Source organism: Megascapheus bottae, unplaced genomic scaffold, assembly GCF_031878675.1.
Source record: "Megascapheus bottae isolate mThoBot1 unplaced genomic scaffold, mThoBot2.hap1 HAP1_SCAFFOLD_58, whole genome shotgun sequence".
Lineage (NCBI taxonomy): Eukaryota > Metazoa > Chordata > Mammalia > Rodentia > Geomyidae > Megascapheus > Megascapheus bottae.
The window spans coordinates 322,859-394,947 of record NW_028327477.1 but is presented as its reverse complement, the minus strand read 5'-3'; the positions used below and the strand labels follow the sequence as shown (position 1 = coordinate 394,947).

The 72,089-nt window shown below is 39.7% G+C and overlaps 2 long non-coding RNA genes and 1 pseudogene across 3 annotated transcripts; 2 read left to right on the top strand and 1 right to left on the bottom strand.

The window, feature by feature from the left end:
• The first annotated feature begins 15,669 nt into the window (after window positions 1–15,669).
• Window positions 15,670–61,870, top strand: LOC150039781 (uncharacterized). 2 transcript variants are annotated; one of them, XR_016534237.1, is made up of 4 exons: window positions 15,670–15,746; window positions 54,906–55,154; window positions 57,832–57,946; window positions 61,790–61,870. It is a non-coding gene; the product is annotated as an uncharacterized LOC150039781 (long non-coding RNA). The 2 variants fall into 2 exon arrangements; XR_016534236.1 differs by lacking the exon at window positions 15,670–15,746 and having other exon boundaries at window positions 54,688–55,154.
• LOC150039782 (large ribosomal subunit protein uL18 pseudogene) lies at window positions 27,263–28,155 on the bottom strand (annotated as a pseudogene).
• Window positions 61,871–61,916: 46 nt separating the features above from the next.
• LOC150039780 (uncharacterized) lies at window positions 61,917–70,972 on the top strand. Its single transcript, XR_016534233.1, has 3 exons — window positions 61,917–61,954; window positions 63,795–63,910; window positions 70,898–70,972. It is a non-coding gene; the product is annotated as an uncharacterized LOC150039780 (long non-coding RNA).
• The last annotated feature ends 1,117 nt before the right edge of the window (window positions 70,973–72,089 follow it).

Below are 72,089 nucleotides of genomic sequence, written 5' to 3'. Positions count from 1 at the left end.
CTTTGCACTTTGATCCTAAAATCTCAGCTTCCTGAGTAGCCAGGATTACAGGCATAAGCCACCGGGCCTGGCTTGATATTAAGGTTTTAATGGGAAAAACATCCCACACACATTGTCTTATAGTCCTGTCAAGTAATATCAGAAAATAAAGGGGTCTGAGCTAGACTCACCCAAACATTATTAATTGAAAGGTACTTAGTAGAATGGTAGGCATCAGAAGGCATATTGGTGCTGGCACCCCACCCCCAGTCCTTCCTGTTATATTACCTTGCTTCCATCTGCTCTGTCGGCTCTGTGCTAGTGCACAGCTGTCACCCACTGCATCAATCAGGATGAGCTGTTGCTGTGGCAACAATAATGATGAATCTCAGTGGCTAAAAACAATAATGGTTCTTCTCTCAGATATTCTATCCCCGCTAAAGGTTGCCTGGGGTCTCTGCTCTGTGTCACTCTCACTCAGGCAGGGAAGGAAGGACAGTGGTGGCTTCCACTCCTTACTTCCAAAGGGAGTGGTTGTAGACTTCAGAGTTCCCAATGCTTTATAATGCATTTTGTAAAATTGTCTTTGTTCCTCTCTGGTACTGTGACAAGACAGTATTGGGAGGGCCTCCAGAATCTGCCTGATGTTTCATGTGGGTCTCAGTCACTGGAAATGTGTCTAAATTGTCTAAATTGAAATTGAAATTGTCTAAATTCTACCCAAGCTCTGAGTTTGGTAAGGTTCACACTTGGCAAAGTTGTTATGTTGGTGGTGGTAGTGTGTGTGTGTGTGTGTGTGTGTGTGTGTGTGTGTGTGTACATACCACTGGCACACCTGTAGCAACAGTACCTGTTTATTCCTTTGAGAGCACTTGCTGGCTTTTTATCAAATATGCAGGGTCATCCAGATGTTCTACCAGAGATCTTGCCTGATGTTTGTACTTGGGGGGCTATCCTAGACTCACAGCCACATTCAGGTTCAGGTGAAGCCATCTGGAAAGCAGTTGCCATGATGTGTGGTTTGTGGAATTGTGCCACGAGAACAGTAAAAGTTAGATTTAGGGCAACTATTCTCATGAATTTAGAGTTTTGGGGCTACTGATAATCCACTGGTGACTCTTACAAATGAGCTGTATATGGATTTTTTTGTCACCACATATCTCCTCCTGTCTCAATAGATAGGCTGGGGAAAGCAGCAGGAGGACTTTATACTGAGTATCACCTTGTTGACAATCACTCCATTTCTTCTACAGGCTCTATAACAAATGTTCAGTGGTCCAGGAGGTTAGATGTATCTTTATTTCTTGACTGATTTTAAGACTTTCATGCAATATATCTTGTACCAATACCTTTTCTTGCTCCTGATTTCTGTGATAGTATTGTACTTTTCTGGTAAATCTTAAGTTCATGCAGTATGAGGGAAAGGAATTCTTGTAATCCTAGCTACTGAAGAGGCTGAAATCTGAGAATCCTGGACCAAAGCCCATCCAGGCAGGAAAGTCTAAGATTACTATCCCCAAGTAACTGCTAGAAAACCAGAACTGGTGCTGTGGTACTAAGTTTTAGAGCACTAGCCTTGAGCAAAAGAGCTCAGGGACAGTACCCAGGCCCAGAGTTCAACCCCACTACTGACAAAAAAGACAGACAGACAGAAACAGAAAGAAAGAAAGAAAGAAAGAAAGAAAGAAAGAAAGAAAGAAAGAAAGAAAGAAAGAAAGAAAGAAAGAAAAAGAAAAAGAAATACAGATGGGACAACTTTCTTCTTTAGACTCGTAGACCTCTTCTGTAAATATCTACGGGAAGGAGTGAGTGGAAGGCAGGTGACTTATTGATATAGACTAAGACCCAGTAATACAACAATTGTGATCCAAGAATTTGAGGAGAAGGCCTGGGAGGAAAAATGTGTTGTTTTACTTTGGTATTATACAATAGCAAAGGTTAAGCGTCCACATTTTCCTAAGTTGTTTGGCTAATAATTGTATTGTGTAGCAATCATCAATGAAATCCAATAATGGCTTTGAAAACAAAAAGCTCATTAGACATAAGTGTTCACAGTTGACATGATAGATATGAAAGCATAATTACATAAACAGGATGAAAGAAATGGCATTTATAAAATTCAGTAAAACTTAAGATATCAAGATAAACTGCCAAGGTCCTATGAGTACGCGTTACCACCTCTCTACTGTGGAGGGAGAGACCATTAATGTATTTGGCAATAAAGGACATGAGAAGATGCTTCTGGAGGAGAGGAGAGATGATAATGCCAATTTTTCCCCAAAACAAAGGCAGCAATATCCAGTATACCAAAAGATACACCCAGAATCCATCATTGTAATCATAATAATTAGTACCCATTCTTCTCTTAAACTCTTCTTTTCTGTTGTTGTTATTGTCAGTTGTGGAACTTGGACTCAAGAGTCTGGGTGCTGTCTCTGAGCTCTTTAGCTCAAGGCTACTGCCGTACTCCTTGAGTCATAGTGTCACATCTGGTTTTTCTAGTGGGTAATTGGAGATAAGTGTTTCATGGACTTAAGTACTTGGGCTGGCTTTGAATGTCGATCCTCAGATCTGTCTCCTGAGTAGCTAGGATTACAGGTGAGAGCCACCACACCTGGCAAGAGTATATTTCTTCTCAAACATTGTTACCCCCCTCCTTCATTTTGTCTCACTTTCCATGCTTTTTGTACTCCTCTCCCACCTCTGACTCCTCTTCCCCCTATAATGTAAAGATTATTTCCAATGTAGTGTTTTTTGAGTATCGCTGTTGCATTAGTTCACCTTTTGTCCTTTGTTTCACAATTTTGTAATTTTCCTTTCCCTTCCACAAATCAGATATATGTGCATATAAAAAAGAGGGTACAAAACCAAAAACAGTGACAAGAATAGATAAACCAAAGGGGAAAAAGCAAAAGAGAGAAGAAATAACTACGCAGTACATCAAAACAAAAACAAAAAAAATACCCTCTGGTTTTTATATCTTGGAGTTTATTTTGATTAGCGTCATTTTATATGGTCATAGGAACATAGGTATTGAAGTACTGTGGTCCTCTGCTAGGAATATACTATACATGTATCAATTATTACAGATGAGGAAAACCATGCAGCCTATGTTTCCTTGGGTTTGACTTCATTTAATATGTTTTGTTCCATATCTTTCCATTTCCTTATGAATGGGGCATTGTCATTCTTTCTGACAGAAGCATAGAATCTCATTGGGTATATATACATTTTCTTGATCCATTCATCTACTGAAGGTCATCTTGCTTGATTCCATATCTTAGCCATGGTAACTAGTGCTGCAGTGAACATAGTTGTGCTGGTAGCTTTAGTGTGGCCTTCTTTGTGATCATTTGGGTAAATACCCAAGAGTGGGATTGCTGGGTCATAGGGGAGTTCTATGTTTAGCCTTTTGAGGAACTTCCATACTTCTTTCCAGTGTGGTCAAACCAGGTTACATTCCCATCAAGAGTGTAGTAGCATTCCCTTTGGCCATATCCCACCAGCATCTAATATCTTTTATTTTCTTCATAATGGTCATTCTAACTGGGGTGAGATAGAATATCAATATTGTTTTCATTTGCATTTATTTTATGGCCAGAGATGTTGAACATTTCATCATGTGTTTATTGGGTATTCTTATTTCCTCTCCAGGGAAATCTCTTTTTAGTTCTTTAGCCTAGTTGTTTCTTTGAGGTATTATTGGGGTGAGGTTCAATTTTTTGAGCTCTAGGTTTATTTTTGATATGAAGTTCTTGTCTGTTGTATAGCTAGTTAAAAATCTTCTTCTAACCTGTGGGTTTTCTATTTATTTTGCTAGCCATGTCCTTTGATATGCAGAAACTCTATAGTTTTATGTTATGCCATTTTGTCTAGCCTTTCTGTGATTTTTTTTTGGCCAGTCCTAGGCTTAAGCTCAGGGCCTGAGCACTGTCCTTGGATTTTTCTCAAGGCTAGAACTCTACCACTTGAACCTCAGCACTACTTCTGGCTTTTTCCAAGTATGTGGTACCAAGGAATTGAACCCGGGTCTTCGTGCATGCTAGCCAAGCACTTTAACCACTATGCCAAACTCCCGGCCCCCTTTCTGTGATTTTTTGTGTCTGGATCTTTACAATGTTTCAACCTTTTCCAAGGAGCCCTAGTGTCTCCCCTCACTCTTCCTGGCTTTACTCATTGTTGGCATACAGAAATGCTACTGATTTTTGTGGGTTAATTTCAATATTTTCAAGGTATCTTCTCCTATTTCAACATCTTTGATCCATTTGGAGTCGATTCTGGTACAGAGTGATATATAAAGATCAAACTTCAGTTTTCTATATGTGTATAGCCAATTCTGCCTGCAACACTTGTGGAAGAGACTGCCTTACTTCCGTCTGGAGATTCTGGCTCCCTTATCAACAATTAGGTAGCAACAGGTCTGTGGGATGATTTTTGAGTCTTCAATTCTTTTCCATTGGGCCTGTTCATGTGCAAGTACCAAGGTGTTTTGTTTTTTGTTTTTTAAAAAAAAACCCTTTTATTAATTACAATAAAAAATTATAAAAAAAACTTAACACCACTGCAATACCATTATCTACATAAAACAACAATAAAATTCCTTGATAATCATTTCACCATCAAGAAAAAAAAAACAAGATGAGGGGTGGGGGAGGGGGGAAGGGAAATGGGGACCATGACATGTGAAAGGGTATCAATGTGTGGGAATTAAGGCACCATTTATCTGGCAAATATCATGTAACCCTTCTATTAATTACAATAAAACTATATTTAAAAAGCTATTGCTTTATAATAGGGTTTCAAGCACTTTTTTCCATGTTTAGGATTGTTTTCACTATTCTGGGTTTTTCTATTATTTCATATGAATTGTTGGATTGCTTTTCCTATTTTGTTAAAGAATGTTATTGGGATATTGATGAATATTGCATTGAATTTGTACATAGCCTTCTTGTTGGTCATTTTTAATGGCTTCAATTTCTTTGTTGAAGCTTTGTTTTGAATCTTTTATGGACTTCTTTACTTCCTTAATTTGATTTTCAGGGTTCTCTCTTAAATTTTTCTGCTGAGTGGGCTGTATTTACCCTGGACTCCCTTTCTTTCTGTTGGAATCCATTCAAACTTTCTGTTTCCATGAATTCCTCTATTAATTTTTGGTTAGCCTTATCACACACACATAGTCATGTGCAGGTTTTCAATCTTTTCTTCCAGCATGTTTACCAGTAGGGTGTGCAGAGAACTTTGATAACTATCCTCTAGATCTTTCATTGACTGCTCTGTTGTCTGTTGATTTTGAGTTGGGGGGATTGATGTTCCTTGACTTGTAATTTTTCTTATGTTTCTATGACTTCTTTTGCCCATTTGGAAATTAAAGCAAATCCAATACTAGGACACAATTTTAAGACAAACAGCAACCCACAGTTCTGTATTAGCTCTGAAAGTACAGTCATAGATAGGTATTTTCACTCTCTCTCTCTTCTTATTGGATATGAAACCAGATGCAGTACCACCACAGAATGCAGTTTTAAGAAAAAATACCCAATACCTAGCTCTGTAATTGCACTGATTTTAGAAGATCCAAACACACACAAAATAATTACAGAAAGGCTGCAGGTTTAGCTATTTGACTGGAATGTCTTTGTTTGCTGAAGAGGGCAAGGCCACTTCACCTTCCCAAAGCCTACCCATGTAAAGTTAACCCTTCCTGGGAGGAACTTCTGCTTTTGGGAGGGGCAACTGTCCCCTGGGTGGAGCAGACTGGCTGGTCAGATTCCCTTGCCCTGTTGAAAAATGGAGCCAGTTACTGTCAGTTCCATGTTACCTGCTAGTTGCTCTGTCTGGCTCTATGCTAATATCAAAGACAGCATTCTTCTTGGTGGTGTGGGAAGGAGATGAGTTCTTTCCAGAAGCTGTGCTCTGGGTGGGAGTAAGCATAGCTTCTGTGGGGGTACTCATGTTTTCCCTTGTGTTTCGGATTATATGCTACGTGACGAGTTTTCTCTGAGTCCATCTGTGGCCAGCAGGCAATGATCTTCTACTCCTAGTCATCTGGTTCCCACTGGAGGTGACTGACAAGCTGGGTGCAGTCTGTCTCTGGTGCCTTTGTCTTGGCTATCTCTGGCCTCTGCGGTAGCCAGTGCCACTGAACTGTGCTCAGTTCTTTCTGTTTTTTTCTTTTTTCTTTTTTTTTTTTGGTCGTGGGACTTGAACTCTGGGCCTGGGCCCTTGAGCTCTTCAGCTCAAGGTACCATCCTACCCCTTGAGCCACAGCTCCACTTCCCATTTTCTGTGGTGGTTAATTGGAGAAAAGAATCTCATGGACTTTAGTGCCTGGGTTAGCTTTGAACTGCATGCCTTCTGAGTAGCTAGGATTACAAATGTGAGTCACCCTGCCCAGATTCAGAAGTATCTTCTTAAATAAAGTGCCTGTAATTTTGCTTTCTGGTAAAAGTCTCTGTATAGGGCTGAGTGTGTGGCTTAGTGGTAGAGTGCTTGCCTTGCATGCCTAAAGTAGTACCACATCACAGAAAAAGCAGGAAGTGATGCTGTGGCTCAAGTGGTAGAATGTTAGCCTCGAGCAAAAGAAGCTTAGTGACAGTGCTCAGCCCTGAATTCAAGCCCAAGGACTGGAGAAAACAAAGGTCTCTGAACAATTGGCTTTTTTGGTTGTTAATTGAAGCTGAGTTTTATGCACTTAACTTCCTGTAGCTGGCTTTGAATTCAAATCCTCTGATATCAGTTTCTTGAGTAGGTAGAATTATGTCTGTACAATCACTTAGTGTGACTTTCTAGTTGCAGCCAATTGGTCAGCTTCTAAAACTCTGGTTTCTCAGAGACAGCTGTGTAGGTTCTGTACTTACCCTGCCATCTTCCTGAGTTCATCCTTAGGATACCATTTTCATCTTCACTGCCAGCTAATTGGTTCTACCTATCCACTGAGTGCTTATCTTAGAATTTAACGCAAGTGGCTGGGATGTTTATATGTGATTGCAAGCTTGATGGATCCAGAAGCCCCTGGATTTGTAATGCACCTCTGTAGGGGTGTCTGTGAGAGTTTTCCAGAGAGGATTATGGAAGGGGGAGGATCTCTGAATCTGGATGTCAACATTCCGTAGGTGTGGAACCTATGCAGAATAGGAGAAAGCTAGATAGCACAAGCCTTCTTTGTCTCTGCTTCTTGGCTACTGCAATGAAAGTATACATTACAAATCATTATATGTGTATATAAATCTCTATATATATTTGTGAACATGTAATAGAATCCCATTCGTTCACTCCATGATGTGCAGAAAACTCAGGAAATGCAAACTTCCCTTCCTTAACTTACTATGCCAGATATTTAGTTATGGCAATGGAAATCTATCACATCTATAAGCTGTCACCTCCTCATAACACTGTATTTTCCATATTCCCTTCTAATAATGGTAATTTAGCTGTCAAAGACTATATAACACTACATATGTGCAAGATACCTACGGCATTGATTTTATTTTATACAACTAGTAATCTTTTGGGGAGATATAAAACAAAAGAATTTTCTTTATATTTCCCTACATTATTTTCATTTCCAGTGCTCTTCGGTTGGTTGTCTAGATTTAGTTTTCTATCTGAAATCACATTTCTTTCACCTGAAAAACATTCTTGAACATTTACTATACTCTAGTTCTGTGGATAATGGATTTTCTAAGCTTTTGTGTGTCTAATGTATTTTTCTTTTGCTTTCATTTAAGGGATGCTTGCAATGGCCATATAGTGTTAGGTTGACATTTTAGGTTTTGCTTTTCTCTTAGTACTGTGAAGATGTTGCTTCCTTGATTTCTGAGTTGAAAATCTGTTGTCTCCTTATTTTTCTTTGCTTTATGGATCTTTAACTCTCTTGGTTATTTTAAGATTTTTGTCTTTCGCAGTTGTTTTGGGTAGTTTATGTCTTTTAGTGTAGTTCTCATGTTTTCTGTGCCAGATGGTCTCTGGGTTTCTTCTCTTTCTTTCTTTCTCTTTCTTTCTTTCTTTCTTTCTTTCTTTCTTTCTTTCTTTCTTTCTTTCTTTTTCTTTCTTTTTTCCTTCCTTCCTTCCTTCCTTCCTTCCTTCCTTCCTTCCTTTCTTCCTTTCTCTCTCTTTCTTTCTTTTTTTGTCAGTCATGGGGCTTGAACTCTGGACCTGGGTGCTGTCCCTGAGCATTTCAGCTCAAGGCTACTACCCTACCCTTTGAGCCACAGCCCCACTTCCTTTTTCTTAGTGATTAATTGGAGTTTAGAGTCTCATGTTCTTAAGTGCCGAAGCTGGCTTTGAACCATGATCCCCAGAAATTAGCCTTCTTCATAGCTAGGATAAAGGCATGAGACACCGTACCTGAATAGCTTCTTGTATTTCTAAGCTAGTGTGTGTGTGTGTTTGTGTGTGTGTGTGTGTGTGTGTGTGTGTGTGTCTTGGACTGGCAGTTGACTATCAGTGCTTAGCCACTCTCTCTGAGCTGCTACTGCTGCTGCTTCCTCTTCTTTCTCCTCCTCCTCCTCCTCCTCCTTCTCCAATATTGATGCTCTCCAACTTGAGCTACAGCTCTATTTCTGGCTTTTTGGTTGTTAATTGAAGCTGAGTCTTGTACATTTATCATTCTCTAGCTGGCTTTGAGCTTAAATCCTCTGATATCAGTCTCCTGAGTAGATAGAATTATAGGCATGAGCTACTGGTGCCTAATTCTAGGCATATAATTTTGGCAATTCAGAAAGTTTACTTGTTTTTTTCAAATATATATGTATATTTATATATTACCTACCATTTCCCCCTTTCTTCAGATATTCTACTTACATGAAGATTATTAATCCTTTGTGAAATAGTCATATAACTAATTAACATGGTATTCAGTTTTCCAATGTTTTTATGCTTTAAATATAACTTTTGGACATTTTATGTTTTCAAATCACTAATCTTTTTCCTCCTCCCAGTGACTAATCTGATGTTAAGCTCATCTAGTGGATTTTTAACTCTATCATTTTAATGATTATATCTACATGTTTTATTTGACCCTTGGTAGTTTTTCATTTCTCTTTAATATGATGAATCCTTCTTCTAGGTTACTGACTATATGAAACACAATCATAATCTTTCTTTTCCTCTCTTGCCATTTATTCTATCATCCATGTCATGTCTAGGCTTCCATATTTTAAATTGAGTCTCTTTTGGGGGGTTATATTTCATTCATTTTTACATACACATACATTTTTGATTGTCTAACAGGCTTTGGAATTTTATTCATTCAAGTGGAATGTTTTGTGTATATGTATATATATGTTATCTTAAGTTTTGTTTAAACAGGAAAGCCAAAGTTTTCCTGTGTGGGGTGTGTGTGTGTGTGTGTGTGTGTGTGTGTGTGTGTGTGTGTGTTTTCCTTTTCTTTTTCTTTTTCTTTTTTGCTAGGCAGGACCAGACAGATAGGCATTTATTTAATTTAGAGCTAATTTTCCTCATAATTGAAATACTCTACTGATGCCCTATCAATTATAAAGTTGGTTGATGTTAGGCACGATAAGGCACAGTACCCTTCAGGAGCTTAACCAGAAGGCAAGGAGTTTGGAATTTATATATCTTTCCTCCTTCTTCCCTTTCCTCCTTCCTTTCTTCCCTCTCATCTGCTTTTGTTTTTGACATCACTAGCTTTCGAATTCACAGCCTCATAGTTGTTTGCTAGGCTGGCATTATACCACTTGAACCATGCCTCCAGCTTGTCCTTTTTGCTAGTTATTTGGAAATGGAATATAGTGAACTTTTCTACCTGTGCTTTCCTCAAACCATATTTCTTCAGATTTTTGTCTCCTGAATAGTTAAGATAAGAATAAGCTCCCAATTCCTGGTTGACAAATTTATATATGTTACAAGCATCTTTTATCTTACACCTATCTTCAATTGATTTTTTTCTGGGCATGAATTCTGCTACCAATTGGAACAAAACTCCCTTTAGGATCTAAAGACATCATTCTATTGCTTCTGGCAACTTGTGCTACTGCTAAAAATTTCTAACTCATCCTCTTCCTGACACCTTGTGTGTGAATTGGTATTTCTTTCTGGAAACTTCTATAAGATTCTCTTTACTTTCACTTTACTGAGGTTTTATGATGCTGAATCTGAGTACATCAGAGTTCATTATCCTGGACATTTGATGAGCCTTTTCAGTACCAAAATCACATGCTTTAATTCCAGGAAACTTGTTTTGAAATAAACAAGTTGTTGTGGGCCTTGGATTCAGGGCCTGTGTGCTTTCTTTGAGCCTCTTTGTGCTTAAAGCTAGCACTTTATCACTTGAGCCATAGAGCCAGTTCCAATTTTTGAGTGGTCTATTATAGATAAGAGTCTCACAGGGACTTTTTTGCCCCAGCTGGCTTCAAATTGGCATCATCAGATCATGCCTCCTGAGTAGACAGGATTACAGGTGTGAGCCACCAGAATATGGTCCTTTGAATGGTATCATTAAAATTCATTATCCAAGTAATTTGTTTCATTTAAATTTTCAATTTCACTTCATTTTATTTTCTAATTTTATTTTTCCTCCTGTTCTTTTCTTTTTTTAATTAAGTGGTATCCAAACTTCAAACTCTATTACAAAGCTGTAGTAATTAAAAAAAATTCAGCTTGGTATTGGCACAAGAATGGGCCTGAAGACGAGTGAAATAGAATAGAAGATACAGAAATGAACCTACAGACCTATGGCCACGTAATCTTTGATACAGGAGCCAAAAACACAGAATGGAAGGAAAACAGGCTCTTCAACAAATGGTACTCTCAGAATTGGCTAACCTCATGCAGAAAATTGAAGTTAGATTTTATATATCAACCTGTACTAGAATAAACTTCAAATGAATCAAAGACCTCAATGTAAGACCAGATACCCTGGAAATATTATAGGAATGGATAGAGGAATCACAAGTGTTTGGCAGAGGTTGTAATTTCCTAAGTAAAAGATCAAAAATCACAACAAATCAAAGAAAGACTAGATAAATGGAAATTATCAAACTGAAGGGTTTTTGCATAGCAAAGGACATAGCTAGAAAGATAAATAGAACACCCACAGAATGGTGTGGGGGAATATATTTGCTACTTGTATCAGACAAGGATCTCATATCTAAAATATACTCAGGGGGCCGGGAGTTTGGCCTAGTGGTTAAAGTGCTTGCCTAGCATGCACGAAGACCCGGGTTCGATTCCTCGGTATCACATACATAGAAAAAAGCTGGAAGTGGTGCTGAGGCCCAAGTGGTAGAGCTCTAGCCTTGAGAAAGTCCAAGGACAGTGCTCAGGCCCTGAGCTCAAGCCCAGGACTGGCAAAAATAAAATAAAATATACTCAGAGCTCAAAAAATTAAACCTGTCTAGAACTAATCCTCAAATAAATAAATAAATGAAGTAGCCCAATTTATAAATGGGCTAAAGATTTTAGAGGGACTTCTTCAAAGAAGAAAAAATGCATGGTCAATAGACAAGAATAGACAGAGATGTTCGAAATCTCTGGCCATAGAAGAAATGCAATAAAAACAACATTGAAATTCTACCTAACTCCAGTTAGAATGGCCATTATTAGGAAAAAATATTATAACAGATGTTGGCTAAGATGTGGCCCAAAGGGATCAACTACTACACTGTAGGAATGCAAACTTCTTTAGCCACTCTGGAAAGCAGTATAGAGGTTTCTCAGAAGACTACAGATAGAGTTTCCCTATGACCCACTAATTGCACTCCTGGGTCACAAACTAGCCTACCCTGAAGCCACCAGCAAAGCCATGTTTATTGCTGCATTGTTTACCATTGCCAAGATATGAAATCAGTCCAGATGCCACTCGGTGGATGAATGGATCAAGAAAATATGGTATATATACACAATGGAATTCTATATTTCCATCATGAAGAATGAATGTCAATGCCCTATTTGTAAAGGAAATGGAAAGATTTGGAAAAAAATTATATTAAATGAAGCAAGCCAGACCCAAAGAAACTTAGGCTGCTTGGTTTCCCTCATTTTTAATAATTTGTATGTGCTTATAAATCTGCAAGTAAACCCAATGGATAGTAAAAGACAGATAATTACACCTGGACATAATTAACTAAACACAGTCCGAATACTCACACAGTAAGAACAAAGGAGAATATTCTTAGGAGAGGAGGACAAGGGTTCCACAATTATTGCATATAATCATATAAATGATACCTATCAGACTGAACTCCAAGAAATGGAAGCAAGAGGTTTTATTTCACTGCTTGTGCACACTGCACATGAGCAATCGCCAGCTGCAGAGTAGAATGTCAATAAGCAGTTGTAATTGAAGTTGAATTGAGTACACAACCTGCCAAGGCTTTGGCCTACTGGACAATGAGATGATCTATGAGCTGAGGAGGACCTGTGACTATAGCCAGCAAATAAAGGAGACACCAAGACATGTGAAAGGGTATCAAGAATTGACTGGATGATTGGGGGATGGTCTATAATTCAGTCCCCTAGACAAAGGTGACAGAAGTATGGTGAAAAAGAAGTATGGCAACATATGGAGCAGCAGGGAAAGTGAGAGTAGAGAGAAAATCATGAATATGCAAAGCCTATAGCACAAATTGATGTAGTATTACGTCAGTCATAAAGTAGAATGGAATCATGTCATGTTCAGGAAAACGGGTGGAACGGGAGATCATTATGTTAAGTGAATTAAACCACATTTTCTTTCTGTATCTTGGATCTAGAAAATAAATACTATGAAACCTGGATGTAGGAGAAAACCATTAGGAAAAACGAAAGAGATCAGAGAGATATTGGAAAAGGGAAATGTGAGGGTGGTAGAAGATTGAATATAATCAGTTCATTTACACATATTTGAAAATTTCATGGTGAAACCCGTTATTTTATATGAGTAATAGATGTTAAAAAATGAATGAACATAAAGTAACAGAAAGCATAGTTACAAGGTATCGTGCAAGTCATTGGCATTAGTTGCTTTGGATTTCTTAATGGAGTATGTCAGTTCCATTTTCAGTCCAGAAACCTGAAGCTCACAGAAGCTGAGAAACTTGATCAAGCTCCTTCAGCGAGTGGCTCTGCATGGGTCTCTGCCCTTGAGATGTGTTTGATTTCTACTATGCTCATTGTCTTCTTGGTGGGAGATTGATATTGAGAAGAGGTCACTGGCTTAGAAGAGGTCCAGGAAGGGTCAGTGATGTACAGTAATAATGAAGCCCAAGCTGCAGGCTGTGCCTTGCATATTCTCTGGTGAACACAAACTGCTATAAGGAATGTTGTTTCCCTTTGACATGTGGATCATTTATCATTTATGTGATTTCTTGGTCAAATAATTCTAGAAAACACAAGCACTCTTTGTTCGCTACTATCAGGATATGTGTCTAATTTCAGAGCTCTCTTCCTATCCTTCCCCCTGGTTCCAGGTCCATCTCTGGCCAATAGCTCTGCATGGGCTCTACTGGAAGCAGTCACACCTATACTCGACACTGCCTGTCACTATGGATGCCTTCTATGAGCCTGCGCAGGTTGGTGGAGTCCCTCTCCATTTTCCTCCCACACCAGACACATTGCTGAGGTAGTGTTTATAGGAACAAGCCTGGCAATTCAGGCTCATTTCCCCTCTTTTCTTTCTGGATTTTCCCCTTGTCCCTCTGGCATGTTCCATGTACTTTCTAATAAGGTAATAGCACATACAGCGCCTGCCCCAGGCTCATTTTCTTTTGAAAATGAGGCTAAGACACCCAGACCACAATATTTCTCCTCTGGAGACTCTGTATATATATAAACCTATTAATGATTTTTTGTGGATGCTTCCAGAAACTTCTTTGTAAATCTTGATTAGCCTTAAGCTTTATAACTTTAAGACTATTTTTTTCAAAATATAAGATTTCATTAACTAAACTCCCAGGATTATAGTGCTTTGTGGAGCATAGACTAGGGATTGGCTTATGTAGATTGTTTTCAAGGGCAGAAATCAACAAACATTTTCCTGTAAATGGCCAGAGAGTAAATATTTGAGGTTTGGTAGGCAGTAAGATTTCTATAACCACCATTAAACTCTGTCACACTCAGTACAGACATAATGAAGCATGACTGCATCCTGATAAAACTTTACTTACAAAAGCCTTGAATCCATAGCTTGCTGACCTCTGCTAACAAAGATTTAGGAAACTCAAGGACAGAGGACTCTCATGGTCTATCAGGGAGAGGCTGCCAAGTTTCAGTGGGGGTGAGGAAATACAAGGAAATTGAAGAAAGAGTTCTCATTGGATGCCTAATATATGTCTCTCATCGTTAGTTTCAGAATTCTTTAATCTGGTGAGGATAACAAGAATGAAACACAGCCTCTGACTTTACCCCTAGTCTGTTTCAAATGATCAAGGTAGGGCAGGTGTTTAGAATCATCACTTGCATTTCTTCTCCTAGTACACAGACCACAGAAACCTCAGCCTAGGACATCAGGGATTAATGAAATCCTATCATGCCTATGAGTTGTTGATACCGATTTCATGACTCTGCCATCATGGGCATGCCTTTTTGTCAGTGTAATACATCCTGGGGAGCTCCATGGTGCCAGACCAGATGGGAAAGGAGAGAAAGTATCTCTTGTCATCCCCCACTGGGGTCACAAATGTCTATAAACTTGCTTAATGCACAACTTCAAGTGTGCCCAGCAGGTCTGAACTCTTGCCATTTCTCTTTCCATAGCTGACAAAAACAGGAATACATCATTTGGGTGATTCTGGCTGAGATATATGAGGATGAGAGAGGAGGAAGATATCAGGGGAGAAGAATTCACAGCCAGCAAGCACCTGCTGATGTCAGAAAGCCCCTTGGCAGGCATTTTAATTTATATCCCACATTAACCTAAATTGTTGAGTAAGTACTATTACATTTACTTTTCTAAAGAACCAGAGAATATGTGTATTTTGCCTAAAGTTAGACAACTAGCACAGGAGGTATCCAGAAGCAAAATCTCAGATACATAACATTAAATCCTGATCAGTTCTTTCTATTCTATCCCAAGATACCTTCCTCTACTTGGAAAAGCTGCAAATAGAATCCTGTGGCATTACAGTCTCTTCCATGGGGCAGGATTCGGGGGAACAGCACAACTCGCTGACACCAAGCGTAGACACATGCAGAAATTTAATTGTGAAACCAAGTCTCCTTTCAGTGGTTATACTAGGACACTGAAGAAGCTATCATCTCACTTAGTATGCCTAAGTGCTTGGGGTTCTAATACTCCTTGTTCCCATACATCCACTGGAAGAACTAAAGATTTAATACAGTTCGGAAGTGCTTGGATTAAGTAACTGGGCAGAAGTCCTGTGAATTACCTAGAATCTTTGAACATCCATTGTAGGTAGCCAGTAAGTAGCAATTCGCCATTACAAGATGGCACCGGCTTCCGCAGCTTGGTTTGTTACTTTTAGCTGTTGATCTGTTACAATGTTCACGTGCTTCCTGCGTGATCGGAAGTCTGCCTGCCGCCATGTTGGAGCCTGCCTATGTTGTGTATGTGTCAGACTGTGATTGGCTTAGTTGTTTAAGGAAGTTAATCTGATTGGTTAAGAGAGCTTTACGAGGCCAGAAGGGGAGGAGGACGGAAGGGGAGGAGAAGAGAGAGAGAGGAGAACGGAGAGAGAACCGTGGGTGAACGGCGGGAGGAGAGTAAGCTCACTGAATAAACGTGGCTTGAGAAGAAGTTGCTGCTGTTGCGTCTTCCTTACCGGCCGAAGGGGACGCGACAATCCATTAATGACAGAACCAAAATAGGGGTATGTCAAACTCAGTTCTTATTTGTTTCTTTTGGACCCATGCTCCTTCACTATGGTAGTTGAGCTGGCTTATATGCTTTATGCAGCTCATCTGTAGACCTCTGAACCAATGATAGCCTCAGAGAGGGATCTGTAGAAGACCAGTCAGCAATGCCACGAAATCCAAGGAACCAATTTTCAAAGAAATGCTTATGAGCGCTGTTTCCCTCATCTACCATTCTGGGTCATTTGCACGATTTATTTTTAAATCAATTACATTCTTTTATGTCTTGTAGTCAAGGTAAAGGTGGACCATGTACAAAAATGGAAACTATGCATAGGGTGTAATGATGGTTGAATTGTGTTTCTGACAGTGTTGGAGTTGTAGGTATTAGATCCATTCGAACCCACTGTCTTACACTCATTGTGAATTAACCACATGAGAGAATTTTATTGTAATTTATGTTCTTATCTTTGACGATTTGAAATCTCTTTCTGCCTCCCCAAATTGCCTACTAGATAAATTGGAGTAACAGGAAAATTGGGCCAGGACGAGAGGCTGTGGTTGAAGAGGTGATTTCCTCTGCTCTTTGTGATAAACTTCTGTGCTGGAGATGATTGCAGTGGGCCTGCTCACTGCTTATCCAGGACATTTGACAGGATGGGGTGAATATAGGGCACACACTGAGCCTATAAGCCACTGCACATTCCATTAGAGTCAGTGCTGAGGCCCCTGAATGAGGCCTGAGACACCTGTTGCCGGCTCTGCCATACTTTGATGGACATTTTGCTTAGGTTTTAGTCCATGAGTAAATTAATGACTGATGCTTCTGTCTACAATAGGCACTGAATGCTGGCTATGCTTGACTTGGGATCGTGGTCCTTTTGGGAAATGTCCATAAGTATCCTTATAAGAGAGGGATAAGAAACTGTGACACGTGTCTGGGTATAATCATGTTTGTTAGTTTATCCCCAGTGAAACAGAGTCAAGAAGACAGATATATATGGAGATTTATAGATTATGGAGGCTGAGAAGTCCAAAGATCTAGTTTCTGCTAACTGGAAACCCAGGAAAACAAATGAAATACTTTTAGTCTGAGGCTGAAGGCTTAAGAATCAAGTGTTGATGGCCAGAGTACATGGATGTCTTAAGCAGAGCAAATGAACCTTCCCTTCTTCCATCAGTTTGTTCTATTCAGATTTGCAACAGGGTGGACAAAGACCCCTCAGATTCCTGAGTGCAGATATTCTTTACCTAATCAACCAACTCAGATGCTACGGTATTCTGGAAACCCTCTCAGATACAAAGGATGTTTTGCCACCTACCTGGGCATCCTTTAATCCAATCAAAATGGTACATGAAATTAGCCATCACATTATGAGGATCAGTGACTGTCTTAATGAGCAGAGCATCCACAACAACAGGAAGCAGACAGAAATAATAACGGTGGACAGGCCTCTTTCTGTCTATGGCTCTTTAGGAGAGAGAAGCCTGACATAATCATGAACATCTGGCACATGGGTTTATCTCACTTCAGTGTACATGAATGTCCAATAGGAATGCAGATGAATGTGCAATCAAAATTTGGTCCAGGCATACAATGGAATACTATTCAGCAATAACAGTGAGCGCACAACTGTTCTATGGAACAAAATGGACAAGTCTCAAGGTAATTATTCTTAGTGAAGAAAGTCAGACACAGAAAATGTCAATCAAGCTGCGGTAACAGAAGCAAATATTTTGTTGCCCGAGGATCTATAGGGTTAAGCGAAGGAGTCCTGAAAGGAATTATGAAAGGAAGAGAAGAAACTGAGGGATGTTGAAATGTTGAATGGATTCATAATCTCAATAGTGGCAAAGGCTTTCTGGAAGTAGACATTTGTAAAATATTAGCAAATTGTGTACATTGGAACTGTATAATTTATGATGCAATAATAACTCAACTTCATGCCAAGTGTCAGTGACTCATGACTGTCATTCTAGATACTGAGGAGGGTGAGATCTGAAGATTGTGTTTGAAAGCCAGCCTGCACAGGAAAAGTCCATGAGACTCTTATCTTGAATTAACCATTGAAAAGATGGACGTGTAAGTGTGGCTCAGGTGGTGGAGCACCACCCTTGAGCAAGGGTAGGAAAGAAGGGATGAGCCCAGCCCCAAATTCCAGCCCCAGGGCCAGTGAAAAACAAAAACAAAAGCATCCAACTTGAGAGAGAATTTCCCTGGCTTCTAGTCCTTCTATCCAAATAATACTATCCTACTTTTTCTTCCATTCTTTAGCTACCTTCATAAACTATTTCTTTCTCTTTTTTTGCCAGTCCTGGGCTTGGGCTCAGGGCCTGAGCACTGTCCTTGGACTTTCTCAAGGCTAGAACTCTTGAGCCACAGCACCACTCCTGGCTTTTTGCTATATATGTGGTACTGAGGAGTCAAATCTGGGTCTTTGTGCATGCTAGGCAAGCATTTTACCACTAGGCCAAACTCCTGGCCCTTCAAAAACTCATTTTAAGTGCTAGATTCACCTCTGCATTCTAATGACTGGAGTATAAATATTTGTTAGATGGTAATGGTGAAGGCATAAGCTTTCGTATTGGATATAGTTGTGCCAGTATAAACAGCTCTGCTTCCCATACAGGTACTGAGGCTCAGTACTCAAGTCTTTTGTTTATTTATAAAGTAAGGATCATTTGTGTCTCAGGACCATTGTGGGGGATTGAGCATGGAAATGTCAGTAGTCAACTTGGCAAATTTCCAACCCATCAGCTCTCTTTGCTGCTCTATTCTGCCTTAACTGGAGGTTCATAACCATCAGGTCCTCAGACAAAGCTTGAGGACAAAGCCCAGGACCAGTGCATGAGAGAGAGAGAGAGAGAGAGAGAGAGAGAGAGAGAGAGAGAGAGAGAGAGAGAGAGAGAGAGAGAGAGAGAGAGAGAGAACAGAGAGAGAGACAGAGAGAGAGACAGAGAGAGAGAGAGAGACAGACAAAGAGAGAGACAGAGAGACAGAGAAAGAGAGAGACAGAGCGAGAGAGACAGAGAGAGACAGAGACAGAGAGAGACAGAGACAGAGAGACGGAGAGGGAGAGGGAGGGAGGGAGAGAGGAAGGATGGGAGCTGATGCCAAGAAAATGTCCTTGAGGAACAAGAAGCAGGTATTTGGCAGTCACTGAACCTTCCAGTGCCATGGTTTTAGAATCAGGAGAAATAAATTAAAAATATTTTTATTACCTTTAAAGTAGTTGTACACAGAAGTTACTATCAACAAAGGAGTTTATGAATACAATGCCTCTTGGCTTTGTTACTTATAGACCACCCAACTTTATAGTATTGCTGTTATAACACCCTGAGAAGACTAAGATCTTCAACCTTGAATGACCCCATACCTTCCTGGGAGGTGGGTCATGCTTCTATTAGTGGCTACTGACAAAGAAATCACCTTGCCTGGTATCCAGTCTTGAAAACAAGCTGGGTTCTGGGTAACATGAATATCTTTGGAAGCTGGGGATTGGTAAAGGACAGTGCAGAATGCCTTCTAAGGCTTGAGTTTTGATGAAACTGATGTTTGGTTCTTTCCTTCTAAGTCAGACATGTAGGGATGTTTCCTCATTTCTTCTGGTGAACTTTCAGGAAACCAGGGCATTCAATTCAATATGTTTTCCTATATCTGAGATCAATACATACGAACATACCCCAAATTATATAGGTACTCTATACCAATGAAGGGAAATGCAGGATAAATATGAGCCCCCAAGTTATTTATGGATATTCTAATAAGAAAATTTTCTGAGACTCAGGTAATTACTGGATAACTGTATTAAGGAATAAGGAAGGGAGGCCAAGTTGAGGGGAAAATACTATATGACTTAATCTTTCAGTTACTCTGTTTATGTGCCCTTATGTCTTAAAAACTCCCAGATATTCCTGAGAATTATATTGCTGAATAGAGGAACAGAGGGTTTTGTTGGAGATGGTTGAACCCTTTATTATTTCTTTTAATAATATATAAGACTTCTGGTTTCTCCATATTCTAGTCAATATTCAATATTTTTATCTAATTAAAAATAATCTTATTCATTTCAGTAGATATGTAATATCTAACAAAATCTTAGTGTGGTTTTAATTTTCATTTCCTTTAATGACTAATAAAAACTTGCAATGGTTATTGGCCATTCACATATATTCTGACACTAAATATGAAAAACTTTAAAATAATTTAAAATAAATTTCCTATTATTAAAAACTATCTATATATCTGTATTGCTTTTATCTAAGCTGTTTATCAACCATACATCATGCAATATTTTTTCTCAGTGTGTCAGTTTCCTATTCTTTATTGGTGTTTTTCTTTTCTGATGAATAGGAACTTTAAATCCAACCTAGTATAATTTATTAAAAATTTCCTTCATAGTTAATTTTATTCTGGTTCTTGTCTAGGAAATCATTTCCATTTCTCATGCTGCAGAGATATTCTGTAAAGCTTTCTTCCTGAAACTATAGCTTTAGATTTTACATTCAGATTTTTGGTACAATTTAAAGTAATTTAGTATAAGGTGTGAGGTAGAGGTTAGGATTTATTTTCTTTCAATGGATATCCACTGTACCACAACCATGAGTTGGAAAGGGTTTCCTCTCTTTTCTGCAGTTATTTAATGCTTTTACTTAGACATTAATTGAGGGCATTGGTGTGTTCTGGAGCTCTACTTTGTTGCATTCCTGTATTTGCCTTTCATTTTGATCCCATACTGTTATTTTATAGCTTTTTATAGCTCTTGCTATTCAATGTCCAAAGTTTTCTAACTTTGTTCTTAATTTTCACATTAAAATACTTTTTTAGGCTATGATAGACATAGATGCATGGTGTGCAGATCCTCCTTAAAAAATGTATTGCTTAGCTGTAAGGAGGATGGCTAGTGGGTACCCTCCAGCTATTAGCTACTGTCCAGTCTACTTCAGCTTCTGAACTGGGGTCATGCTTTTCTCAAGACAGCCACAGTTAATAAATAAAGAAGGCAGAGGTAGCAGAGGTCACATTACTCTTGCTGAAGGCCTAAGCAAAGCAATTATACAATGGCATAGAAAGTTCTACTCAACATGAGCCTCCTCTTCTACATTTTTCCTCTGGTGTTTCCTACCATGCTAGAAGGGCTTTCACTCTTTGACACTTCTACCTGACTGTTCTAGCTTGATCTGCCTTCCTCTTTTTTTCCTCCCACAAGAGTTATTACCCAATACATCTTTGAATTTCCACCTCTAGCTCAGCGAGTCTCTGTGTTCTCACTGGCTTTGTCCTTAAGGAGCAAGCAGTTACAGCAGGGATTTGTGACTGGGTCCACAGGGACCCACTGGGTCCACTGGGTGATTAGGGTGGCACCTGTACAGATTAACACTTGGGGTGTCCCAGCTGTTAAAGTGAAATGCAGCAACTGTTCTGGGATAGGACTATTCACAGATCAGCACTCTAATTCAGGCCTTGGAATATGCAGACGCCATCATCAGAATCAGGATAATGAAACTGAATATTGGTGACTAAATTTCTTGGACATCCTACCAACAGATAATGCAAAGCTGAGAGGAATTAACAAGGAATGGAATATTAACAGTTAGAAAATATAGTCCTTTTGGTAGTTTACAATACAGTGTCATCTCATGAAATGAGCAATATACTACATTATTGCTCTTCTCTTTTGTTGTCCTCTTGTTAATCTCATGTTGCTACTGTATCTGACTTTGTTACCTACCATATTATATATACATGTATTTGTTTATTTGAAATAGGGAAGGGAAGGGGGAAACAAGATGATTGGGTGGGGGTGGAAGAGGAAAATGGGGACAAAAACATGAGAAGGGGTTTCAATGTGTGAGAAGTAGCTGGTGTGAGAAGTAACTATAACTCCTCTATACATTACAATTTAAAAAATGAAAATAATAAAGAACATATATAAGATATAACAGAGCACCCTCATTTCAAAGGTGGTTGAGGGATCAATGGGAGTGGATCATTTTTAATTCCAACATCAAAGTCTCAATTTAAAGTCTCTGACCCATAACAAGGGCTAATATGTGTGGATGCTACTGAAAGATTGGATTCCTCATATTCTATTCATTATCTTTAAGTAGTTGAATAAAGGGGATTTAATTCAACATGCCAGCTAAAGCATCCTGTTCAGTGTTACCCCTTTCATTATTTTCCCCCAGCTATCCTAATCTTACTCATTATCCTGGTTACATTTTACCTGTGTATATAGAGCATTGTATTGTGACTGTAAGGATTCATCATATTTCTATAAATATCCCAGTGTCTCCCATTGATAGCGTCCACCTCCCAACCCAATGTGGGATGTGATGTAGGGATCTTTCCTTACAAGGGAAAGTTATTTGCAGGAACAGATCCCAAAGCACCTACACTTAAGGAATTATATGAACTTGGTGGAAATACCCATGGGACTAATTTCTGCTTGTGCTTAGTGAAAGGGACTACAGTAAAAAAAAATAGCAAGCAATTTAACCTCTTGGGAGTGAAAATGGGAATTGGGGCAAATTCCTGTAAAGAGAACTCTTAAAAGTCTTGGGAACATAAAGTATCCTGTAGCAGAAGCTGTTGACAATGCCTAAATTTCTGTGTCAGATGGTTCAGAGAAGGGTTAAAGGGATCCAGAAAGTGGACATACTTGAATGTCTTTGAAGGTGAAAGACCACCAACGCATTATGTTCTGTGAGGCCTTCAGGGAACTCATGTGCTAAAGGCACCAGGGATGTGCTAGTGAAAGGAACCTAGCATCACTCAGTGCTCCAAACACAGCTGTCCTATTCCAGTCAGGGGTGGCTTTCACAGAGCCCAGCCCCAAATAGCCATAGGGATTATCTCATTTCCTCTCCTCATAAAGCAGCAGAGCCTAGGAGGTGGTGATTAGCTATGAGAGCAGGTGTGGGGGCTGAGAGAGAGCTATAATTCACATTATAGTTGGCAAGATCTCACCTGCAGAAATCTGTGCACATGGCACCTCTTTGCCAAAACAGTTTGATAGGCTAGGAGGACCGCTGCTTTGACTGTATAGTCATGTCAAAAATTGAGAAAGCAGGAGATGAATGGTAGTTGTCACACTGAAGAACCCACAACTTTTCTTTTCAGGATCTGGAGTAGTTTTCATATCTGAGATCTCACCATTGAAGCACTGAAAGTGGAGCTGTAGCTCAAATGGTAGAGCGGCAGCCTCCAGCTAAAGAATTAGAAGACATAACCCAGGCCCTGAGTTCAAGCTTCACTACTGGCACTCAAACCCAAACCCTCCAAAACCCCCAAACACACACACACAAAACATTGTAAAAGCAACTTTATTCATTCTGTGCATTTCCAAAAGTCTATCATTTGGATAATGAGAATAAAATAATATTTCAAAGAATCAATTTTAAAAGTACTCTAAGGAGATAAAATATGATAACTTCCTAATCAATTTGATCCAAATAAGGAGAAAAAAACAATAAACTTAGACATGGAAAAGGGAATATTGCAATAAATATTTATACAATATCCAGGGGATTCTGAGGGAATAATTTCAAAACTTGTAATTAAATATACTTGAAAACCTAGAAGAACTTCATAAAGATGCACTTGATCTACCAAAATTAGAAGCTAGGGAATATAAACCACTTACAAAGATCCATAATAGAAGGGTTACATGATATTTGCCAGATAGATGGCGCATTAATTAATCCTTCTATTAATTACAATAAAAATATATGAAAAAAGATCCATAATAAACAGTGTGTTTGAAGTAGTCATAAGGAGTCTTTTAACAAAGAAAAGCCAAGATCAGATAGATCCATAGCTGAAGCTCAGCAGACCTTTAAAGTGGAACTAATACTAGTATTCATAAAATAGACAGGGATAAAGTTTCTAAATGAACCTTATAAATCTACTATACTCTCCTTCCAAAACTGGATAAGAATGCAACAACATACAAAAGTTCTGCAGTTTAATGCAGTCCCACTTATCCAGGCTTCCTGATTTGTTGTGATTCTTGGTCCTTATTAAGAAAGTTTCAACCTGTGCCAAGGAGGTCTAGTGTATCTCCTATTCCTTCTTGTAAAGTTTTCAGTGTGTCAGCTTTTACCTCCAGGTCTTTGATCCATTTGGAGTTAATTCTATTGCAGGGTGACAAAGAAGGATCCAACTTTAGTTTTCTGCAGGTGCTTAACCAGTTCTGCCAGCACCACTTGTTGAAGAGGCTGTCTTTCTTCCATTCTATTTCTTTGGCTCCCTTGTCAAAGATTAGGTGGCCATAGGTCCGTGGTTTAATATCTGGGTCCTCAGTTCTATTTCATTGGACTTTAGGCCTGTTCTTGTGCCAGTACCAAGATGTTTTGATGATTATAGCTCTGTAATAGAGTCTAAAGTTTGGAATTGAAATTCCTCCTGTGCTGTTCTTTCTGCTAAGAAGTGTTTTGCTATACGGGGTCTTTTATTATTCCATATGAAATTTTGGATTGCCTCTTCTATTTCTTTAAAGAATGACATTAGGATATTGATGGGTATTGCGTTGAATTTGTAGATAGCCCTTGGCAAGATTGTCGTTTTCGCGATTTTGATTCTTCCAATCCAGGAGCATGGGAGGTTTTTCCATTTCCTTAGTTCTGCTTTAATTTCCTTTTTCAGGGTTTTAAAGTTTTCATCAAAAAGGTCATTTACATTCTTGTTAAGGTAATTCCTAAGTACTTTATTTTCTTTGAAGCTATTGCAAAAGGAGTTGCTTTCCTGATTGTTGCCTCATTCCTCTCATTGTTGGCGTAGAGGAAGGCGATTGATTTTTTTAAGGTTAATTTTATACCCTGCTAACCTTCCAAAGTTTTGAACCAGCTCAAGGAGCTTGGGAGTGGAGTCTATAGGATTCTTTAAATAGAGAATCATGTCATCTGCAAAGAGGGAAAGGACATAGCTAGTAAATTAATTAGGAAGCCTACAGAATGGAAGAAGATCTTCACCGACCACACAATGGATAAAGGCCTCTTACCTAAAATATATCAACAGCTCAAAAACTAATCTCCAAAGAAACAACCATCCCATTAAAAGATGGGCCAAAGACTTAAAGAGAGTCTTCTCTGAAGAAGAAACAAAAATGGCCTATAGACACATGAAGACATGCTGAACATCTCTGGTCATAAAAGAAATACAAACCAAAACAACTCTAAGATTCTACCTCATTCCAGTTAGAATGGCCAGGATCAAGAAAACTAATAACAACAGATGTTGGAGGGGATGTGGCCAGGAAGGAGCACTACTACACTGCTGGTAGGAGTGCAAACTTGTTCAACTACTATGGAAAGCAGTATGACTAAATATAGAGCTCTCCTATGACCCAGCAATTCCACTACTAGGCATTTACCCAATTGTCCAGAAACAAGGTCAGACTAAATACACTAGCACAATGATGTTTCATTGTAGCACTATTTACCATAGCAAAGATATGGAACCAACCTAGATGTCCCTCAGTTGATGAGTAGATCAACAAGATGTGGTATTTGTACACAATGGAATTCTATGCTGCTGTCAGAAAGAATGACATCACCCCATTTGTTAGGGAATGGAAAGACTTAGAAAAAAATCATATTAAGTGAAGTAAGCCAGACTCAAAGGAACTTAGGTTCAATGGTTTCCCTCATTTGTCATAATCAGTAGAAACCTTGGGCTCTCCTAGCAGAGATTTGAATAGAGCAAAACCTAGATACATAAGGCCATATAGTAGGACACTAAATGAAAGGACCCCTAGGATATAGAAACAAAAGTCATATAATGAGTGATTGTTGTCCTTCACATACTATGTTATCTCTCATCTCTTTTGCTATCCCTTGATTATCTCATATTGTTACAGTATCTTACTTTGTTATCTGATATGTTGGATGTATTTGTATTTGGTTATTTGAAATTGGATAGGGAAGGGGGGGAAAACAAGATGAGGGGTGGGGGTGGGGGGATGGAAATGGGGACCAAGACATGAGAAAGGGTATCAATGTATGTGAATTAATGTACCTTCTATCTGGCAAATATAATGTAACCCTTCTATTAATTACAATAAAATATATGGAAAAAAAGAATGCAACAACAACAGAGAGGGGGAAAGGGAGGGGGGGAGAGGGAGAGGAAGAGAGAAAGGGAGAGGGAGAAGGAGAGGGGCAGGGAGAGGGAGAGGGAGAGCGAGAAGGAGAGGGAGAGCAAGAAGGAGAGAGAATAACCTATTTGATGAACACTGATGAAATTTTCTCAGTAAAATTCAAACTGAATTTATCATGTAAAGATCAAACACCATGATCAAATTGGTTTTCTTTCACAGATGCATGCATTCTTTAACATATGTAAATCAATGAACATAATTCAGCACTTAAGTAGAATCAAGGACAAAAATCTTTTGATAATCTCAATCAATAATCTCAGATGCAGGAAAAGCTTTTGACAAAATGCAACTTTTATGACAAAATATTTGAATTAATTATATAGAAGACAAATTTAACTAATAGGTTTGTTCAGCTAAAATTTCCCTAATTAAAATCAAGCATTTTAGTGAAAACTCCTATTTGTTTGATAAATGTATGTATATTCATGACACCACTAATAAAAAATCAAGGTATAGAACATTTCTGTTGCCTGGGACAACAATTATCTTATCCCTATACCCCATCTCCTGAGAATCACTTGATTTTTGTCTTTGTACTGTTGACTTCAGAATGTCACAATTGGAATCAAACAATATGCAATCTTTTGAGGCAGGCTTTTTAAAAATCATTTTGTACAATGCATGAGCAATTCAGCTATGGTGTATTTATTACTATTTTAAAATTATGATTGGGATGTTTTCTTTCATGGCAAAGTGAAACACATTTCATGTATTTGCCTGCTGAAGGACTTTATATGTTGCCTTTGTGATTATGAATTAAGCCACTGTAATATTTATTACCAGTTTTTCTGTGAACATGCTTTTATTTCTCTTAGATAAATACCTAGGAGTTCAATTGCAAGGTGGTATATAAAAGACATGTTTCGCCTCAGGAGAAATACTTAAAACATTTTCCAGAGTGGCTATTCCATTTCTGAATTCTCAATAGCAGTACATGTGTGCTCTAGTGGCTTTATATTTTTCTGCATATGGTGCTCTCAATTGTTTATTTGACAGTCCTGGGGCTTGAACTCAGGGCCTGAGAACTGTCCTTGGGCTTTCTCAAGACTAGAGTGCATGCTAGGTAAGCACTCTAATCCTAGGCCAAACTCCCCGCCAGATGTATTTTTTTCCTATATTCATTTCCATCTGTTTTTCATCTTTGGTGAGGTGTTCAGATCTTTCATCCATGTTGAGAATGGAGATTTATTTTGTTTACTGTTGAATTTTAAGAATATTTTATGTAATTATATAGGTACAAAATGTATTTTAAAAATATTTCCACATGTGTTTTGCAGGTATTGTTTTCCTGGTCTTAGCTTGCCTTTTAATTCGTAACAGTTTTTTTTTTTGCTTGTCAATAAGTTTATTGTCTTTTTGAAAAAAATCTTCATAGAAAATCACTTGGTTTAACTTTCAGCAGCCCACTCCTGAGCTCTGAGGAAGCTTGCCTTCTTCTGAGCTACCCCATCTTTCTTCTGAGCAAGGGACATCTTGGGATGGTTCCACCTCTTCTTCTTCACTTCTCTCTTGGGCTTCTTCACATAGACTGGGTTCTCTCTTATAGCAGCATGAGCCTTCTTGTACATCTCCTCCATCATGTCTGGAGTTACATTGTTCTTTATGTACTGGGAGAACTGCTTCTTGTACGAATCTTCATCCTCTTCCATTAGGTAACACATATAATCTGCAACATTCTGATCCATGATGTGCTTCCGATGTACTTCTGCATTGAACTCCTTGCTCTCAGAATCATAGCCAGGGACAAGCCTCCATCCACAGCTCCCTTCAGGGCACCAAAGACTTTATTGCCAGGGGTAGTTCTGGCAAGGCCTGCATCCAAATAGCAGGTGAAGGCACCAGGTTTTCCAGCAATGCTCTCCACGTTGTATTCATCACAAGTCACCTCCACTTGGCCTTCGTAGATCCTGTCCATCCCAAACCTATTGAGAAGCCTGCGGGCCAGCAGCAGGCCAGTGCAATAAGTAGCCACATAATTGGTGAGGCCTACTTTCACACCGTACTTGGGTAGTTAGTGCACATATGCTGCACACACGATCATGTCTCCTATGCGTGCGTAAGCAATCTGACAAATAGTATCTCTGTTGGTTACACGACCTCTCATCCTGTATTTTGGTGTGTTGTACTTATTTTTGTCTTGGATCACCAAGCGTTTCCGAGCATAGTAGTCAGTTTTGCCCTCTCGACGTCTTCTAAATTTCACTTGGTATCTCTTAAAGTAGGCCTTATTCTTGACAACTTTAACAAACCCCATCCTGCAGATTAGAGATCCCCAGTTTTTTTTTTTGGTAAAGTAAAATTGCTTAAAATTTGATGACAGGAGTTGTATTAGAAATTGAATCAGGGCCTGGATCTTGTTAGGCAAGTATTTGAACATGAGCCACATTCCACACTCTGAATTGCTCAATTTTAATTAATTTGACTTATCTTTTTTTTTCATGGATAATGGTTTTGGTGGCCTACCAAAAACTCAAGGCCAGATCAAAAGTCACCTAAGGGTTGGTTGGGGTTGAGATGACAGGGGGAGGAAGGATGGAAGAAGTAATATTGATCGGATGCTTGATGTTTGTAAACTGATTTTCTGAATTGGAATGTCTCATTTCAGCTACTTAAAGTAAGAAAACAAATAAAATAAATTTAAAAGATTAAGTCACCTAGATTTCTTCCTAATTTATCTCCTGGAATCTTTATAGTTTTCTATTATACATTTAGGGCTGTGGTCCATTCTGAGTAACTTTCTGTAAAAAAGTTTATCATCTAAATTTATAAAAAATATTTTTTGTCTTTCTGTATCCAATGTTTCTACCATCATTTGTTAAAGATCAGCATGTGTGTGCTTTTGTTCGTATATGTTTGTGTGTGTGTGTGTGTGTGTGTGTGTGTGTGTGTGTGTGTGTGTGTCACATACCACACATATATACATGTGTTTCAGGTCTGCTTGGTCTATTAATCTGTTTGTTATTCTCGTGATAGCATATTGTCTCTCTTTCCTTTTTGGTGCCAATATTCAGGTTTCTTGATTTCTACCTATAGTATATATTATTGCTTTTCTTCAGCTTGCTTTACAGTTGTATTATTTTTGTCCTCTAATCTTTTAACATGAAATCTTGACTTACTGATATTAGTTCTTTTTAAAAATATTTTTACCTAATAATATAAATTTCCCCATAAGTACTGTTCTTGCTGCTTACACACATTTTGACATGTCATATATTTTTGTATTTGTTTAGTTCTAAATCCTTTAGATTTCTCTTAGGGTTTCTCCTGAAAACATGAGTTATTTAGAAGTTTAATGGTGAATTGCCATATACTTGGGATATTCCAACTACTTTCTATTATTGAATTCTTGTTTAATTCCATTACGATCTCAAAGCATATTTCATGTGATTTCTAATATTGTCTATTTGTTGCTTTAGTCTTATAGTTATGAATGTGGTTAGTCTTGGGGATTGTTCCATTTTAAATGTAAGAAGAATGTGTGTTTGACTGCTATTGTATACAGCATTCTGTGTCAATTACATCCAGCAGAACAACAGTCTTACTGATTTTATATCTACTGGTGTATTAATTAATGGTAGAGGTATGTATGTTGAAGTCTATGACTGTAACTCTAGATTGAATTATTTCTCCATGGAGTTCTAACATTTGTCATATGCATTTTGGCCTGGGGTTTATTTCTTGACTTACCAATGCTGTCTTGATAGGTAATTTACAATAAGTCTCAAAATCAGATAGTATTATTAACTGATTTTATCCTTTTTAAAAAAATAATTGACCTGTTATAGCCTGTTGTGATGGTTCTGTTTCTCATTTTGGAATCAAATTGCTGTTTGACCTCCTTGCCTACCACCAAAAAAACTCATGCTGGGATTTTAAAATTGGTTTCATTAATATATATATATGGAAAGATGTATGAATCTGTGGTCTTTCTTGTATAGAGGCTGTGTGCTATGTGGTTGGAGGCCTGGCTTGGTTGGTAGAGCGCTAGCCAATGCGTGAAAGCAGTAGCTACCGTGTGCAAGTCATGATCTCAGACCAAAAAAAAAATCCCACTCTGTGGTAATCTGTTGGGGCCTAGCCTCCATCTCTGAGGCCTGATTCTGGCTCAGCTGCAATTAAAGGGCTTTGTCCAGGCATTTGGTCTTTTGCATACCTCTCTTAAGGCTGTGTATGTGACTCGATTGAACCCCCCGCAGTTTCGCGGGTCTCGCAGCAGCTCAAGTCTCGCGCGCTTTCCTGCACCTGTCCTGCCCACTACCTGAAAGCCCACCCAGACCCTTAGTGGTAGCACAGGGGCCCTCTTCCTATTGGCTAGCTTCCCAGTGCCCACCTTCTCCTACCCTAACAGTATATAACTAATTGTCTGACGCAATAAATAAGGAGAGCATCAGAGAGCATCAGAGATCAGCAGAGATCAGCAGAGAGATCTGATGCGCTTTCATGGTTAACACTGCTTCTGACTCAGCGTGGTTTTTTCTTCCCCGGTGATTGGGGGAGGGCTGGGTCTTGGACACTTACCATCTCGCTCGGCTCCCGGGGGACTACAGGCTGGCCCTGTGTGTCCCTCCCCGTTCCTGTGTTGCTGCCCCAGAGAGGAGCAACAGCTGGTGCCCCGTGTGAGGAAACTGCCGCCCGTGTGAGGGCTCCACGTGCTCGAGAAACTCACCGCCGACGAGCTAATCGGACTGCGGGTAAGTGTACTCCCATCAAATATGGGAAAGAACCTTTCTAAGAATGACCCTTCCCTCGACTCTCTTAAGGTCTTCCTTAAAAGTCGAGGGTTAGAGATTTTAGTTACACAGACATGTAAAGTTTGGGATACTTTAGTTAAAATCGCCCTGTGGCTGCCAACTAGCAACTTGGTAGACTGGAATACTTGGGACAAAATTGAGCATCTAATCAGAAAAGCCCAGATTAATCAAGGGGAGATTCCTCCACGAGGCGTTTCTAGTTTTTCTCCTCAACTTTTCAACCTGAGAGCTGAGTCCCCTGGGGACACAGTTAACAAAGAGAGGCTAGATGCCTCCCTTACTCCCTGCGGAGATGCTAATCTCTCATTGTCTACTGAAAGGCCAAGTTCCCCTCAGGGAGATGAGAAGGAGCCACCCTTTACCCCTCCCCCATCAAACCCAGGCCATGAGGCCTCTGTAGTCTCACAGGAGGGCCTGGGCTGCTCAGGTAGTTTCCCAACCCCCACAGCGCCAGGGCTCCATCCACCCTCAGTAGTCTCACAGGAGGGTCTGGGCCTGCCAGGGCTCCATTCACCAGACAGGCATGGTGCTTCTGAGGCCCACAAGATATTGCAGCCTTTGAGTGGAAGTGTGTCAGAAAGGCCGGAGAGCGTGACCCCAACAGACAGTGTCACTAGTGAGGCACCATTTGAACCTGGCCCGGAGTCCTGCCAGCTATTCCTGGTTAATATTGACCCGGGTGGTAACCGCCCTGCAACTGGGTATCCCTGGGAGCCTGGCGACCTTAAGGAACTCAAAAAAGCCGTCTTAGAAGTTGGCCCTAATGCTCCTTGGACGGAAGCCATCCTCCAAGGCCTTGCTCATCAACCATATACTGCAGCCGATTGGATGGCTCTAGCCAAAGCAGTTCTTCCAGGCCCGCTTTTCATTAAGTGGTGTGCCCTGTATAAAGAAGAATGCCACCAACAGGCAGAGAGGAATCAACACGTGCAACCTGTAATCCCCATTACTTTGGGGATGCTTGCAGGGACCTGTGATCAGTACTCAACGGGGATCCAGCAGGCCGCCATCCCCCCTCCCTATCAGGATCAGATTAGAGCTTTGGGCCTAGCGGCCTGGAGAAAACTGGAGGAGGGTCCCTCTGAGTCTCTGATAGCAGGAATCAACCAAAGACCAGGAGAGGACCTGTCTACTTTTGTTGATAGAGTTGAGAAAAGCATAAAAAGGAAGTCTTTAAGCCCTTGGAATTCCCCAGTATTTGTGATTAAAAAGCCTAATGGCAAGTGGAGACTACTTCAAGATTTGAGAAAAATAAATGAGAGGATGGAACTTTTTGGGACCCCCCAAAGGGGGATGCCCTGGATACCTGCCATTCCTAATGACCAATATCTCATAGTCATAGACATCAAAGACTGTTTTTTCTCTATTCCTCTCCACCCGGAAGATACTGAGAAGTTTGCCTTCTCCCTTCCTTCATTAAATTATAAGGGCCCTGATTTACGTTTTGAATGGACAGTTCTACCTCAAGGTATGGCCAATAATCCTCCTATATGTCAGGACTATATGTCTAGAGTCTTATCCCCTCTTAACGAGGAGACAGGCTCACTTTTCTATGTATATATGGATGATATCATTATAGGAAGCCCGGACACTCAGCATTTAGATTGTCTTTTTAATAAATGTCTCCAACTGTTAAAAGTTAATGGCTTCCAGATTGCCCCAGAAAAAATCCAAAAGATACCCCCCTTTAAAATCCTGGGATCTGTCCTAACACTGGATGTTGTGTCTCCTTTAAAACCCCAATTAGCTATCCAAGATACTTACACCCTGCCCCAACTTCAAAAACTTCTTGGTGAAATTAATTGGATGAGACCATGGATCTCCATAACCACTGCAACCCTCACACCTCTTTTTGATCTCTTAAAGGGTCTTGATCTGACCTCCATAGTAACATTGTCAGCTGATCATAAAGAGGTTCTAAATAAAATTCAATTAGCTATCAATAAAGCAGCCTTAAAGAGGTATGATCCTGCTATGCCCCTAACACTCTATGTCCTATCAGGACAGACCCTCTTTACTGCCCTTTTAGGCCAGGAAAGGGAACCTCTTCACTGGATTCACCTGTCAGTCGGAGGAACACCTAGAGTTTACTCCATGACTGACCAGATGGCAGATTGCATTGTCAAAGGACGAGACTTATCCACTCGTCTTTTTGGGAGTGAACCCCATTTTCTTATTGTCCCTTTTAGGATTAATGATTTCTCTTGGCTACAAAGAAATAATGCTAGACTTGCAATAGCCATGGAAGGCTTTCCAGGTAAAGTGGATTGTCATTATGGTCCCCATAAATGGATGCGCACCTTTAGTCAGCTGGAGTGGCGACCTCCAAAACTTTTTCTAGGTGAAGCTGATCCCTCCTTCCCCACCGTATTCACGGATGGAGGCAAGAAGGGGGCTTCTGTTGTTATTTTCCCCCCAGGTAAAGGCAATTCTTCTCCTGCAGTGACCCTGTCTCATGAAATACAGGGCTCAGCGCAGTTTAAGGAACTTTATGCTGTGGTCTTAGCTCTATATGAGTTTACTGGTCCTCTTAACCTATTCTCAGATAGCCTGTATGTGGTCAATTTGTTACCTAACCTCATGGAAGCTCATATTAAACTTGATAGTAACCCCATCACTCCTTTGATGATTCAAGCTAGAAATTTGCTCAAACAAAGGATTGCGCCTATGTTTATTCAACATCTGAGGGGACATCAAAGCCTTCCAAGTATTTTGACCAAAGGCAATGCCCTCGCTGACCAGTTAGCCTCTAATCCTGAATGTTACACTTTACAGGAGGCTATCTCTTTCCATAGGCTCACGCATGCCAACTGGAGGGGACTACACCACCGATTTCCCCAAGTTGCTATTAAAGACCTAAAAAAGATTATTAGAACCTGCAAATCATGTCACCCTTTCTTACAGGTTCCACCGCTCCAAATGGGTGGTGTCAACCCTCGAGGCCTTAGGCCTAATAATCTGTGGCAAACGGATGTTACACATTTTCCCTTTTTTGGAAAACTTAAATACATTTTTTTTAACAATAGACACCTTTTCCCATGCCTGTTGGGCTACAGCCCATTCCGGGGAGAGAGCTAAACATGCTATCAGTCATTTTCTTCAATGTTTTGCTACTCTCGGATTGCCAGACCAAATAAAAACCGATAACGGTCCATGTTTTGTAAGCAAGTCTCTTGATGACTTCTTTAAACAATGGCAAATTACCCATACTACTGGCATCCCTCATAATCCCAGAGGACAGGCAATAGTAGAAAGATATAACCATGTCCTTAAATCTCAATTAATAAAACAAAAAAGGGGGAATACACTCCCCCCCCCCATGATCAGCTAAAGATGGCTTTGTTTACTCTCAATATTTTAAATTTTGCCAAAGGGGAACATCTCTCACCCTTCCAGAAACATTGGACAACTTCTATTCCCTATCGAACTGTCTATGTCCGGTGGAAGGACCCCCTTAATGGGGAGTGGAGGGGCCCTGACCCCCTCATTACAGCTGGAAGAGGATTTGGTTGTGTTTTCCCCACTGATGAAACAAAGCCAATTTGGGTCCCTACAAGGGATCTTAAATATTGTCCCCAAATATGGAGGGACCCCAATAATATTGATGAACACCCAGAAGGCTCTCTGCCTCCTGAGGATATCTCTCTCTCTCTTCTTTTTCAGAATAAATGATGGACCTTACAGTGCTGATCCTGTTTCTTCTTGGAGTCAAGATACCCATCATCAACATCCTCTGGACCGGACTGCACAGATGGCTACCCTATGTCCTTCCTTGGCCCTATACTCCTCTTCTTCTTACTCTTAACTTTTGGGCCCTGTGTTATCAATAAGGTTACAATTTATTCAAAGCAGGATAGAATCCATTCAGTTGATGAACGAATCCACTCAATTGATGAACGTACAGGTGCATTACCAGAGGCTTGCTACCAATGCCAATAACTCCTATGACCAAGGAGAGCCCAATGACGAGGAAGGATCCCTTGACTCCCCGTAGATGTCTCCCCGAGAGCCAATGACGGGTAAGATCTCTGGAGTGGGGACAACCTAAGACAGGCCCGGGGGTGATCTGTACTGTGGGACAGAAGGCCGCAGAGCGCTCAATGACGGGTAAGATCCCCTGAAGGGGACGACCTAAGACAGGGGTTTTGCGCGCTTGTCCCCCTTGTTCTAATAAACAAAAAAGGGGGAATTGTTGGGGCCTAGCCTCCATCTCTGAGGCCTGATTCTGGCTCAGCTGCAATTAAAGGGCTTTGTCCAGGCATTTGGTCTTTTGCATACCTCTCTTAAGGCTGTGTACATGACTCGATTGAACCCCCCGCAGTTTCGCGGGTCTCGCAGCAGCTCAAGTCTCGCGCGCTTTCCTGCACCTGTCCTGCCCACTACCTGAAAGCCCACCCAGACCCTTAGTGGTAGCACAGGGGCCCTCTTCCTATTGGCTAGCTTCCCAGTGCCCACCTTCTCCTACCCTAACAGTATATAACTAATTGTCTGACGCAATAAATAAGGAGAGCATCAGAGAGCATCAGAGATCAGCAGAGATCAGCAGAGAGATCTGATGCGCTTTCATGGTTAACACTGCTTCTGACTCAGCGTGGTTTTTTCTTCCCCGGTGATTGGGGGAGGGCTGGGTCTTGGACACTTACCATCTCGCTCGGCCCCCGGGGGACTACAGGCTGGCCCTGTGTGTCCCTTCCCGTTCCTGTGTTGCTGCCCCGGAGGGGAGCAACAGTAATCCTCTCTGTATCTTTCCAGTTTTGAGTATATGTACAGTCATATGTGAGTATGTGATGGAATTTTTAACAGAATTACTTTAAATCACTGGAACAGTTTTGTATTTTTCTTTTTACTGTCGAGGTGTTATACAGAGGTTATTACAGTTACTTAGGTAGGTAATGAATACATTTCTTTTTCAACGGTGTCACCTTCACCCCTTGTTTTCTCCTAGTTTTTCTCTCTCAGTCCCCTTTCCCATGAAACAGTTTGTTCTGTGACTGTTCATGTGCTAAGATTTGTTTGTTCATTCCATTGTTCTATGGAAATGTTTAGAAAATTGTTCAACTTCCAATCTAACACATAATATTTTCTTCTACATTCTAATATTTCTAACATTTCTGAGCCACATTTTATAATGTTCACCCTACATATGTTGCACTTGCCTTCTTTGATTTATATTTAATATGTATGTTTTCATAATTCTTACTTGTTTATGGTTAGTCTGTGCATTTACTGCACCAAGGAACCAGAGGCTTGCAAAGTGTTTGGACTTTGCTGCAGCAAGTGTAGTTTAGTCCCCAGGGTAACAGAGAGGCTTGCTATTGTAGTCAAGCAAGCGAAAATCTGCAGTCACTGGGGAAGCAGGATGTGAGAAACAGGAAGCAATCCTCTTGAGTGCAGGTGTCTTGTGGGAGATAAACAACCATCGCATTGATGTAACATGGAAGTGGGAAATTTTCAGGGCACAAATGAGTTATTTTGGATCTTCAGAGGAAGCTAGCTCCTCAGAAACAGATTGGGGATACTGATAGGTCATGTTGGAATGGGTTGAGGCCGGTAGACATTGGCACCAATAAGATCTTGATGTAGAAAACCTAAAGAGAGGGAGATTTTGTGTCAAGAAGAGAGCAAAGATAGGGTCTGGTGGCTCACACCTGTCATTCTGGCTAATTCAGGAGGTTGAGATCATCAAGGTTTGAAGCCATCCAGGGCAGGGAGATTTGTTAGGAGTCATTTCCAATGAGCCACCAAAAAAAAAGCCAGAAGTGGATCTGTGGCTCCAGTGGTAGAGCACTATCCTTGAGCTCAAAATCGCTGAGACAGTGCCCAGGCTCTGAGTTCAATTCGCAGAACGCTCTCCACCTCTCTGTCTCTGTCTCTGTCTCTCTGTCTGCCTGTCTCTCCCTCTCTCTGTCTCTGTCTCTGTCTCTGTCTCTCTCTCTCTCTCTCTCTCTCTCTCTCTCTCTCTCTCTCTCTCTCTCTCTCTCTCTCTCTCTCTCTCTCACACACACACACACACACATACACACACCCACAGTAGAAATGTTATTACAAGAAGCTGCATAGTTGATGAATGTTCGCATATTCTGGGCCTGCAGCTGGGTCAGAGTTCCATGGATTCCCCGCATTCACATGTCCCTTACCCATTCTTTTGCCTTCTCCTGTGTATATGCTAAACCATCAGGAGAGTCCTTGCCTCCTGAAAGTCTATCTCATGACCTCCACTAGAAGCTTATCTCATTGATTTCCTGAAAGAGAAGGTGCTTCAAAGAAATATTTCCATTACTGCAGAACACATACTGATGGGTAAATGTGGAGGAAAAGTGGAATAAATTAATAATCGACACAGATCTTTTCTATGATAATCATTTAACACATTTATCTCCAACTGCTGCAGCTCACACGTTTGAGTCTGCTATGCTTTCATTTTCATTCCAATTATGTATTTCCTGATTTCCCTTATGACTTGATATTTGACACTTGGGCTAGGTAAAACTGTTTGGAACTATCTCCATGTCTGAATATTTTTCAGCTATCATTCTATAATTGATTTCCTGTTTGATCTTATAAGGGAGCACACTTTGTATAATATTAATTATTTTAAAATTGTTGAAGAGTGTTTTATGGCCTTCAATAGAGTTTATTATGGGGAGCACTGAAAAAGAAATGTGTATGCAGCAGTTACTGTAAAAGTGCTTTCTAAATGTCAGGTGGGTGAAGTCAATTGGCAATGTTTTCACATTTTCTGTATAATTTCCAGTCTTGTTCTGCCAATTAAGAAAAGATTTCAATGTTTCCTACTACAGTTGTGGATTTTCTCATTTAACTTTAGTTGTATTAGGCCATCCTCCCTTCTTTTTTTCATCCTTTTCTTCATTTCTTCCTTCCCTCCCTTTCTTACATGATTTTTGTAGAATTGGGAATTGAATATAGGACCTTGCACTTGGTAGGGAAATACCCTACCAGTGAGCTACATCCTCTGCCTTTATATTTTGAGACAAAGTCTAACTACTAGTCTAGCTTGGCTGCATATCCCCAGTGCTCCTGCTTCTACCTTTCATACCACCACTACACTCTACTTCATTTTTGATATTTTGATGTTGTTTTCCATTGACACATATTTAGGACTGATTTGATCTCTTTTGAGTTGGTCCCTTTAGCTTTAGGAAATGTCATACATTATTTCCAGTAATCTTCCTTTTTTCCTTCTTCTGAAGTCTACTCTGATAGCAGTATAGATTATCCAGATTACATTCCATTGTTACCTTCATAAAAATATAGTCAGTTAATACACTCAAGAAGTGAGCTGAGTTGTTTCTTACCTTCACTGAGGTACTACTCTTAAATTTCAGTTTTATTTCTTGGTGCACAGAGTGCAGGCTGTGTTACAGGGGAATCTTTGTCATTGTTCATGCTCTGCCTTTAGTATAAGCTCTCTGTGCACCTGAACACAAATATGCTAGTGAATTTTTTGGGGGTGCCTCCAATCTTTTTTTGGACTTTCATTATTGTTTGGCTAGAATTGCATGCTTTTGTCCAGGTAGCCTTCCTTGTAGTTGGGATTACAGATATATGTTACCTTGTTCAGCTCATTGATTAACTCATTTGGCTGACCTCAAACTGGGTTCCTCTGTTTCTCTAGTAGAAAATATTATAAGAATGATTACGCTGAATCATGTATTTGTTGATTTTTATAAAAATTCATTTTACTATTATTGACAGGAGAGTTTTATAATTTCCACTGATCATAGTAAATTTGCTTATTTTTGTTGATATTTATATGCCCTGTATTTTTGGAGTTCTATTGTTAGATTCATATACATTTTGGAACCTTATGTCTTCATGCTGGATATACGCTTAATATGTTGCATAAAATTTCTATTTCTTATAAGTTTTTCCCTCACCATTACAATTTTCTTTAGTAAGAGCCTTGGGTATTATTTTCTGTCCTTTTGGTTTTAAGCTTCCTGAAGAATTAAATTTGAGCCAAGTCTCACACACAGCAAGCATATAATCGTGTTATGTTTCATTATGCATTCTTAAAATCTGTGTCTTTTACTTTGGTGTGCTCAAACTATTTATATTTAATGTATTTATACATGTGGAAAGTTTACCACTGTACATTCTATTCAGTTTTATTCCTTCTGGTTTCTTCATTCTTCCCTCATATCTTGCTCTGTTTTGTGTTGCTTCAAATATCTGTTTAGTACAGTATTTTAATATAACCACAGAGTTTTTAGTTTACAACAGCTTTTTGAATAGCTACTCTGGGGAATTCTATAACTTTATCACAATTTAGTGAGTATCAGCAATTTTATCAAGTTTAAATGGAATGTAGAAATTTTCCCATATGCACAATTCCTTCACCTCTCCCGTGATGTCACACATCACCATATATATTCCCAGAAAACGTGAGGAGAAAATGTCATTATTTTAACTTTTAACAGCAAAACAAGTGTTAAGAATCTCTTGAGGAAAAAGTCTTATATTGATCTGAAAAACATTTTGTGTGTTTTTTTTCTCCTTCATTGTACATGTTTCAATTTTCTTTTCAGTATTGTTTCACTTAATATTATCTTTTCTAAGTCTTTCCATTTCCTAACAAATGGGGCGATGTCATTCTTTCTGACAGCAGCATAGAATTCCATTGTGTATAAATACCACATCTTGTTGATCCACTCATCAACTGAGGGACATCTAGGTTGGTTCCATATCGTTGCTATGGTAAATAGTGCTGCAATGAACATTGTTGTGCTAGTGGCTTTAGTATGTCCTTGTTTCTGGATGATTGGGTAAATGTCAAGTAGTGGAATTGCTGGGTCATAGGGGAGCACTATGTTTAGTCTTTTGAGGAACTGCCATACTGCTTTCCATAGTGGTTGAATGAGTTTGCACTCCCACCAACAGTGTAGTAGTGATCCCTCCTGGCCACATCCCCTTCAGCATCTGTTGTTATTAGTTTTCCTGATCCTGGCGTGAGTGGAATCTAACTGGAGTGAGGTGGAATCTTAGAGTTGTTTTGATTTGCATTTCCTTTATGACCAGAGATGTTGAGCATTTCTTCATGTGTCTATAGGCCATTTTTGTTTCTTCTTCAGAGAAGATTCCCTTTAAGTCTTTGGCCCATCTTTTAATGGGATGGTTGTTTCTTTGGAGATTAGTTTTGGATTGCTTCAATTTTTTGAGCTGTTGATATATTTTAGATATGAGGCCTTTGTCTGTTGTATGGTTGGTGAAGATCTTCTCCCACTCTGTATGCTTCCTAATTAGGTTACTAGCTATGTCCTTTGCCATACAAAAGCTCTGCAGTTTAATGCAGTCCCACTTATCCAGCCTTTCTCTGATTTGTTGTGATTCATGGTCCTTATTAAGAAAGTTTCGACCTGTACCAAGGAGGTCTATTGTATCATATTTTGATTTATTTTATTAAATGACAAGCTTTTAGCCCTTAATTCTTTTTGTTGTTGTTGTATCTTCTTTTTCTTTTTTTCATATATTATTGTTGTAATTAATAGAAGAGTTACATTATATTCACCAGATAGAAAGAGTGTATTACTTCACATACATTGATTCCCTTTCTCATGTTTTGGTCCCCATTTCCCTCCCCTAACCCCCACCTGTCATCTTGTTTTCCCCCCTTCCCTATCCAATTTCAAATAATCAAATATGTATATACATATAATATAACAGATAACAAGGTGAAATACTGTAACAATATGAGATAACCAAGGGACAGCAAAAGAGATGAGAGATAAGATAGTACATTAAGGACAACAATCACTCATTATATGGCTTTTGCTTCTATATCCTGGAGGTCCTTTCATTTATCGTCATACTATATGGCCTTATGCATCTAGGTTTTGTTCTGTTGTAAATCACTGCTAGTAGAGCCCAAGGTTTCTACTGATTATAACAAATGAGAGAAACCCTTGAGCCTATGATCCTTTGAATCTTAGCCCTTAATTCTTTAAGCTTATTTATCTAAGTCTACAATCTTGTCTCCCCTCCATTGACAGGTTACCACACTAATTAGTATTCTGTCACCTAGTTTCTGATTATTTTTTCAATTTTTTCTCCTTTTAAGAGTAAATATTTTTCTTTTTAACAAATTGCAATCGAGATCCTAGGCTCTTCCTCTGTTATCTTTATCCTGGTATGAAGACCAATGAATGTAGTTATTTTACTTTGTAATGTTCATATTTCCATTCAATTCTTCTTTCTCTTCTATTTCTTATGACTTCCTGTTTTTGTTTCCTGAGTGTTAGTAATTGCCTGGTGAAATATTTTTTATAGTGGTTGCTTTAAATTCCTTGTCAGACAATTTTAACATTTTTTAAGAATAATTTCTCATTAGCATCTTTTGATTTCCCATTATCTGAACTGATGTTTCTGTAGCTCTTTGAATACTGTGTAAATTCAAATTTTATCCTGGCAATGTTGACTATTATGTTATGAGGCTTTGACATTCAGTAATCCTATGGAGAATGCTTTGTTTGCTATAAAGCAGGTAATTAATTAATTTAGATTTAAGCTGAACTTACCACTCTATTTTCCATGGAATGTTCCACAGTTGATTCTGTTTTCAAGGCCATCTTGGTGGCATTTGGAGCTGTCCTCTGTGCATGCGTGTGTGTGTGCGTGTGTGTGTGCCACCCATGCTTAGGCAGAGGCCAAGATTTTCATATTTTGTTTGAATATGAGGTGTTTCAATAAATTAGAGCTACAAAGCTTCCTTTAGTGTTTTAGAAAAAAATCACCCTCGTGCCAAATTCAGTATTTCAGGTTGTATTTTCATAATGTTTGAGGTGCCATTGGGAAACTGCTTCTACTCCTGGTCTAGTGTTTTGGTAAAACTGAGCTCCATATGTCTATGACATTGACTGTGAGAATGGGAGCGGTGAAGTCACCATGATTCAAATCTCTGATTAACCATGGTTCTGTGCTAACGTGCTTTTACTTTGAATTCTATTCTGCTTCCCTAAATTTACTGGCATTATTTACTTTTCAGATTCTTGAAAAATCTGACCGGTCTGTAGTTGCATCTAATGAGAGAAAACGGTAGACTCAACTAGTCAAGACTAGATGCATCTACCATATCTGAAATGAATTCCTCTACTGAGTATTTTGCTGCAGAAATTCCATAGTGTTTTATGTTTAGAGATTCTTGTATTCTCAGATGTTTACTTTCTTCTCTCATATCTCACCTATTGCAAACTACTTTCAAACCAGAAAAATGCTTTTCTTGTGCAACCAAGGCATGAAAAAGGGATTTGCTGTGATTTAAAAATAGTTTTATTTAATTTTTTTTATGGAGGCCGGGAGTTTGGCCTAGTTGTAGAGTGCTTGCCTAGCATACACAAAGATGCGGGTTCAATTCCTTGGTACCACATACATAGAAAAAGTGGTTCTGTGGCTCAAGTGGTAGAGCTCTAGCCTTGAAAAAGACCAAGGACAGTGTTGAGACCCTGAGCTCAAGCCCACGACTGGCAAAAAAATAGTTTTATTTTATGATTGAATTTTTGTCTTGTCTATTTTATTAATATTTGAGCATTTTCTGTTTCTCCATGGTTCATTAAACACTCTCTCTCCTATCTCCATATGATAATTTCTGTATCATGTTATCATTTACGGTGATAAACATATTAATGGTGCCCTTGTTTCTCTCTGCATAAAATTGTACTTTATTTATACTTAGGGATACATAGTTTTATAAATTTTACCATTTCCTCCCAAAAGACTGTCTCTTAATTTTCATCTTGTTATTCAGCATGAAGACTAATGCTGACTCTTCCAAATTTGGGGTGAATTAGTAGTATGTATCCTAATAACAAAGCCTAAATTTTTTCTGTTAAAAAGTATTGTAATAGTATGTTTAATTTTTTTGTTTTTGCAGTTGTAGAGCTTGAACTCAGGGCCAGGACACTGTTCCTGAGTTCTTCAGCTCATGGCTAGTGCTCTACCCCTTAAGCAACAGTGCCACTTCTGGTTTTTTGTTGGTTAATTGGAGATTAGAGTCTCAAGGGCTTTCATGCCCAGGTTGGCTTTGAACCATGATCCTCAGATTTCAACTTCCTGAGTAGCTAGGAATACAGGTGTGAGCCTTCGGTGCCCAGCAGTATGTTTAATTGTTTAATTTCCCTTTTTACATGCTATTTGCACATGCGCATGCACACACACACACACACACACACACACACACACACACACACACACTCACTGGGGCTTGAATTCAGGGCCTCAACCTCTTCCTGAGCTTTTTCCCCCAAAGTTAGTGTCGTGCCATTTGAGCCACACCTCCACTTACAGCTTTTCACTAGGTCTCACAGAAATGTTTGCCTGGCTGGTTTCAAACCTCAGTTCTCAGAGCTCAGCTTCCTGAGAAGCCCATATTACAAGTGTGTCTGACCAAAACAAAATAAAACAAAACAGGCAAAAACTAATCATGCACTCCTAAGATTCTGGAGTAATGCACTGAAATTAGCTAGTGACATGTAGGGTAGTATCTATTTATTTATCTTTTTTTACTGGGTAGTACCACCTTGACAGCATTTGCAAACCGATTCCTTGTGTTTAAGATTCATCAGCCTGAGGAGTCAGGTGGAATAAAACAAGAATTTATATATATTCTTTCCTATGGTGCCTATTTATCCAAAATTCCACTATTAACCAATTTCACTTCTAATAGTTTAATTGTTTTGTAGTCAGAGCTGAGTTCATTCTGTAACCCTTTCAGTAATGCCAAAGAATTTCCTCTGTGTGTGTGTGTGTGTGTGTGTGTGTGTGTGTGTGTGTGTATGTGTGTCTGTGTATTTTCTGGTTTTTCTAATTTTCTTTTTTTTGCCAGTCCTGGGCTTGAATTCAGGGCCTGAGCACTGTCCTTGGACTTTCTCAAGGCTAGAGCTCTGCCACTAGAGCCTCAGCACCACTTCTGGCTTTTTATCTATGTATGTGGTACCGAGGAATCGAACCTGCGTCTTCGTGCATGCTAGGCAAGCACTTTAACCATTAGGCCAAACTCCAAGCCCTGGTTTTTCTAATTTTCTGAGTAATCAAGTTACCTGAGACGCTGCCTTAAAATTATCTTTTTCTTGTTCATATGTTTAAAGACAATAAATTAAGGGAGCCAAAAAATAGAATGGAAGAAAGAAAGCCTCTTCAACAAGTGGTGCTGGCAGAACTGCTCAAGCACCTGCAGAAAACTAAAGTTGGATCCATCCTTCCTTATCACCCTGCACCAGGATTAACTCCAAATGCATCAAAGACCTCGAGGTAAAAGCAGATGCACTGAAAACTTTACAAGAAGGAATAGAAGATACACTACGTCTCCTTGGCACAGGTCAAAAATTTCTTAATAAACACCCATAAACACAACAAATTAAAGAAAGTTCAGACAAATGGGACTGCATTAAACTTCAGATCTTCTGAATGGCAAAGGACATAGCTAGCAAGTTAAACAGAAAGCACACAGAGTGGTAGAAGATCTTCAATAACCATACAACTGACAAAGGCCTCATACCTAAAATATATCAACAGTTCAAAAAATTGAATCACTCCCAAACTAATCTCCAAAGAAACAACCATCCCATTAAAAGATGGGCCAAAGACTTGAAGTGAATCTTCTCTAAAGAAGAAACAAGAATGGCCTATAGACACATGAAGAAATGCTTGACATCTCTGGTCATAAAAGAAATGCAACTCAAAACAACTCTGAGATTCCACCTCACTCCAGTTAGAATGGCCATGATCATGAAATCTAGTAACAACAGATGCTTGTGGGGATGTGGCCAGGAGGAATCACTATTACACTGTTGGTGGGAGTATAAACTCATTCAACCACTCTGGAAAGCAATATGTCAGTTCCTCAAAAGAATAAACATAGAGCTCTTTCTATGACCCAGCAATCCTACTACTTGGCATTTACCCAATGGTCCAGAAACTAGGATACACTAAAGCCACTAGCACAATAATGTTCATTGCAGTACTATTTGCTATAGCAAAGACATGGAACCAACCAAGATGCCCCTCCGTTGATGAGTGGATCAAGAAGATGTGGTATTTATACACAATGGAATTTTATGCTGTCATCAGAAAGAAAGACATTGACTATTTGTAAAGAAATTGAAAGACTTGGAAAAAATCATATTAAGGGAAGTGAGCCAGACCCAAAGGAACATAAGCACAATGATTTCCCTCATTTGTAATATTATTACAAACCTAGGACTCTCCTAGCAGAGGACTACAATAATTCAAAACCTAGATACATGAGGCCATATAGGATGAGGAAAAATGAAAGGTTCCCCATGATATGGAAACAGGAGCTTTATATTATTTGATTGCTTTTCTTAATGTACTATATTATTTCGTCTTTTTTGACCACTGGGTAATCTCATATTGTTACAGTATCTGACTTTGTTACCTGGTATATACATATATATATATATATATATATTTGTTTATTTGAAATAGGAAAGGGAAGGGGGGAGAAACAAGATGATTGGAAGGGGGTGGGGGAGGGAAATGGGGACAAAAACATGAGAGGGGGTATCAATGTGTGAGAAGTGATGTACCCTCTGTCTGGCAAATATAACTGTGACCCCTCTATCCATTATTTTTAAAAATACAGTAAATTGCTCAGGCTCTAAATTTGGAGTTGTGTCATTCTGTCATTCTTAAAAAGGATTGTGTGTGTTTGTGTGTGTGTGTGTGTGTGTGTGTGTGTGCCTGCATCATGTACTTTTACTTATACATCCTCCATAGTTGGGATGACAGTTCTGCACTATCACACCCAGCCTTATTGGCTCAGATAAAGTGCAGCTTTCTTTCTGTGTTCATCTTTAACTGCTGTCCTCTTGATTCCTACCTTATTAGTTATCAATGTACTAATGTCAAAATCGTATATATTTAAGTCAGGTTAAGCATGTCCATCTGCTTAATCATTGCTCCTTTCTCCTAAAGTCATGCTAAGCTGTCTAAAGTTCAAGTTCCTGGGCATAAGTGATTTTCCTGTCTTAGCCTCCTGAGAAGATGGGACTATATGTATATTACATACCAGTCAGGACTTTTAGATTTTTTTGCCAGTCCTGGGCTTCGGCTCAGGGCCTGAGCACTGTCCTTGGACTTTCTCAAGGCTAGAGCTCTACCACTTAAGCTTCAGCACCACTTCCGGCTTTTTTCTATGTATGTGGTACCAAGGAATCGAACCCGGGTCTTCATGCATGCTAGGCAAGCACTTTAACCACTAGGCCAAACTCCAGGCCCCGAGACTTTTAGATTTTACAAATAAATTAGACCAGTAACACTTACCTTTCTGTGCCCCTCTGACTTTATTTTACACAGTGATTTCCAGGTCTAGCCACATTGTCCCAGATTACACAGTTGCATTTATTTTTATTGTCAAAAGGTATTATTGAAGGGACAGTCTTGATTTTGTTTTTGAAATGCCATTGCTTATTGTGTATACCGATTGTTTTTAATTTTTTATTGTTATTTTAAAGGTGATATACAGAGGGACTACAGTTACATAATTTAGGTAATGAGGACATTCTTTTGCGGCAATGGCACTCATTCCCTCACAGTTTTCCCTCCCATCCCACTGACAAGTTATCTAGTTGATTTTCCAGCTAGTGTCTACTGAGTACCATGGCTGCATTTCTGCATCTTTTGTGATGGGACATTCTTAATTCTTGTTTTGGCTTCTTGGGGCTGTTGAAATATAAAACATTAGTTTACTTCATTGATGTTTATAATCATCGTTACTTTTTTTTTTTGCCAGTCCTGGGCCTTAAACTCAGGGCCTGCGCACTGTCCTTGGGCTTTCTCAACGCTAGAGCTCTACCATTTGAACCACAGCACACATTTCGGGCTTTTTCTATGTATGTGATACTGAGGAATCGAACTCGGGTCTTCGTGCATACTAGGCAAACCCTCTACCAGGAGGCCAAACTCCAGACACAATCAATGTTATTTTTATATTTAGGATTTCAAGTCTTTACCAAACGTAAGAAGTTTATCATTTTTTCCTCACTTTTCAGAATATCAACTATTTCTAAATGAGAATAGGTCAGGAGAGTGGGTTCTATTCCATTTGGATGAAGGGTTAAAAAAGGCCTGCTTTTTCCTATATCATGTTACAATTTCTGTTAGTGCTCAGGCTAGTTGGTACAGCCTCTTAGATGAAAGCAAACATGTTCAGAATGTGGCTGGAAGCTTCCAGTTCAAGGATTCTCAAGCCTGCCTTAGTTGTGTATCTATAAACATGGAACTGGCTCCAAGACATTACAGGCCCTAAACAGTCTTTCTATCCTGACCCTAGGTCCTTTCTGACTATGTTCTACCAAGTGTTCTAGACTTGGGTTGGCATCTGGTGCTAAGTTAATCCTTTCCAATTTTGTAAGAGAAAGTATTCATTTGCTACAGAATATGAAATATGCTAGAAATTCTTGTCAAACATTTTGGGTGTTAATGTAGGTTTTTTTTACCCTTTGACAGAAAATGTCATGGATATTTTGAGAAAGAAAAGGGAAAGGGAACTTATCTGAATTCTGTCATAATGCCATCTTCCAAGAATGACAATATGCTTTCTTCTTCACTTCCTCCCCTGTTATTTTTATCTGAAAATCATTTCTGCGACATGTCTGCTGGGTTCATACTTTTTGGTTGCCTATTTTTGTGATGAAGTTTTCACCTTTTTGATAGCATTGCCTATTATCATCATCGGTACTGTTTTTATGCCTACTGACTTACATTCGTCCCTTATGACAGAAATCTCTCTCCTTTTTCATGATTCCTTTTGCTATATGAACACATGAGTTGGGAAATGAAGCCATGTGTAAGTTTGAATTTTGATACTTATATCAAAGACAAGATTGGTAGATAGAAAAAATACCACCTCCATCTCTGTAACTTCAGGTTTACTTCAGAGTTCTAAATTTCTAGATGTATGGTTCATGTTCTTTCGATTCTAATTTTCCTTCATTTGATATGAGGGAACTCCATGATTCATGAGTGCCTATCATAAGACTCTGTCATGTTTCAGAATTGTGTCTTAGGAGACCTTAGTTGTCACAGCAACAGATAGTCATCCAAAGTAGGTATTTTGATGATTATTTGCCAAAGCTCAAGCAACCTAGTTTAATTATGGGAAACAAAATTTTATAAGAATCTGAAAGAATATTATCAGAAAACATGACCACACCGTCTGTTTTTTAGCCTAATAAATGTCTTCTTTTCTGTGTGTTAAAAAAGAATATTGTCAGAAAATCTACCAGCAATATATGTGTGTGTGTTTCTCTATCTCCTTTTCCCTCTTTCTCCCTCCCTCCCTCTCTCTGCACACACAGACACACACACACACACACACACACACACACACACACACACACACCAATCGAAGACCTGAAGAAACAACTAGAGTAAGAGTTATTTTGTAGAGTTGCTAAGTCTTTTGTAGTCTGTCATCTACTCATTTGTATCGCTTTTGTACATATGGCTAAGATCATATATACCAGTGACATAAGTACAAAGTTCCCAACTCTAGTTCAGTTCAATTCAAACAAGTGAGACTAAAGTCTCCAAAATATCCAAACCTTCCTTCCGAGGAAAACACTCATTGACTTCTCCCTTATGTCTGAAATTAAGATGGTATTTCTCAGAAAAGAGAGTATATTAGCTGGAAATAAAAAAAAGGGGCCTGCCACAATTCATTGGACATGTTTGGCCTCATTCTCCCCCAACCCCCATTTTAGTACTGGTACTGGGACTTGAACTCGGGGCCTTAATCTCTATTTTGGCTTTTTCTATTAAGGCTAGTACTCTATCACTTGAGCCCTATTTCTATTTCAGTTTTTTTAGTTGTTAATTGCAGGTGAGAATCTCAACCCAAATTTTTCTGTCCCAGCTGGCTTCAAACTTCAGATCTCAGCTTCCTGAGAAGCTGGGATTACTAGTGCTTATCAGGATTTATTCCTTTTTAGAGGAAGTTCTGTATATCTGGGATTCCTAGTGCTCATTGACCAGTGGTAGACTATTAAATATTGATTTTAGCTTCAATCTTTTTCTCTATATGTCTGTTTCCAAATCTATAAGATGTGAACAGACTGATATACTGACTACTGGGAAATTTAAAAAGATCGTGCATATAAAAGTAGCTAGAATAGCACCAGGTATATAGCATACACACAGTTTTGAAATCTGTTATTTTCTTGCAATGGACGATAATTCATCATTTTTCCCCTTAGGAATATTTTTTCTTTTGGCTCCCTTTCTATATAATTTTTCTTTTTTCATACATTTTATTGTAATTAATAAAAGGGTTACATTATATTCACCAGACAGAAGGTGCATTTCTTCACATACATTGATACCCTTTCTCGTGTCTTGGACCCCATTTCCCTCCCCTACCCCCAGCCCTCATCTTGATTTACACCCTTCCCTATCCAATTTCAAATAACCAAATACACATATTTCCAATATATCAGATAACAAGGTGAAATACTGTAACAATATGAGATAACCAAGGGACAGCAAAAGAGATGAGAGATAACATAGTACATTAAGGACACCAATTACTCATATGGCTTTTGTTTCTATATCCTAGAGGTCCTTTCATTTATTGTCATACTGTATGGCCTTTTGTATCAAGGTTTTGCTTTTATTATACTGAGAAATATTCCATGGATTCCTAGTTTCTCCATTGCTTTTAGTGTAAAGGGGTGTTGGATCTTGTCAAATGCCCTTTCTGCATCTATTGAGACAATCATGTGATTTTTGTCCTTGCTCCTGTTGATGTGTTGAATTGTATTAATTGATTTGCGTATGTTGAACCAGCTTTGCATCCCTGTGATGAATCCTATTTGATCATATTGTATAATTTTTTGATGAGTTGCTGAAGATGGTTGGCCAGTATTTTGTTGAGAAGTTTTGCATCAATATTCATCAAAGAAATGGATCTATAGTTCTCTTTCTTTGATGAATCTCTGTCTAGTTTTGGGATGAGGGTTATAGTGGCTTTGTAGAATGAGTTTGGCAAAGAGCCTTCATTTTCAATTTCGTGAAGAGCTTGAGGAGTAGTGGTATGAGCTCTGCTTTGAAGACCTTATAAAATTCAGCCCCGGGCTTTTCTTGGGTGCGAGGTCTCTTATTGCCCTTTCTATTTCACTGCTTGAAATATGTCTGTTTAGTTGGATTAGGTCTTCTTGGGTCAGTACGGGTATGTTAATATAGACTAGAAATTCATCCATTACTTCCAGATTCTTCTATACAATTTTTTTCTTATTCTAGTATACCACCTTAGCCAAGCCTCTGTCTCTAGTTTGCAGAATTCTGCTCCTTTGAAATTGCTACTGCATTTGTCCACTTTCAATGTGCTAGAAATCTTCCTCTTCACATTAGTTCGTTATCCTTAAGTAGGGAAGTTTGCCTCTTTCATTTGAAAGCCCTCTTTATTCCTTTAGCTCTAAAGTCTTAGTCAACAGACTTAAAAACACTATGGGATCATAGGTGTTTTTAGATTATTGTAATGCTTTTTAAGGCCCTCATTCCTTCATGATAATTCTATATCATTCCTTTTAGTCCAAATATCAAGCCAGTGAAGAAGCAAAGTTAGGAGAGTCCATTTTTCTTTACTCACTTCTATTGACTCTTAGTTTATTGATTCTTTGTATTTCCTCAATCTCAGAACAATCAAGAATTAGCTTACTGTGGGTCGCTGCAGTTGTCAAGATTCATCTGGTGCTTCAAGTTTTTGTGTTTGTTTTTGTGTTACTACTGGGGTTTAAATTCAGGGCCTGGACAAGCTCTGTTAGCTTTACCACCAACACTGATACTCTACGACCTGAGCCACATCTTCTCTTTGGGCTTTTATGGCAGGTAATTGTAGATAATATTTTTCATTGACTTTTCTGTCAGGGACAGCTTTGAACCTCAATCCTTGGATCTCAGCCTTCTGGGTAATTAGGATTACAGGCATAAACTACTGTACCCAACTCCTCCTGTACTTCCTTTTCATCACTTCAATGTTTAATTTTATAGTTTGGAATAATTATCCCTCAATGGGCAGACCTTGTTTCCTTTAGATAATTTGTTATTTGATGGACAAAATGATTAACTTACTCCAGTTGGATTGCTGGGATCTTTTGAGACAACTATACTTTGTACTGATCAATACCCATTGCATTTTAGTTATTTCAAATGACAGAGAATTGCTTGAAAGCAGGGACTAAGCCTCATTCTTTTGTCTTTGGTACCTAGAATAGATCTGGTACAAAAGAGGATAATAGCCCCAATCCACTGGGCTTTTACTAGGGGCCACTTTAAGTGTATTATCTTGCTCAGTCATCACTGTAAACACATGGCATAAATGTCACATCTCAATTTGGGGGATCTGACAACTGTAATACAGAGAGGAGTTTGAATGCCATGGATGAGGCATTTGGACTCTGTACTGCTCTTTCCTGCCCACACAATTATTTAATTGAGTACTAGGCCTTTCATTCTTACTAGAGCCTGTTCCAAATGCAGAATTGTGAGAATTATCATCCTCCTCAGAGCTTCTTGATTTAGAATCCGGTATATTCTGTCTCTTACATTTTCAAAATCTGTCTTTCGAGGTGTAAAATACACATTCAACTTTACCTAAGGGATGCATTATTTTGAGGGAGGAATAAGGTGGCAATTTTTATTTTAATTGTGATTTTTCATTTAAAAAATAACTGCATGGTACCTTTTAATTTCTTTTTTTTAAAGTTTCAAGGGGATCTTTAATAATTTCACATCAATGTTTAACGTCTTTAAACTTTAAAATATACTCAATGTGTTAGTTTACTAACTCTACTTTTGTCACTGGCAACCTATTTAACGTCTAGCAAGACTAGATATTGTAAATTAGGACTCACCTGTCCTTTATATACACTATATGCAGAACAAAATTAAAATGCATAGACACAAGAGACAATGGTCAATCTTGCTTCACCATAAACCCACTGGTTGAAAGACCTCAGCACATCTCCTCCCTCCCTGAGCAGTGCAAGCATCTTATGTACTGCTCAGGAGTGATTTTATCATTCCATTTCCAAAAGACAAAATTTCATTATGAATTTTAGTAAAACTATATCTACAAAATGAATTATTTACTACCTCTACTTTTAACATACTTTGTGCACTTCTAAACATCTAGAGAGACCAGATGTTTCAAATAAGGACTTAACTGTCCACTATATACACAGTAGTGTTGAATAAACCATACACATGTAACAATGATTCTGTCTGAAAGTGTCTTCTAAGCAAGAGCATTCAGGAGCATTCTAGCCTAGAACCTTTCATTTCTTCCAACTCCTCTCTAGTATCACACTTGATACAGGTACGTAGTCACAGATGTTACAATTTTGCTTCAGAAGTCTTTCTCAGAAGACAGCCTTTCTATGAATTTTAACACAATGCATACACATGTGTTAAGTTTACTAACTCTACTTTTGTCATACACTGGCAACCTCTTTAATATCTAGAGACTAGATATTATAAAATTAGGACTCATTTGTCCAGTCTATACACATTATATACAATACAGCAAACTTAAAATGTACGTAACATACAAGGGAAAGGATAAGCTGAATGTCCTCTCTCTCTCTCTCTCTCTCTCTCTCTCTCTCTCTCTCTCTCTCTCTCTCTCTCTCTCTCTCACACACACACACACACACACACACACACACAACTTTTGCAGCAGTTTTTCTGCCACTTTCTTCAACCCAGTGAACAGACAGTACACTGTTCACAGAGGTGGTTTAGCAACTCCATTTCCAAACAGACAGTATTTTCCCAAACTTTGCAAAGCTATTTACAGTATTATTCTACTTCTACTTTTTAAGTACACCAAGCACTTCTAAATACCTTAGAACTGGCTATTTCATTTGCGAACTTGCATGCTGTGCTCACAGCACTGGTAAATACAATTGCACATGCAGCAGTGGTTATGGTCCAAGGTATCTTCTAAATATGGCCATTTTGGCCCTGGGCCATTCCCTCAATTCCTTCTTTCCAGTGGACAAGTACAGGTATATGTAATGCTTAGAGATAGTTAAATTCATATCTAAATGTCATTTGTAGAGAGAAAGCTTCCTATGACAATGCAACACAAAGTACACAAAATGTGCTAATTTTACTACTTTGTCATACACTGGCAACCTCTTTAACATCTAGAGACTAGATGCTGCAAAATTTGGACTTTATTTGTCCATTATATATACACTATATACACAGCAAAACAAAATGCACACTATAGAAAAATGGCACCTGAGGATGTCCAGGTATGAACACACTAGCATATGACCTTTCACAATTGCTCCCTTCCACCTCCTCCAAACCAATGAATGAGTACAGGCAGTACATGTCATTCTGCTCACAGAATGACATGGTGGTTTCCCCATTCCATTCCTTAAAGACAACATACGTTGGGCACTTCTAAACATCTAGACAGACTAGATGTTTTCAAGTAAGGACTCAGTTCGTCCACTATATACATAGCAGGCTTCATTGACTGCACATATGTAACAAATTATAATCTGAAAAGTGTCTTCAAAATATGAGCATTCTAGAACCTTTGTCCACCTACCCAGTATGCTAGAATGCTCAAATTTTCAGAAGACCTTTTTTAGGGATTTAACACAAAACATACAAAGTCTACTAACTATTTTTGTCATACACTGGCAACCTCTTTAACATCTAGAAAGCCTAGATGTACTTTAGGACCTCTTTGTCCTTTATATACACTATATACACAAGAAATTAGAACAAAATGGGACAATGTGACTCTTCACTGTAAGCACTGGTGTGGCCCTCTTTACATTTCTTTCTCCTTGGAACCAGGGCCTACAAAGCACCATGCCTACAACTCAAGCGTTGGACCATCCCCCCCTTCCCCCCACTCCATGCATTCCACAAGGCTTATAAGACAGACGTTTACACAATGTGTTATTCCCCTACTCCTACTTTAAAAATACATCAGGCACTTCAGAACATAAAAGATACTTAAGCACAGTCGACTCTATATACAGCGAGGGAAATGAGATGCACACAGATCCGTGACTGTCACTGGATCGTATTGGTCGATAGCCTCTTCTTCTCTTCTGTTCCACGTCCTCCATCCACAAAACAAACGCGGATGGAGTGTCGCTCTGGTTCTCGCCTAGAGGTGGTCTACCATCGCCATTCAAAGTCACTTCCAGAAGACATTTCTATGGTTTTTACAGAAAATGGGCCCTGACAGCAAGGGTGACTTTCTACCTCTACTGTGTCAAACGTCGGCAACCTCTTCACGTCTGCAAAGTCCAGAAGGACTAAAAGTCGTCTTTTGAAGGTTGGGGGAGGTTGAGAGCAGCCTTTTCATATTATATACACAGGCCTAGAACCGGCCAGTAAGTCTTCGCGGGCTTCCGTGGGCACCCGTGGTCGTCACCACCGTTTCTCCGGTGGCACCAGCCCAACCGCCGGGGCCACCAACCATTGCACCTGCTGGCATCCGGGGCTCCACTCACCTTCCAGGACTGTTAGGGTCTTAGTCGGTCCTGGTGGCGGGGCAGGGAGGTCACCCCAGGCTCCGGACCGGCGGGCTCCGCGGTGAGCTTCCCAGGCCGCCTAAGGTCTCCATCCTCCAGCCCCACAAAGCCTCCGCCATTCTTCTGGCTTTGCTGCGCCATGCCCGTCCGCCACCACTCAAGGGAGCCGCGTCCTAGGCAGCCAGGTGAAGCCTGTGTCTGGGCCTGGCAAGATGGAGCCCGGGCTCCGAGAAGCCACCGCTGCCTTCAAGTCATCGTGGGGCCTGGGGTAGGGGGGCGCGGGGATGCGGAGAGCTCGCTGCTGCGAGTGCCCCTGAGCCTGCGGGAGGACGGCTGGGTGTGGACCGGCCCCCAGGGCCCTCCGCTCAGCCTCTGGCCTGGGGCCGCCAGGCCCCAAGGGCCCCGGGGAAGCAGGCCGCAGTCCGTTACCTCCGCGCTCTCCACCTTTTAATTTCATTAATCAGAAAAAGTAAGACCCAAATTTGCAGAATGGAAGCCTTAGGTGAGAACCAAGAAAAAAGGGGTCCACCCAGACTATGTGTGACAAGTAAGCAAGGATGGGTAAGACTGGAACCGGAACTAGGGATCACTGCCAGCCTTCTTCCTGTGAACAGAGCTGGAATAGGAGGATGCCAGCCCAGAGCAGGACTTCCACAAAGTCCCAAGATAATTAAGTCCAAGATCCCTCCTCCTCTAACACCAGCTGCTTCTCTGGGCTTTTGCAGGGACTCCAGGAAACCTGAGTATGGGACTCCCTTGAGTGTTGGATCTGAGTTGGAACTGAGCAACCCTCGATACAGATGATTGGCTGTGGACAGGCAGACCTGGGACTTTTTCTGAATGAAGGCTGTCAGAAGCAGAACCAAACTCAGCTGGGAGAGCAGTGGTGGAAAAGTCTTCCAGAGGGGACTTTCCAAACTTGTCCTGACGATCCTGGCACTTGTCCTATTTTAACCTCCTTGGTGAAGGATTCCGTAAGAGCAGGGTTCCATCAGGGCTGATCTTTGCATCCCATTCCTGTCTAAGGCTGAGTTAATGAGCTTCTTCATAAAGAAGCTTCTTGAGTCCTGAATAATGCCATATACAAAGCATAGTTCTATTCTGGTTTACTGTAACCCTTCCTCCCTTTTTCATTTTTTCCTCCTTCCTTCCCTTTTTCCCTTCCCCCTTCTCTTTCTTTTTCTGTTTTTGTAGTACTGAGGTTTGAACTCAGCACTCTTGCTTGCTAGTAAGGTGTTTCTTCCATCAAGGCTATGTCCTTGGTGCCTTTTTGTACTATTTTTCAGATAATGTCATGCAGTTTTTTCTCAGAGCTATCCTAGACTGTGGTTTGCTTATCTCTGCCAGCCAGTGTAGCTGGGGTTAAAGTTGTGAACTACCACATTGGGGCTTCTTTGGTAAGATGGTTTCCTTGTTGAGTTTTTACCCCCATGTTCATTTCCTCTGTGGCATTTTCTTTAAGACAGAGTTGTCCTTTGTGTACAAAGATAACCTATAGTAGGATAGCCTGTTCAAACCTGTAGAATTTATCAGAATTCATAACACAGAGAAGGTTTTTCCCAGAATACTTCCTGTCTTAGCTAACAATATATATCCCTAAAGATGAGGCATTCGGTGGGGGGGGGGGCCGGGGAGAGATGATTTAGAAGGGAATGCCTATGTGAAAATGTGAGAAAGTAGGCTATTTTCAGTTTTGCTATGCTTGAAAGCTTGGCAAATCAGGAGGCACATAGAGAATTAACCCAATCTGTTTCCTGCTGTGCTCCCACTGTGACAGAATCTCTGAAGGCCTTGCCACCTGCCTTTCATTAAGAGAGCCACTGGCACCATGTTAAATCAGGCCCTGGCTCTGGGGCAGGATTGCTTTGCAGGATGTAGACCAAGCATCTCAGTGGTAAGCTTGTTGCTTTCGACAGGGCTAAGGAAGAAAATGTGATTTTGTTGGTGATAAAATGAGAAAGCAACTAATGGCCAAAGTAAGGGAGAAAATTTCTGATGAGTGTTTTTAGCATGGTGTCAGGACTCCTAAAGCTACAGACTAGAAGTGACTAATTAGATTAAACCTGAAAGTTAGGATATGCTAGGTTAAACTTTAAATAAAATGTGGGGACAAATGGCTTAGTACAGCAGTCCTAGACCAGGCTGTTTTGTCCAGCAGAGGAAGGAAATTCAACATGTATGAACCATTCACTAGAAATACTTGATACTTTCCTTGTGATTTTATTTAGTCATAAAAACAAAAATAAGTTCATCTGGGTGCCAGTGGTTTAGGCCTATAATCTAGCTACTCAAGAGACTGAAAAATGGTTCAAAGCCAGCTCTGGTAGAAAAATCCATGAGACTCTCATCTCTAAACAAAGAGCTGGGAATGAAGTTGTGGCTCAAGTGGTAGAACATTAGCCTTGAGCAAAAAAAGTTCATGGATAGCACGAGATTTTAAGTTCAAGCCCAAGGACCTGCATGCACTCATGTGTGAGCACACACACACACACACACACACACACACACACACACACACACACCATACAGTCTTGTCATACTCTGTCTAATATAAGTCTCATTTGTAAATTAAGACACAGATGCTCAGAAGGATTTAGTGACTAACCAAAGGTCACATAGCTGATAAATGGTAAAATCTGCATTACACATTGTCCAGTTGTCTCCACATTTTGGAGGTGGAAGATCAGTATGAACTGTCTTTCTTATATTTGGCTCAGCCAGGTGGTGACATAGGATCTGCTTTCTCACACATACAAGTACACACACACACACACACACACACACACACACATGCATGTGTAAATATCCATGTATGCACATTTCAGAGAGAGATAGAGACAGAGAGACAGGAATAAGAGAGACATAAAGAGACATGGGGGACATTTGTGCATGTGTTAAAGAAGATGTGGTGACTAAGACATAATTTGCTTTACTACAGCAATCTATTTGATTGAGTTCCTAAATATGACAAGTTACCAAGAGAATGACCTCAGAAATTACTGCCAGAGATAGTGATTGACACTCAAGACCCTCTTTCAAGGACCGATTACTAGTAGAATGTTGTTGTTTTGATGAGTTTTTCTCAAGCATTTACTTACTGCCTTGCTTACAACCCTGCTCTGACTCACATTGGATTCTATGTATGCTGTGCTGCCAACCCGTCACCCATTACTGATGACTGACTGTGTCACAGTTTGTCTTGGCACTAATAATTCATACAGAGAAACTATCAAATTTTGGAGACCTGTCCTTTCCTTCTCAGCCTATGCTTTCAACAGCATCAATCTTAAGTGCATCTGAAACTAGACAACCCACCACTTTAGGTATGGGCCTATGAGAGTATGGCTTCCCACACTTGGCTTCCCAAGGAGGTCATGAAGCTGGGTGTGGGCCTAAAATAATACATGTCAGGAACAGAAATGACCTAGTAGTGGTGCTTAGTTCAGAAGCTGAAAGACAAATAGCATATTGACTCTGAGTGAGGTGAGAGGCCAGAACTGTCCCATGATGATTGAGAGAGGAGTCAAAGGACGCACCACCTCGTCTGTATGATAAGAAAGCTAGGCCTAGAGAGGAAAAGACCAGATGGCTGCTGTTTTGGTTTGTTTTGTGCCATGTGTAACAAATGAGCGCCCTTTCCCTCCCCCATAGTCACTCAGAACGGTGCAGGATGAACAGCCACCAAACCTGAACTCAGAAACACTCCAAAATCTGAAACATATTGAATGCTGACATGACTGCAAGTGGAAAATTCCACACCCAATTGGTGAGTCATAGTCAAATTGCAGACCCAGTCAAATACTATATAAAATTATTTTCAGATTATCTGTATAAGGTGCACATCAAATGTAATGAATCTTGTGAATTATGTTGGGTCTTACCATTTTGTATATACCCAATCTTCTAATCTTAAAAAACTGAAATCCAAAATAGCTGTAATTTTATACGTCAAAAATTTGTAGTTTGTGTAATGGGCAAACTGGAGCAGAACTGGCTTTTCTACTTCATTTATTTTTGTGTACAGGTCTTGGGACTTGAACTCAGGGTATGGGCACTATGCTTGAGCGTTTTTGCTCAAGGCTATCATTCTACTGCTTGAGTAACAGTCCATTTCTGCCATTTTTGATGTTTAATTGGGGATAAGAGTCTCATGGACTTTTCTGCTTAGGTTGGCTTTGAACCACAGTTCTCTGAGTCGTTAAGGGTAAGCCACTGGTACCTAGCATGGATATTCTACTTCTGAGATGTACAGATGGTAAGATACTCTTGGCTATTGGCTGGGAGCTTGGCTGGGTAGAAAGCCAGGGGTTCTGTTCCTTTTCTATATAGGCAGCTTTCTGTGAGACACTCCACGGGTTGCTTAGATTTCCTAACAGCTTGGCAGCTGGGCTCTGAGAATGAGAGAACCAAGGACACCTGTAATTTCTTTCATGACTTGCTTCAGGAAGCACCACTGTGGTCACATTCTACTTGTGAAGTCCATACATGCATGTTCTCATACAAAGAGAGGGCATCTAGATATTAGTTGTTGTGGAAGACTTGTTAAAATCACACTCAATGGGCAAATGAGATGAGAACATTGCTGTGACCGTTTATAGGGGAAAAAATCAGCAAAAGTGAAGTATGGTAATATATACTTCTACTCTCAGGAATCTGAGTCAGGAAGACAGAGAACTTAAGGCATGCCTAGACAACATGGTGAATTGAAGGCCAGTCTGGGCTACATGGCAAGGCTTGGTCTCAAATAAATACAGAATACAAAACAGAACATAATGAAATACTGAAACACAGCTTAGCAAAGGTAAATAGGGAGAGTGCAAGGAGAGAAATTCCAAAAGGCATTCCCATGCTTTGGCTTTAAGACCTCTGATTTACCTTTTTCTCTGTCTCTGTCTCTCTGTCTCTATCTGTCTGTCTCTCTGTCTCTATCTCTGTGTGTGTGTGTGTGTGTGTGTGTGTGTGTGTGTGTGTGTGTGTGTGTGTGTCTGCCTGTCTGTCCGTGTGTCAGTGTTATACATGCCTGAATATGCATCCGAACATATTTGTCATTACTGGAGCTTGAACTCAGGCCCTCATATGCTTGGTTTTCTGTTTTATTCCTGGCTGGCATTCTATCCTTGAGCCATGTCTTTAGTTCCAAATTTTGCTGATTAATTAGAGTTAAGAAACTGAGGCATGATAGTCATGATTATCTAGGCTGACATCAAACTTGGATCCTTAGATCTAAGCTTCCTAAGTAGTCAGGAATACAGATGTGAGCTAGAGAGTTGGGTGTTGATTAGAGTCTTGAGTTTATAAATCAAAGCTAAGAATGGTTGGCAAATCTGGATTTAAGGAATAATTTAACTCAGAGTTTCACAAATGTATTCAGTACACACATAAAGTACTTTTAACTTTGTGGACCACAGTTTTGGTCCCAGTATTTAACACAGCCATTATTGCATGAAATAGATAATACAGAAATGAATGAATGTTGTTTTATTCCAATAAAACTTCATTTATAAAACCTGGCAGTGGTCTGTATTTGGACCAAAATTATAGCTTACTGACATCTAGTTTAGTTTAGTGACAGCAGAAGATACATGTAGTGTTTTTCGCCAAGAGGACAATGAAAAGAGGGAGGGTGTTTATGAAACTTTTAGGTTAGTATGTTCTGCAATTGGCTCCCAGCTTGGCAAGAAGGGAAGGGAAGACTTGAGGGAAGTCACAGGAAGGATTCCTGGTCCCAATCACATCATTGAATGGCAGGGGGGCAATATCATAAACAGTATGCGGGAACGACAGCAGGTGGAGGCTCGATAAAGAGGATCCATGTATTGGAGATTGCTCGGTGGTAAAGTAGTTACTAGTAGTGATAACAAAGCTTGGAGTGTACAGCATGGATAGCATGGAAGGAAAGCTTTAGTAGAGTGGAGAATTTCAGACATTTGGAAAAGAGATTGTTTCTTGGATCAGCTATGTACATTCTAGAAATGCTCCCTCTCTCTTTCCTCCTTCTTTCCTTCCTTCTTTCCTTCTTTCCTTCCTTCCTTCCCCCTGCCTTCCTTCCTTCCTTCTTTCCTTCCTTCTTCCTTCTTTCCTTCCTTTCTTCCCTCCTTCCTTCCTATTGGCATTACTTATGCAAATTTATAGAGTACAACATAATATTTGATCTGTCTATACAGTATGGAAATATTCAATAGAGGTAACTGATATATCCATCACCTTTCTAACTCACCATTTTTGTGAAGAAAATGTTAAAAATCAATTCTTTGGGCAATTTTGAATTGTACAGTATTATTAATTGTGGTCACAGAGTACTTCAATAGCTCATATCGTAGCTTGTTCTTCAAGTCCTACTAAAACTTTTTTTTTGTCAGTCCTGGGCTTGATCTCAGGGCCTGAGCCCTATCCTTGGGCTTTCTCAAGATCACAGCTCTACCACTTGAGTCTCAGCAACATTTCCAGCTTTTTTCTACAACCCAGGTCTTTGTGCATACTAGGCAAGCACTCTACCACTAGACCAAACTCCCAGCCCCCCTACTAAAACTTTTTACCCATGATCAATATCTCACTTTCTCTGGTAGTACCACCATGGTAGTTCCACCATTCTACTCAGTTTCTATGAAATTAACTTTATTGAATTTCATGTACAAGTGATATCATACAGTGTTCATTCGTTTTCATCTGTCTTATTCCACTGAGCATACTGTGCATTTTCTTTTATTATAGGAAATTCAGTGACCAAATTATGCCTATTCAGAAATTTAAATAGGGATGATAAAACTACTTAAGATTTTATATTTAGTGAAAATCTGTTAATGTGTAACTCAAATTCAAAACGATTTCTTCCCTACAGCATTCCTGGAAAGGGGCTGAAAATTTACTAGTATGCAGCTCTAGTGTGACATATGTCACACAGATGGTGACATTGGCCTTGGTCAAAGGGAAATAGTTACTAGAGTGTTCCATACCTATGACTCCTCAGACCTCTCTGAGGGAATCCCACATCTACATACTAGAACACTTACTGAAAATATCTTTGTATTTAAGGAATGTGTGTGTGTGTGTGTGTGTGTGTGTGTGTGTGTGTGTGTGTGTGTGTTGGAACCTAGTTTTCTGAGGCCTCTGGCAGAAAAAGACTCTACTAAGTGCAGAAGAATAACACTTCATACAGGAGGCAGGCTCAATGACAGATGACAACAGAAAGCATCATGGGAAGTGAGAAATGGCTATTTTTGGTCCCCCTGAATGGATGTATCTTAACTTGACATTTCCTTTGCTTGCAAAACAGGAGAAGCAAGGAGAATAATACAGCGTGATAAAATGATATGGGACAACTGGGGAATGGAAATGAGGACATATTAATAAAATTTTGATTGTATAATTACATTAACTTCGGTGATTGCCTTACTTGCTCCTCATTTGGGTGGAGAATTTTTTATGAGCAATTATTGTGAACTTTTATGTACTCATCTATGAGCTGTGGGTAAAGGTACAATAGAAGTGTGGCTGTGGAGCTTCAAATTCAACTCAAACACCTGCTATTTGGTTCTGATAGAATTTCCCTGGGAAGTACTGATTCTGTAATCTTCTCTCTGTGCTATTTGTGTGATTTTCTTACATTCAGAAAAGATTCCAGAGTTGCATCAAAGATGACTGGGAACCAATTTAAATAATTTGGGATAATCACTGAACGCAAAAGAATTTGGGAAGTTTCTGAAACACCAGAGGTACACAGGCTGTTCTAACACCTTCCTGGAATGCCACATCAAAAGCAGCAGCTTCCCGGAAGGTAAACGTTTTTCATGGAGAATTGCAACCCATCTATGATGGGTTTCCTGTGAAAATCAGGGGTCACTAATTGGATTGTATGAAGCTGTCCACTTTCAATGGTTTGCAATGCAAAAGAGGCCTTCAATCTCCAGAAAAAGGCCAAGAAATTTTTATCAGACAGGTTAAAGGAGTAGAAGGCTATATATGGAGGAGTAGAAAACAAATGATTAAATATTAATTCGAAAATATTTGTCATTTCTTAGAATTTTTTCCAGTTTTTATATACTGGATGATATCTTGGGGATGGTGCAAAGGAAAATTGAAACAAAAATGTTCTACCTTGTGGAACCTGCATTATGAAGGAGGTAGATATATTTGAAACAAACAAACAAGATGGAAAGTCAGTTTTCAGTAGGTAAGGGAAGGAAGGCTTTCTTGATGTTGATAGATTAAATCTGGAAATGAAAGATAAAAATGATTATGGGTTAAACTCTTGGAAAGATGAAATCACTATTAATTTCATTGAAGGCTCTAGAAAGTTTAGGATGGTAGAAATAGTAGGGGGGGCTTTATTCTTGTTATGTGTGATCTGCCTCTTAGCCAACCAAGTTGAGATTTAGTGGTGATTGGATGGATGAAGATGTCTGGAAGTCCAAGTGGAAGCCTTAGCTGGAACTATAAATATAAGAATCATTGGCATAGTCATATTATATAAATTAATTGCATTATATAGGCCTTTATAGGATTATGTGCAAATAAAAATTGAAGGCTAAGCATATGAAGACTGGAATATCTATTGGTCTGGTAATGTAGAGCTTTCTAGAGATTCTGATAAGAGTGGCAGAATTGTAAAACCTGATCACACAGTGTCCAGAGCAAAACAGAGCCAGTAAGTTAATGTAATTCATCAAATTCATTTCTTTATAAAGAGAACTTTGGTAGTAAATGGAATTTGGGTTCGGAGTCAAGCATTTTTTTTAATAAGAGAGAAATGACATTGTGCTTTTGAATGTCCACTAGAAAGGGGAAAAATTATGATACACCAGAGGAGAGCTACATTTACGAGTATGTGTGAAGGACAGAAGCCTTGTGCACAAAGGGTTGACTGTAGCTAGGAATTAATGCTGTTAATTCATGGCACTAAAAAAAAAGACTAAAGTCATTCTACCCTGACTCTGGATGGGGCATACAGGAATTGGGGGTTATTTAAGGTGTCTGCCTATGGCTTTCATTTGACTGATGGGAGTATGTGAGGGAGATATAAAGTTAGATAAACTGCATTCCAGTGGATTTGGGGGAAGGCTAGTGCGAAATTGAAGTGCTTGGTTAACTGTGAAGGCAGTATATGGCTGGAGTCAGTGCCTTTCTAGCCTGTCTTTTCCACTGTCACCCAGGAAACAATCACTAAAGTGATCCTACATCTTAGGTACTTATTTCTCTATTATTGTTCATTTCTGTATTCTAATGTTCTGGGTTGAGAAAGAAGGCTATTAGTTTGGAAAGTACTTGGATGTAAAGGTTAAAAAAATAGACCTTAGTGTGTAATATCATAGTTTACCTTTACCCATAAGAAGGTATGTTCCAATACACCCAATAGATGCCTAAAATTGTTAATAACACTAAACCTTATACACAGGTTTTGTAAGGTTACCATAAGTGAGGTGACCTCTGAGAAGGCTTCTGAAGGACTAATGGGCATATAAAATCTAGATTATGGTTTTATTTGACCAAAGAAGGATTCAGGTCTTAGGTGGAACAGAATAAAATGATATCGGTATCATCGTATTTACTGAGAGTGGCATGCAATTAAAACTTTATGAATGGTTTATTTCTGAAATTTCCAGTTTAATGTCTTTTAGGCTTCAGCTGACTATGGGTAATTAAACCTATGGAAGCCAAGATTGTAGGAAATAAGAGATTAGTGTGTCAGTAACTAACTTGAGCCACTTTTAAATGATACTGCACTGTTCCAGAGGTAGGTTGGGAATTTCATAACAAAAAGAAGTAAATACCCCCCTTCTATTATAACATTGCTGTTATTCATTTTGCTCATCCACAGTTACAAATACTCTTTATGTTACTGCTATCATTTTGAATAAACTGTTAACCTCTCTGATCAAATAAGAATCAGAAAATATACTGCACTGGTTTCTCACACTTATAGTTTTAGCATTTTAGGAGCTGTGGTTGCAGTTCAAAGTCAGGCCAGGCAGAAAAAACAGTGAGATTCTATGTCCCCCAAAAGAGCAGATATGATTCAAGTGGAAGAACACCAGCTAAGCAGCAAGCTGAGCAAATGTGGAAGCTCTGAGTTTAAATCTTAGTACCCTCCCAAATGTTTGTTTTTGTCTTTATCTGTGTAGAATTGAGTTTCTGACCTATGTCATTTTCTTATTTTTATTTTTGCCAGAAACTCTTTTTCTCCTTCATTTTGGTGATAATGCCCCTTAAGAATACAGGATTGTACAGTTTGGTCAACTCTGCTTTTGCTCTCATGTTTGTAAATGGAAATCTGCAATGTCATTTGTATTTCTTTTGTTGTTGTTGCCAATTCTGGGGCTTGTACTCAGGGACTGAGCACTGTCCTTGGGCTTTCTCAAGGCTCAGAGCTCTAGCACTTGAGCCCCTAGCAACTCTTCTAGCCTTTTCTATGTATTTGGTACTGAGGCATTGAACCCTGGTCTTCATGCATGTTAGGCAAGCATTCTACCACTAGGCCATGCTCCCAGCCCTGTAGTTTGTATTCTGATTCTTATTTTAAAGGATAGTTTATTTTCTGTTCCTTCAAAAATGGACTGATTTTCCTTCTCTTTCCTTCTTTCCATCTTTATATCCAGGTATGTCTACCCTGGGTATTTCTTTTGTGTGGGTGGGATATGCTGGATCTACTGGCATGTCAGATATGATGGAGTATGTTGGGCTCACCACAGTTTCACACTAGAGCCTGCCCCTAGACCTTTTACATGACTAGTTAGGTACACTTCATTTTTTTACATATTTTCAAATGACTTATAGGCAGAATGACACACAAACACTCAATACTTAATATATACAGTTGGATAAGTTCAGAGCTAAGTAAGCATATGTGGTACATCCAAATCTACAATCTGTGTTCACAGCACATCCACCTACTAGAAGAAGAATCCCAAATGACCCTTACTGTACACTCTATTTTTATTGACAATGAAACAGATAGAGGAAAGCTTAGTTCCCATGGGTTTTCTCTGGAGACACATTCTTGGCTTGTGGGAAGTTGATTTGCTTACTTACCATGTGCTGAGTATGGCTTTTCTAGAAGGAAATTTGGATGCTACCAAGTTAGAGTTTATGATGGTCCCATTTTTATTGTTTTTAATATGCTTTGCTTATACTCTTGCGAACCATTTCAGTCTTCCTTAATGTTTTTTTTTTAAATTTTATTTTTTATTGTAATTAGTAAAAGGGTTACATGATATTTGCCAGATAGAAGGTGCATTAATTCACATACATTGATACCCTTTCACATGTCTTGGTACCCATTTCCCTCCCTCCCATACCCCCCACCCGTCTTGGTTTTCCCCCCTTCCCTATCAAATTTCAAATATCCAAATACAAATAAGTTCAATATATCAGATAACAAAGTGAGATACTATACCAATATGAGATAACCAAGGGACAGCAAATGAGATGAGAGACAACATAGTACATTAAGGACAACAATCATTCATTATATGGCTTTTGTTTCAATATCCTGGAGGTCCTTTCAATTAGCTTCACATTATATGTCCTTATGTATCAAGATTTTGCTCTATTGCAAATCTCTGCTAGTAGAGCCCAAGGTTTCTACTGATTATGACGAATGAGGGAAACCACTGAGCCTAAGTTCCTTTGAGTCTGGCTTACTTCACTTAATATGATTTTTTCTAAGTCTTTCCATTTCCTAACAAATGGGGCGATGTCATTCTTTCTGACAGCAGCATAAAATTCCATTGTGTACAAATACCACAACTTGTTGATCCACTCATCAACTGAGGGACATCTAGGTTGGTTCCATATCTTTGCTATGGTGCCTGCTCCACGCTGGGAAAGCGGCGGAGGGCGCCGGATCTAATCCATGAAAAGTGGCGGCAGTGGAGGAAGCCAGGCTGGGAGCCCAACAGCTGCAGAAACCAGCTCAGAACCGGGCCAGCGAACGGTGGAAGCAGCAGAACCCAGACGTGGAACACAGGCGGCGGCGGAGTTCCGAGGGGAGTGAAAGACTCCCCACCACCGTGGAGCACCCGCAGATGGACGCAGAGGCGTGAGTAATACAGCGCGTCCCCAAACACATCGGGAAAGCAGAGAGGGTGCCAAGCATTAGAACTTAACTCAGATCCCAACACCCCGCCCGAAAAAGAATGGCGGGGGCAGGGGGGCAAGGAATTTAGAATCCTGTCCCTTCCCTCAACAGCCCCCTCCCTCAGGCCATTGACTGGAGATTGACAGGCGGCTACCCATAAGACCCAGCACCCCACCAAGGGAGGCGGGGCTGTCCCAGCTCCCACCCGCCCAACGGGCTCAACCCCCAGCCCTCTGACTGGAGACTGACATGCGGGCCGACCCTAAGACTCAGCACCCCACCAGGGGAGGCGGAGCTGTCCCAGCTCCCACCCGCCCACCAGGCTCCTCTCCCAGGCCACTGGATGTGGAGAGTGGAGGGCGTTGGGACCCTGCCTTACAACAGTGGGTAGGGGGTGCGGGAAAATAGGAGCTAGCATCTGCCCCCCCTCAATTCCTGAGCGGGGCATCCTCCAGCTGGGAATCCTGAGCAAGACACCACCGAGGGGCCCCCCCCCACAGTCACAGACTCTGACAAAGCAGTGGAAACACAGCAGGGATCTGAAGGGCCGACCAGCAGCTAAGCTCCCCTTCTGAGAACCAAAAAGGCCCGGCTCCGCCCTTGGAGCCCACATCCCCAGCTGGGCCCCGCCCCTGGGAACAGAAGGGTCTCCTGCTGGTCCTGCTGAGAGCCCCTGAAACTCTCAACCCCCAGACCCTTGGCTTGGGGCCGCCCCTGGAAGCAGCACAGGAAAACATCCGCCAACTGCGCTCAGACAGAAGCTCGCAGAGCCGTCCCATGGTCCACTGTGAGGCCACTGGTTGGGTAAGAGCTAGTCGTGCAGCAACACATAAGTTTTATTCTAATACTTTCCAAACTTTGTACTCAAATACGCTACCTACTTACCCCCTGACCTCTCTCATTCTATTTTTCTATCTCTGGACCTCTGTTCGTCTTTCAACTCTTATACTGCATGGATTTACACTTGATGGCTGTTGAGCAACTCTGTATATCTTGGTGTTTAATTATTCTCTAGGCTCAGAGGGACTTAAAGACAATAGAGATTGGATTGAGAGGCTTATTGTTTTGGGTATAAATCACTTATCAGTGGCTTATTAGACTGGTCGGTAACTGCACAAAAAGAAAGAGTGATAACACCAGTCAAAACTTGTGAACATCTAGAGTCTGCCAGCTACAGAGGTCTAGGTTGGTTATATCTGAAAAACTATAATAGTGTTTAGTATTAATCATGCTCCCATTTTCAAATGGGCAGAACAAGAAACTCAGAAAAATGTCAAATCAAGAAACAACATCCCCCACCCAATGTAAACAGACAATGGAACAGTCACTGGCAAACCTAGAGGAGAGTCTTCCAAGTGCTATACAAATGCAATTGATAAACATCATTAATGAAAAATGTGAAAATGTAAAGAAAGATATAAGGGAGGAAGCCATAGCTGAACAAGAGGAAAACATAAGCAAGGTGATAAGTGAAAAAGAAGAAGCCATAAAGGAGGCCATAATAAAGGTTTTTCAAAGAAAGATGGATGAATTCATAGAATCCACAAATAAAACGGTGACTGAACTCCAGCAAATGTTCAAAGAAAGTAAAGCTACTGAGTTAACCACTCAAATGGAAATCAAGGAGCTAAAGAAATCCATACATGATCTAAAAGAAGAGATGCAAGGCATCAAAAATGAGCAATTAGAAGCAAGGGAGATGAAAAATAAAGTAGATAGCTTTGATAGCAGGTTAGACAATGCAGAGGAGAGAATTTCCAGGGCTGAAGATAATTTAGTTATTCTAGAGAAAGAACAGAAAATGAGTCAATCCAAATCTAGGGAAAATGAGAGAGCGCTTCAGGAGGTCCAAGATACAATTAGGAAGCCTAATTTAAGGCTAATTGGTATTGAGGAGGGCGTGGAGAAAGAGGTCAATGGTATTGGAAATATACTTCAGGGAATCATCTCAGAGAATTTCCCAAACATCCAGAAGGTCAGGCCCATCCAGATACAAGAAGCTTTTAGAACCCAAAACAGACCTGACCAGAAAAGAACATCCCACCGCCACATCGTAATCTGAACTGGATCAATAGAAACCAAAAAAAGGATCCTAAAGGCAGCCAGGGAAAAGGGTTCAGTAACCTATAAAGGAAAACCAACCAGAATAACCCCAGATTTCTCAGCAGAGACCCTGCAAGCAAGAAGTGACTGGAAGCATATATGTCATGCCCTTAAGTCAAATAACTACCAACCAAGAATCCTGTACCCAGCTAAGCTCTCATTCATAATTGAGGGAACAATAAAAACATTCCATTCCAGGGAAAAGCTGCAACAATATGTCGCAACAAAACCAACACTACAGAGAATTCTCAAAGATCTTCTATACATAGAAAACCAAAATAAAGGCAATATAGGGAAAGAAATGGCACCTAAACAGCATACCATCTAAGGACCACAAGAACTGTCAAGACACAGGCCCAAATAAAAGTTTTTAAAAATGGTAAGACCTAATAAATATCTCTCAATCCTAACTCTCAATGTCAATGGACTCAACTCTCCAATTAAATGGCATATGCTGTCTAGTTGGATTAAAAAGCAAGAGCCATCGTTCTGCTGTCTTCAAGAGACACATCTTACCCAAAAAAACAAGCATCTTTTGAAAGTGAGAGGTTGGAATAAACTCTATCAAGCTAATGGCTCCCATAAACAGGCTGGAGTTACCATCCTCATATCAGATAAAATAGACTTCAAACTAAAATTAGTAAAAAAAAAAAAGACAAAGAAGGTTACTACATACTACTAAAGGGATCTTTCCTCCAGGAAGACATAACGATCCTAAATATTTACACACCCAATCCTGGAGCTCCAAACTTCATCAAGCAAACTTTACTTACACTGAAACCATACATAGATCCAAATACAGTGATTTTTGGTGACTTTAACACACCACTCTCACCTATGGACAGATCAACAAGGCAAAAACTCAACAGAGAAACCTTAGAACTGAACAAATATATAGACCAACTAGATCTAACAGACATCTGCAGAACATTCCACCCAGCAACAACACAATATACGTTTTTCTCAGCAGCACATGGAACATTTTCCAAAATAGATCACATCTTAGGCCATAAAACAAACCTGGACAGATTCAGAAACACTGAAATTATTCCATGCACACTCTCAGACCACAAAGGCATCAAATTGGAACTGAACACACATCTTCACCAACGAAAACCCTGTAACTTATGGAGACTGAACAACACATTGTTGAATCACCAATGGGTCATCGAAGAGATCAGAACAGAAATCCAACAGTTTATGAAATTTAACAGTAAGGAGCACACAAAATACCAACTCCTTTGGGACACAGCAAAGGCAGTACTCAGAGGAAAATTTATAGCGCTGAGTGCCTACAACAACAAGTGGGAAAATTGCAAACCAACAAGTTAATGTCTCACCTTAACATCCTGGAAAAAGAGCAACAAACCAACCCTAATCCCAGTAGAAGAAAGCAAATTAGTAAAATCAAAGCAGAATTAAATGATTTGGAATCCAAAAAAAACTATAGAAAGAATCAACAAAACAAGGAGTTGGTTCTTTGAAAGAATTAACAAAATTGACAATCCCTTAGCAAATCTTACCAAAAAAGAAGAGAGCATATCGAAATAAACAAAATCGCAGATCAAAATGGTAATATCACGACATAAATTACCAAGATCCAGAATATCATGAGGGAATACTTCTCAAACCTTTATGCCAACAAATTTGAGAATCTAGATGAAATGGATGAATTCCTAGCCAATATTAACATACCCACACTGAACCAAGAAGAACTAAGCCAACTCAACAGGCCTAATTCAAGCTCTGAAATAGAAATGGCAATTAGAGAACTTCCACCTAAGGAAAGCCCAGGGCCAGATGGATTCACAGCTGAATTCTATAAGGTCTTCAAAGCAGAGCTCACACCAATACTCCTCCAGCTCTTCAACGAAATTGAAAATGAAGGTTCCTTACCAAACTCATTCTATGAAGCCAGTATAACCCTCATCCCCAAACCAGACAGAGATTCATCAAAGAAAGAGAACTATAGACCTATATCTTTGATGAACATCGATGCAAAACTTCTCAACAAAATACTGGCCAACCGTCTACAACAACTCATCAAAAAAATTATACACTATGGTCAAACTGGATTCATCACGGGGAGGCAAATCTGGTTCAACATACGCAAATCAATTAATATAATTCAACACATCAACCGGAGCAAGGACAAAAATCACATGATTGTCTAAAGAGATGCAGAAAAGGCATTTGACAAGTTCCAACACCCCTTTATGTTAAAAGCTCTGGAGAAACTAGGAATCCATGGAACATTCCTCAATGTAATAAAGGCTGTGTATGAGAAACCTACTGCTAGAATTACACTTAATGGTGAAAATCTAAAGCCATTCCCTCTAAAATCCGGAACGAGACAAGGATGCCCACTCTTTCCACTCCTCTTTAACATAGTACTAGAATTCCTAGCCAGTGCAATAAGGCAAGAAGCAAGCATAAAGGGGATCCAAGGAGGGAAAGAGGAAATAAAACTATCCCTCTTTGCAGATGACGTGATTCTGTCTTCCTTAATGTTATTTTTGTTTTTGTTTTTTGTTTTTATAGGGCTCTAGCTGTAGAATGAACATGGAAGCTCTCCTTTTTGGCTTTACCAGAAAGTTATTCCAAAGCTGCTACTGCAACCTGCAGAATCAGCAGTTCTAGCTTCTGAAATGAACTGGCAGCCTCAGGGCTAAGTCTGTGTGGAGGCAAGCACTCTGCTGGATGATGAATACAACCATAAACAGCCTGGACAATGGCCAGCAGACATGTTACTGATCTGGATGATGCCTATTAATACTCTTAATAAGGACATGCAAGTGTCTTTTCAATGTATTATCAGCAAGGACTATTTTACTAGGCCCCTAAATGAAAATAGTCTCAGGGAATTGTTTCACAAAGCTTGGGGACTTGGGAAATTCTAGGAATCTATTTAGAAAGCGGAGGCTGTATTTTTGCACAGTACCAGTCTTGATTTTCTTTAGAAGGGGGAGGTATGGAGTTTCATAAAGTCCTTAAATCTGGTAGAAAGTACCCAGGGGCCTTGAATAGAGATGTAAGTGAACAAAGAGCATGGTTTGCATTGATCATGGAGAGAAGGCAGTGAATTTTGCAAAGGGAGATAAAGAGAAGATCAAATTCTTTAATAGTTTGCAAGGACTATGTAGAGGCCTGTTTTGTGGAAGAGAAGAAAACATTAAAAGGCCCATGCAGATGATCCCATGGAAATGAAATAGAATAAAGTCACCTTTTGTAGGCAAATGTGACTTTTGCTCCTGTATTTCAGTTAACTCTCATAACAGCTTCAGGAGCAATTTCCAGAATGTAAAAATCCAAGGTTTATTGATGGCTAATCTTAGAGATGAAAAGTGGGATTCTATTTGACGCTACCAGCAGCTGAGCCAATGTCTGATACTTACTGTAATGGGGAAGGCTGTAGAGATAATTTATTTGGAATTGAGGGGAAGGTGGAGTTTGATTTGAGAGATATAACTGTCTGATAAAAGAAGTGCATGAATATAGGTTGAAGTTGGAAGTTGAGATGTGAATTTGGAAAGTTGACAATGGCAGCCAGTATAAAGAGATAGGAGAGATGTAGACAGGACCTGGGAATTCTTATGTAAAGGTGTGCTCATTCCTCCTGGAGTGAACAAGCTCCTGAAGTTTAGGGGTAGAGTTGAGAAACTGTGATGGAGGAGAAGGGAGAAGAAAAAGGATGAGGGAAAAATGTTTTCAAGAAGATGTTCAAGACAGATGT